At 34.7% G+C, this 72,089-nt stretch overlaps 4 protein-coding genes across 8 annotated transcripts; 2 read left to right on the forward strand and 2 right to left on the reverse strand.

Annotated features, from left to right (window-relative positions):
- The first annotated feature begins 4,084 nt into the window (after positions 1 to 4,084).
- On the forward strand, positions 4,085 to 9,059 carry LOC132645832 (uncharacterized). Its single transcript, XM_060363050.1, has 5 exons — positions 4,085 to 4,265; positions 5,642 to 6,331; positions 6,422 to 6,619; positions 8,519 to 8,610; positions 8,737 to 9,059. The coding sequence occupies exons 2-4, from the start codon at positions 5,660 to 5,662 to the stop codon at positions 8,537 to 8,539; spliced, it is 891 nt and encodes a 296-aa protein (XP_060219033.1). The 5' UTR covers positions 4,085 to 4,265; positions 5,642 to 5,659; the 3' UTR covers positions 8,540 to 8,610; positions 8,737 to 9,059.
- A 976-nt stretch (positions 9,060 to 10,035) lies between these two features.
- LOC132645833 (transcription factor IIIB 70 kDa subunit-like) lies at positions 10,036 to 32,869 on the reverse strand. 4 transcript variants are annotated; one of them, XR_009584188.1, is made up of 21 exons: positions 32,635 to 32,869; positions 31,797 to 31,867; positions 31,570 to 31,651; positions 27,465 to 27,540; positions 26,482 to 26,567; positions 26,329 to 26,405; positions 21,934 to 21,990; positions 21,102 to 21,214; positions 19,960 to 20,039; positions 19,469 to 19,555; positions 19,040 to 19,120; positions 18,089 to 18,256; positions 17,845 to 18,009; positions 16,282 to 16,345; positions 16,061 to 16,182; positions 15,611 to 15,691; positions 15,076 to 15,213; positions 13,974 to 14,063; positions 12,693 to 12,811; positions 11,048 to 11,101; positions 10,324 to 10,407 (listed from the first exon to the last, which is right to left on the reverse strand). XR_009584188.1 is itself a non-coding variant. In XM_060363052.1 (20 exons), the coding sequence occupies exons 2-20, from the start codon at positions 31,853 to 31,855 to the stop codon at positions 10,222 to 10,224; spliced, it is 1,866 nt and encodes a 621-aa protein (XP_060219035.1). In that variant the 5' UTR covers positions 31,856 to 31,867; positions 32,635 to 32,867; the 3' UTR covers positions 10,036 to 10,221. The 4 variants fall into 4 exon arrangements, 3 of the variants coding, with proteins under 3 accessions (XP_060219035.1, XP_060219036.1, XP_060219037.1); XM_060363052.1 differs by lacking the exon at positions 12,693 to 12,811 and having other exon boundaries at positions 10,036 to 10,407; positions 32,635 to 32,867; XM_060363053.1 differs by lacking the exons at positions 12,693 to 12,811; positions 26,482 to 26,567; positions 27,465 to 27,540; ... (1 more) ...; positions 31,797 to 31,867; positions 32,635 to 32,869 and adding an exon at positions 23,300 to 23,379 and having other exon boundaries at positions 10,036 to 10,407.
- Positions 32,870 to 34,462: 1,593 nt separating this feature from the next.
- LOC132645834 (large ribosomal subunit protein eL43) lies at positions 34,463 to 36,164 on the reverse strand. 2 transcript variants are annotated; one of them, XM_060363056.1, is made up of 5 exons: positions 36,049 to 36,164; positions 35,413 to 35,452; positions 34,938 to 35,026; positions 34,760 to 34,842; positions 34,463 to 34,677 (listed from the first exon to the last, which is right to left on the reverse strand). In XM_060363056.1, the coding sequence occupies exons 1-5, from the start codon at positions 36,049 to 36,051 to the stop codon at positions 34,614 to 34,616; spliced, it is 279 nt and encodes a 92-aa protein (XP_060219039.1). In that variant the 5' UTR covers positions 36,052 to 36,164; the 3' UTR covers positions 34,463 to 34,613. The 2 variants fall into 2 exon arrangements, with proteins under 2 accessions (XP_060219039.1, XP_060219038.1); XM_060363055.1 differs by lacking the exon at positions 36,049 to 36,164 and having other exon boundaries at positions 35,413 to 35,458.
- A 13,521-nt stretch (positions 36,165 to 49,685) lies between these two features.
- On the forward strand, positions 49,686 to 57,837 carry LOC132645835 (metacaspase-1). The gene is made up of 5 exons (XM_060363057.1): positions 49,686 to 50,316; positions 51,453 to 51,783; positions 52,244 to 52,364; positions 52,492 to 52,719; positions 57,532 to 57,837. Exons 1-5 carry the CDS (start codon positions 49,944 to 49,946, stop codon positions 57,589 to 57,591), a joined length of 1,113 nt encoding a protein of 370 aa, XP_060219040.1. The 5' UTR covers positions 49,686 to 49,943; the 3' UTR covers positions 57,592 to 57,837.
- Positions 57,838 to 72,089: the final 14,252 nt, after the last annotated feature.

Here is a 72,089-nt window from a genome sequence, read left to right on the forward strand (position 1 = left end):
ATTTTTCTTTTTTTAATTTCTAGAACATTATATTGTTATATTTTATCATGGTTGTGATTTTTTTGCAGATTGAAAAAAGCTATGGGGATGCAATATTCCCTAACTTTGTTATACTATTGTTTTTTTGTGGATTATTATGATTTCTATTTGTGTTAATCTCATTTTCTTTCTTTTATGGCTACTATACTATTGTTTTGGCAGATTATCATGATTTCTATTTGCGTTAATCTCATTTTCTTTCTTTTATGGCTACAATACTATTGTTTTTGGCAGATTATCATGATTTCTATTTGCGTTATTCTCTTCTTCTTTCTTTTTTGATCTCCAATAGGTATGAACTTTCTTAAATTGAAAGAATGCATGTTTTTCCAAGTACTAAATTTTTTTATAGGAATTGTTTTCTATTTCTTTTTTTATACAATTTGTACTTCTCATCCCTATATCTTGTATTTTTATAGCTTGTGTAAGCATGCTTTTGTTGCTTAGCTATTAATTGCTAAGGTTGAATAATATATCAACGATAGTAAGTAAAAATGTTGTTTTATAATTAGCTTTACCAAATAATTTTACATCTTTTCAATGAACAAAATTAGTAAATGATAAAATTTTCAATTATCAAAAGGATTCTCAATGAAATTGAAGCTTGAAAATTCTGTTCTATTTTTCAATTCCCTCGCTATTTTGAATTCTCTCTCCTTTTTCAACGATGTCGTGTATTGAATTCATAGAAAAATGTTTTAGAAGAAATGAACATTTTTTCTAGATTTTATGAAATTTTAGTACAGTTAGGATAATCTTGAGGATGGAAAAGAGTAGCTTTAGAGTGAAACTGTTAGTTATAAAGAATGTCATGTTTCAGTGAAAGAAGAAGAAGAAAATGTAAATATTAAATTAGCGACGAAGCAAAAAAGAAAGAAGAAGAAGAGAAAGGAATAGGGGAAAAAAGGTAAAAGGAAGAAAAAGATAAGGCAAAAATTAATACAAAGAGATTTGGTTATGGGCTTTTCTTCCCTTTCCTTATTACTTTTGTAGTAGACATTATTGTAGATGCATTTTTCTTTTTAAAGGTTTTTGGAGAAATAACTAAAATGTAACTCTTGAAAGGTAGAGAAGAGAAGTTAAATGGATACTTAATATATTAGATGAACAAAGAAAAACTATATTTAAATTTTATAAGCATATCAACATAAGGAGATTAAAATCCGTAAAATAAAATGAACAAAGTAGTAAAGTAAAACTACGTTTAAACTATGTTACGTCTGTAAAGATTATATTATAATATAAAATTCATGTATTACTGGAAGATTAAAAAAGAATAATTGTTACAAAATTAAAGAAAAAAAACTTAGTGACAATAATCTAATTCATTAGAATTTGAAGACTAAAAAAGATTTAAATATTTTGAATATTCGTTATTAAAAAAATATTTTATAAATTCAATAAGAGTTTTATAATCGCGCGAAGCGCGAACCAATTCACTAGTTTTAAAAATAAGTTGAGCATTTTGAATGATTAAATTTGTAACTTTTCCAATTGGTTTGATGTAAAAAGATGAATTTATGTTTCTAACTTTTATGTTACTGATCTCCCAGTCAGTGGTGCTTATAGAATGTCAAAGTTGCAAATTGTGGTATAAATACCATAAAGAGAGAATATCTCTTGCTTATAACCTGTTTGGTCAAGTTGTTTTTTTTTTTTTTTTTTTTTTTATTGTGTAAATTTAGCTGTTTGGTCAAGCTTATTTTTCTCTAAAAGTATTTATTTTTTTCAAAAAGTGCTTATTTTAAAAAAATAAGTTGGTTGGTAAAGTTTTGGGGAGAAAATAAGTACTTTTGAAAAGTAATAGAAGCACTTTTATAGAAGTTAAAAAAAAGTAGCTTTTCCCTAAAAGTTTTTTTTTTTTAAAAAAAATACTTTTGAGAAAAATATATTTAAAAGCACTTTTTAAAAGTTTAACCAAACGTTAATTGCTGCTCAAAAGTATTTTTTAAATTAATTAGTCAAACATAAATTACTTTTCACAAAAAGCATTTTTAAAAAAAAAAAAAAATTAAAATAAGTTATTTTAGAAGTTTGGTCAAACAGACTACAGTAAACCTCCCAAACTAAAACAAAAAGAAAAAAAAAAAGTAAGAGACAAGAGACATTTGAAGGGTAAGCTGTGTAATTTCATTTTTTTGGCTCGGGTTTCCCTTCATATGGATTGATCTGTAAATTTTTGTCAAATCGCTTGTCTTTAATTTTTGTCCTTCAAATGTTGTTTTTTAATTTTTGACCTTATTTCTCATTTAATGAAAATTTATGGGCTAAATTACTCTTATTCACTGGCCTATGAAATCAGAGATTCTGGATTCAAATCCTAATAGAGTAAATAAAAAATAAAAAATAATTTGCAAGGCAAAGTTTCATAGAAACTACCTATCCGTACAAACTTACATAAAAATTATTCCTTGTCCGCCATAATTCTTTAGAATAACTTAATTTCTACTGACCTATGTCTGACAGGACATAATTTATATTTAATTTTACACGAATAGATAAAGTTTTTATGAAATTTTACCTTATAAAATTAGGTCATAAATCTGAATTTTTTATTTTATTTTTTAGATGTCAGAGATGCTTTTGACCTCTTTTTATTATTTAAAGTGTCAAAGGCTAAAAATTAAAGATCATCGATTTGAGGGATAAAGTGGGCAAAAAACATATATGTACATGTTAAGGGGGTATATTTACAGAACGTGACGATATTTTTCAGTTTACAAAATATATCAATAAACTTGTTACAAAATCTATACAAATTAGGTAAATTAAAAAGAAGCAAATAAAATACATTAAATAAGGTAAGGAAATCGTTTTACTTATTTTATCCGCTTTTCTCTCTCCATTCAAAATTTAGAGATATAGTTCCCTGATTTTCTCCAACTTTTGCTTTCTTATTTCATCCACTTTTCTCTCCTCATTCAAAATTAAGAGATATTGTTACCTAATTTTCTCCAACTTTTATTCAAAAAGTCCATTATAATCGGTAATTTTTATGTACAAAGTTCATACACCAAAAAACATATATGTATAATTTTCGTATGCAATACATATAATTGTATAGATTCTTATCATTTTTATATATGAAATATGTATAAAAATTATATGAGTATTTTGATTATTATAAAGTACATATAAATTGTATAAAATCTAATCAAACTATATATAAATTTTGAGAAAAATATGTATAATAAACCAGTAATTGATACAAACCAGATTCCATACAAAGTTCATACACCAGAAAATAAATATCTATTAATTTTTGTATGCAACATGTATAAATGTATAAATTCCTTATAATTTGTACGTATGAAATATGTATAAAAGTTGTATGTATATTGTGATTATGATAAAGTACATATAAATTGTATAAAATCTGATTAAAGTATGTATGGGTTATGAGAAAGTATATATGTATAATAAGTTTTCTAATTGATACAAACCAAATTCCATCCACATATCAGTTTTCAATATTTTTAAGACTAATTGATATCGAATTTGTTCGCATTTCATACACATTGTGCTGCATATATCTAAAAAATGACAATAGCAAACTCCATACACATTTCATAGATATATTAGTTTTCAACATTTTCTAAAACTACAATTTATATAATTTATACAGCTTTTCAAAACACAAAATGATCATATATATCTCAAAACGGTATAAATCAATTTTTATATACAATTAATACACAAGTTAGTAATCAAAAATACTTTGTAATATTGGTTTGAAAATTTATACTAGGAGAGAAGATAGACTTTAGTTATGAAAATGGTGTCTATCATAAACGGAGACAGAGAGAGAAATATTAAAAAAAAAAAAAAAAAAAGTTAAATGGTAACTATCCTGGAATTAAGTCTACATTTAAAATCAGATTTTCTTCCTTAAAAAAAATCTAAAATCATGGATATCCCATTAAATCTAAATCTAATATACTTTATAAATTTATTGATATATTTTATAAATAAAAAAAATATTCTTATATTTTGTAATATAAAATCTTAAATAGGTATTATTAGGTCATTTTTCCTTAAAAACTAAAGACCAACCCCGAGATAGGGACGATCAAGCGAATTGCCCTCTAATTTCTTCACTCGCATTGGTGAAGGCCCAATAAGAGACCAACCAGTCTATTATTACATAGTCTACCGGCGGCATATCTCCACCCAAACGCTCCCACTTACCGGTGTGGCCCTATTGCTCCGAATTGCAGCGGCTACTCGTAAGTTATTTTAAAGTAAAACCCCCCTTATTTAAATGCGAACATCATCTAATTTTACTGTTCAATTGCTTTTTCAACTTCTTATTGTTCTTTTCCCCCAATTTGCTTATGTAACCTTAGGTTTTGCTGGTTATTCCGTTGTTTGCGCTGGGCTTCGTATCTTATTTCTAGAAAAAAAATGTGATTTTGATATTGATAAGTCTTGGGCCAAAGTTACTACCACAACCCAATTGATTTACTGGATTTCAAAACTATTACTCCCTCTGTCCCAATTTAGTTTGACTAGGCACATAGTTTAAGAAAGAAAGACTTTTGAAACTTAGGGTTAAAAAACAAGTCATAGAGATATTTGTGTTGCCGTAAATCATTTCATTTTAAGTTAAATTATAAAAATGCAGTATCATTCTTTTTGGGACACATAAATTAGGGCAGAGGGAGTATTTGTTGTAAAATATATACGATTGTATGAACCCTTAGCTTACTCAATACATCCGCCTCTGAGGAGGAGTTGAGAAGGGGGTTGACAAATCTTCTGGAATTTGGGATAATTTTTGTCTGGAGGGTCGGATGCACGTCATGAGCATGGGCTTCTGGGTCAGTGGGTGTTGGATTTGGTATTGTTTGGCTGAAGTGGTTCAAACGTGTGTTTGTTTAGACACGTGTGTTTCAACGCGTCATCTATGTGTGAGCCTTCATGGACGGTGATGAATGGCGGTTAGGATTTCATTTGATGAGTTGGAGAGAAAGGGAAAATATGATATGAAAGGGTAACAACGAGGGTACTTTTGTTGCCAATTTAGCGAAAGTCTGATTGTGTAGGAGGAAATTTGGACATTTTTCATTTCTATTATATCCGCCTCAGTGGGAGAACTAACATTAACAACTTAGTGTTGCCTTACAACCTATGACCTCTGCAATTCTTGAAGTTGTGGCTAATTCTTGTCTTGCATCAATAGTCCTATTCAAATCTTTTCCTGTTACGAATATCTTATAATACTAATATGCATAAAGCTTATTGAAGTTCTGGACTGAAGCTGCTTTTGAGTTTATAATACTGTTCACTAAGGGTTTTTCAATTATGTTATTTAATTACATGTATCCTTTTATAATCTTTCCGAGTGAAATCATTTCTTATGCTTTATTATAATATCTATAAACTTGGGATTAGAATCAGTGACATGATTTGCACCAATAGAACTTGCCTAGCGGTTCTAACTGCTCAATGGTAACTTTATTGATCTATGCATGAGTCATTGGAGCAGTCTGTCCTTAGTTAGCTAAAATCTATCTCGAAAATTAGGGTAGTCATTTTATTTTGGTTTGCAGTTTGAATATCATAATTTTTCTGATGTAGTTGGTTTGAATTTGTTGCACAGTTCAAACTTCGGTCGAAAATGGATACTGAAGTTGATCATTATGCTGTTTTGGATTTACCCTCGGGTGAGGAAGGGGCCAAACTTTCTGAAAAAGACATATCTAAAGCCTATAAAAAGAAAGCATTAGAGTTGCATCCAGACAAGAGGCTTGATGATCCAAATGCTCACTTGAACTTTCAAAAGCTAAAAACTTCATACGAGATTCTCAAGGATGAGAAAGCTAGGAAGTTATTTGATGATCTACTTCGCGTGAAGCGTGAGAAGATCCAACGGCAATCACAGCAAGATTCAAAGCGTAGAAAGATGATGTCAGATCTCGATGCAAGAGAGCGTGCTGCTTTTTCACCTGATGCCAGCGTTCTAGCTCGAGAAGAGGAGGAACGAATTGCTAGAAAACTTAAAGAGGAGATTGCTCGAATTCGTGCAATGCATTCAAGGAAAGTTTCTACTGCTACAGATCCTTCACAGAAAGAGGCACATGTAAGTACTAAGGAGACTACAGAAGGCAAGGGGAGTAGTGTAGACAAGGAAAAAGTGCTTAAGGTATCTTGGGAGAAGATCGGTGCAGATTATACTTCCGAAAGACTGAGAGAGTTGTTTAGTGAGTTTGGTGAGGTTGAAGATGTAGTAATCAAGAGTTCTAAGAAGAAAGGCTCAGCTCTTGTTGTCATGTCATCTAAGGACGCAGCGGTATGTACTTTATGAAATTGAGTACTGATTTTAATGGATCAGCTGCGTTGTTTGTAATACCTCAGTAACATTTTTTTTTTCCTTTTTCAGAAAGCTTCTTGTGGAAATGTCTTGGGGGATCTATCAAATCCTCTCTTAATTGTGCCTCTCCAACCAGTCCAACCTCCAATACCATCTCCATTTTTTAACGCTGAGACAAATGGGGAACCTGAGGGCCCAAGTTTGAGTAATCTTGTAGGTGCTGGATACCAGAAATTTGAAGACTCAGTATTAGAAAAAATGAGAAAGGTATGAACTGCTTGAAACTGTTATTTTACATTCTGATATGTCCACAAAGCCGAATATTGTAATGAAGTAGCAAATAGGAATATTCTATCTTACTTTGTTATGTTAAGTTAAAATCCTTCTGAATATGCATCTTGGGTTGAAAATTACCAATAGTTAATCTTATTGACAGTGGTAATTGCATATGTTACTATGAGGAAACCTTTTATGTATGTTTTTCAATTTGTAAAATGTTTTCGAAGTTATGCCTTTGAGCTTCCGGCAAAAGTAGTTCTTTTGTCATGGCTTAAATCCTTAGGGAAGTTTTCTGGCTCAGTTAGGTATCCTTAAATTCTTTTAAGAAGTAGTATGTACTATGTATGAATGTTTTCTGCTGAGGAAATCTAATAGGGCTTGACTGGGAGTGGTGGAAGGAAGTATTACAGTAGGTTGGTTTTAACTGTTCAGTAGCTGCATTGACTTTATAAAAATCTGATTCTGCTACTAGTTGTTAAAGAGACAATAGGTAATATTAACACCGAAATATTTATCCGAGTTTCCTTTTCCACTTATCCTAAAGTTGTGGCTAGAAGCTAAATAAATCTATAATAGGTCAAATTAAGGTCTAGCACCACCATATGATCGAACAAGGGTGGCTAAGTTGGTTGAGCATGGGGCTTCCATAATGGAGGTCTCAGGTTCGAAACCCCCTGCCTTCAACAGCAGGGCATTTGCCTTCTGGGTCGAGCTCGTCGCACGGGGCTTGCCTTGTGTGGGCTATCTCTTCTTTGTGGTTTGCGGGCTATTGCACAAGAGCGGGGTTTACCCAAAGGGTAGTGGCTGCTGGTTGTCTTGTCATAAAAAAAGAAAAATTGGCTTTATTAGAAGTATTACTCTCCTTGCAAAACAAAGAGGAAATTACTGTCTACAGAAAGAATTACGCTATGTTCTCGGGGACTGCTTCCAGCGCTACTAATGTGCATTGGGTTATAACGGTGTCTCTCATTATGATCGATACCACTATACTTGGATACTAGTGTGTTGTTGAAATCAAAGTTGGAGACAGTATTGGACTTTCCATTACTTCCTCTGCTATAAACTAGAGGTCAATCATCTTCTTGGTGACCATCCAATATTATCTGTCCAAAAAAGGTCTCTATCCAGAAAAGGTATCTCAAGCATTATAGTCCTTCCTTGGGGAGTTCATCACGTAGAGTTAGAAACATTAGAACAACAATGTCTGGCTGGTGTCAGTTGACAATTTCCTGATTATGTGTGCAATCTGTCCTTGACACCTGTAGCCTGTAGGGTATTGGTTGATCGTTAAAGATAGTATACAGCGTGGAATGTGTGGTAGGTGCGTGAGTTCGGTCCTAATCGGTGAACCAATTCTTGTACTTAAGTGGAGAGAAGGTCGGACCTACTATCGTTGGACCTACTATCCGCCTAGTTTTGAAACTGAAAATAACAGATTTTTTTGTCATAAGAGAATTTATTATGTGCTTGACTGCTCATTGTTAGTATGTTTGGAGGGTTAGACTCTAGAGGTGCGTGAATGAATTGAAACACAACCGAATCAGCTATACGCCATCAACTGGATTTCCACTCTTTACATTTATTAACTAATTTTGAGATGTGATACAACTTGGCTGGTGCTCTGAAAGAAAAAATCCATGCTTGTACTGAAAAATGGAAGGAAAAAAAAGGAGTACAGATTGGGTAGACCTGAGAGTTTCTCGTTTCTACATGTCCTTTATGGTATTGCTACTGTTATTGCTACAAATTGCTTCGTTTTCATCTCTTTTTACGATTACTCATTTCTTGTTACGTCTATATCTTAGAAAGAAAATTTTCCGCTCATTTTATTCCATCATAAATGTATTTCTTAGGAAGTCACTTACAAATATGGTTTACTTATCACAGGCTGCTCAAAGAAAGAAATAGCACGCGGAAGCTTCATCAATTTCAAGTGCTGACATGATTACGATTTCTATGTTGCCACAGATAAAGAAGTGGTAGGAATTTAATAAGTAGCATTTTATCTTGTTCATATCTTACCTGCATATTTTAGCCATCTGTAGCCGTTTGAGATTATGATTCTGGCAAGATAAATTTCTTTTTTGCTGGTCTCTCTGAATCAGGTTTGTCGTCTGACATGTTCTTTGTTGAGAATGTACGATGAGAATCCTGTAACACGATTGGGTGGAGGAGAGATTTATCTTCACGTTGTGCAATGGCTGATATTCTGTACATACTGTTTACAATACAAATCACATAAGTGTGCCATGGATTCATCATTTTTCAGAGGACTTGCAACATGGCAGACTAAATTGAGGGGCGTTAAGTCATGCATGTACTGTATGTTAATGTAAGTTTTGGATTCTGCTGTGTTTAGCAGTGTTCTGTATTTAGATCATCGCCACTTTCTCATTTTTAAGTTCGATGAAAAAGATTTCCTGATTTAGTTGCAGGTGCCCAAGTTAGCAAATTGAGTCTTTCCTTTCCGTGACCCCATAAAAATGATTATCTTTCAAGAACTAAGAATATACAGCATTACCACTTAGAATATGTGAAAAAGTCCTTTTTCGTCGCCTCAAGGCTTTAATCTAGTGATGTGTACACAAGCTCGAATCCTGTTGCAGACAAAAACCTTATATTTAAGTAGAAAAAGAAGGGGGGTGGGGGGGGGGGGGGGGGAGGTGGTGTTGTGGGCTCATTATTGACGAGCTTTGAATCGAGCCACTAACCCTCAGCGGTTTTCTAGTTATGAAAGAGGAATCCTTTCTTCTGTGGAGTCTCTTTTGAGGCAATTTTTTTTTTTAACAAACCTGCTCGAGTTAAATTTAGCATCATTTGTCGTTACACGTTTCTTATTTGAACAGTGTAAAGATTTCGACGTATGGAAAAGTTACAAGTTCTATGTGAGACCAAGCATACTGTGGAAGATAATGGTTCTATGGTCCCTGTACTTTTCTTCTCTTTTGTTAAAAGTAAAGTATTTCAATGTCTACTATGTTTGAGCAGCAAGGAAATGCGGATTTAGATCTCCAGATTTTAAACGGAGACACTTTTTAGCATTTTGAAAACTAGAAAGTGTACTCAGAAAATTAAGGCCTCCCTTCATGTTTGACCTCGTAACAATAGCTTTACACCATGTCCAAAAAATTAAGACCTCTCTTCAGATTTTTTTTATAACAATTGTTTAAACTACTAATTATTAATGTAAAATCACAACATTTGGCCATTTTGCTCTTTTCGCCATGTCCAGATGCCACCTCAAACTTTACCAACCTCGCTCCTTTGTTACGCCAAAGACATGTATTTGAAGTCGTTGGTCATTCTCTTTACATCTCTGCTCGTTAATGGAGAGGGAGGCATTTCAACTTCAGTAATGCAGAGTTGTGCAAACTTTCAATTATAAGAAAGAATGGAATAAGACCTCACGAGCAAAATTGACACACACTTTTATTAATCAATGATAATTTTAAAACAAAAATAACATTCAGACGCAATTAGCTATAAGGACTTAACAATTCCTAGTAGAAGTGAACGGGAAATGTGCTATCTGACATCTTGTATCCGCTATATATCTAAGGGGAAACCGGCCATATCGAATACAGATTAATTTAATAATCATCATAATTATAGTGTTGACCATAGTCATATCCTCCAACATCCTCATCATACAGCACATCCTCGCCAAATGCTTCTTCGTAAGTCTCGTCTATTTCCGGATCAATTTTGTCGCTCTTTACCCCGTTATCATCAGTTGAATCATCCACATGTCGAGTTTTCTTGGGGTTCTCAGGTCCCTGCATAAATAAATATGACCATGAGTTAAAACATATTTATGGAGATGACAGCAATAAATCCAAAGGATTCGTGTAATTTGTCCTATAGATGATTACATGCACATCCTGCAACTATCAGATTTCGGGGCGCTACAGGAATTCTGATCTAGTTCTGACTTCTACTAGGACTTGGAGTGATTTCAAGGTTTCTTATTCTTTCTAATTTTATGACGATGGACATGTATGTTTGCGAGAAACTGTAACTCAGTTCCCTTTAAAGAGGATAGAACAATTTATATCATAGGATACAGATCCTGTGAGTGTAATAGTAGAGTTTCTCACATGCAGTTCCCAGTAATCATAAATTGAGCAGCAGTAGAAATGGAAAAGATGAAGAATCCTACAATATTTTGATGCAGCATAATTTAGTTTTCATTATTTAATTTCTTCCCAATTTCTTAAATATCCAAACATTATGCATAATGATGTCTCAAACACCAGCTATCTTCATCCAGCCCCAACGCCCAGGATATTCTGAAGATTTTCCAAAATTGAGAAAACAATACTCTGCTTAAGGAATTGACATCTGAGCAAAACTGAAAGTAACAGCAGAAGATATAAAGGAATTCTCAAGAATTTTTGGAGTAGGAGAAGCACATACAGACTCATTAAAAAGCTTCTCTAGCACATCGTAGTTGATCTTAGAGCTCAGCCTCTGCATCACATGATATAAAGCAGCATAAGTGGCAAACAACACAACCGATAAATCTGATGAATATTATTTCATGCAAACAGGAAGATATACCATGCAATACAAGTTACAAGCACAAGACAAAGAGGCCAAGAAATGGTTGAGACCAATGGGAAGAAACCAGAACTTTTTGAATGGACCTATATTCAGTTTCATAAAGGTGAATGGACTTGCAAGCTCATTTGTGATCCTTAAAATCTAACAAATTTAGCCAAAAGTGACAGAAATGTTGAAATTGAGAAAAATCTAACATTCAACAAGAAGAAAAACTGAAACACACTGCAACTCTGCAGTCTCAGCAAAGCTGAAGTCTAGGAAACTGATGCCTAAGCAGTGGTGGACCTCTGTGTGAGGCATGGGTTCATGTGCACCAATGCTCTCCTCTCTAGACCATGTATAACAATGTTATATTTCTACAAAAGAATTTAACCCAAGCTCAAATACTCATGTAATGCAACTGCTATTGGGCGCACCTCTATTTGTGAGGTCGGGTGTTCAAATCCCACTTTTGCCTTGCTGCTTTTTCATTTTCTTTTGGAATTGGGCCCACCAATGGGGGATGGGTATATTTAGTGTCCCTTTTTGCGTTTTAATTAACTACATTTTCTTTCTTTATTTGTTTAATTTATTCTTTTAAAATTTCCAAGTCTGACACATTGGGAACCCTATTCTCCTTGCATCGTAAAATTTATATAATTAAATCAGGCGTCGATACTAAAACTAGTAGCAGTGAAGGATGTAAGCATACAATCAAATTGATATCATGCCTAGATACCAACATTTTCGACACGGAGTACATACATACGTAATCTTACTAAGATTTAAAAAAAAATAAAAAATAAAAAAATTGGACCTATGATTTCCAAAGTGTGTTGGGTTCAATGGTGACAACCCAAATATTGAATATGTCAAATTTAAATCCTAGATTCACTTCTTCGTAATAGTGCACTCATCCTCTTGAAATCCTGGACCTGCCCCCTATGCCTAACAATGAGAAGTCACAACCAAGGAGTGTGGTGGGATAAATGAGATCCCTCCACCCTTAACCAAATGTCTCAAGTTGTTCGAGCCCTGAGAATGGAAAAACTCCCATAGAGAGCACTTCCTCTTTGCGCTAATCTGGATTAATCGGGCCAGGGGGCTCCGGATACCAGATGGTATACCAAAGAGAAGTCAAGAAAATCTACATCTATAGGCAAGATGACTAAATCTATAACAGTAAATGGAGTGATTACAGCAACTACAAACCCAGGAAACACTAAAAAATTCTCATTTAAAAGCATCCTGAAAATGCTTGAGCATGTCTTCTCTACTGCTACAAATCTCAAACCATGCATAAGCATTGAACCAACGTGGAACAAAATCCGTAGTATGTCTAGAACCGTTGTTCCTTAGGATTGTACATTTCTTTTCATCCACTTGTTTTATGCATTTTCTATCTTATTTTGAAAGTCAATGTTCATTTGAAGAAAAGATCAAGACATGCATAATTACTGAACCAATGTGGAAGAAAATCCCTAGTATCTCTAGAATTTTCTATTTCTTATGTAAGTACCTTTCTTTTCACCCATATTTTTGATGCATTTTCTATCTTATCTTGAAAGCTAGTGGTCTTTTGAAGAAAAGGTTTCCAACTTCCTTACTACCATGTATAAGCTGCAGTACCCGTATCACCTGAAAGCAGAATCCTGTCAGCCACACCATTGGATATTTCTTACTGTCTGCCCTAGCGTGCTTGCACATCCTATAATTATGTTCTCTTATTCCAGAACCAATGGACACAGACAAAGAAAAGAAGTTAAAGAATCTCAATGGACACTTTCTTTTTTACAGTTGGAGGAAGACAGAGCATTGCCTAAACGATGAGAATGAACAAACGAACAAAACAAGTAGAGGAAGAGGAATCAATCAGGCAACTACAACTTGATCCAAAACTAGTCAAGATTGGCTATACAAACCCTCTGTAACCATTTCGCTCTATTCACGCTCATTTCATTCCAACACCAAATGTTTAAAGAGGGCTTCTCGCTAGCATGGCATGTCTTTGTTATGGTGTGGATTTTCATTAAATTTACTCCGATAAATTGGAAGCAAAAAAACTATAATCCGAATCTGCATACATACAAATTAATAAAGGATTCCAAGATAATTTGTTGACATACAAATTAATAAAGGATTCCAAGAAACATTTTGATAATTTGTGAATCAAATATGTTCCCCAAACACTGCAAACCTCCAAAACACTCACTTGTCCAGGGCATATAACAACATTGTAGAGGCTAAACATGGAGCAACAGAGACAACTTCCAGAAGATATTAGAAATTATGGTTTCAGATAACAACATACCCAATGAAATCCCACAGTATGGGGTCTCGGGAGGGTAAAATGTACGCAGACTTTACCCCATCTCGGAAGATAGAAAGGCAACGAAGATCCATAATCCACAAATAAGTGATTCATTAAGATACTACTCCCTCCGGTTCAAAAAGAGTGTCCACTTACTTACCCTTTATTATTTGGTTCAAAAAGAGTGTCTACTTACCAAATCAAGAAAGAATTAACCTTACTTTCTAGATTTGCCCTAATTAAGTGTTAAGTGACCAAATCCCAATACCTATTTAATTAGGGGTAGTTTAGTCAAATTACCTATTTTTGCCTAGGGGTTAGTATTTCTTAAGGTGTGTGCAAATGGCTAAGTGGACACTCTTTTTGAACCGGAGGGAGTATAGTTTTTGGATTCTGAACACAAGGAAAAAGTAAGAAGCTCCAGAACACAGAGTTCCCTGCAACCAGAATGCTAAAGATTGTACGTTTCTTCCCTTTTATCATACGCACCTTTTTAGTTAACATATGCTTCGCAGCTTCTGCAGCTGATTTAGCCGGGCCGGAATTTTTCAGTTCTGCAGCCCTTTTCTGTTGTTTTTCCTGCAGATGATACAATAAAGCAAAGTGTGAGCTAATTCCACGAGGCCTCTAGAGCAAGTACTGTGTACAAGAAATATCACGTGCACACACTTTTTTTGGCGATAGGTCACATGCATGTGCTATTCTTGTGGCTAAGTAACTTAAGGAAGAGAGAACATGTGGTAGTCAGTTGGTGTTGTAAGTTTAAGAAGGCTGGATGGGGGAAGACAGATCCCACCTACTTTTTACCGGATTGTGGAGTTATACTTACTCATCCGTCCACGTAGAATTGGTATTTGGTACGATTTAGTATAAGAGGCCTAACGAGTTGGAAAAGGATCACTATTGGGAAGAGAGGGATAGATGCGTGGTAGATCGCACCGTTGGGCATATTTTGGATGGTCTGTAGAGAGAGGAACAGATGATTAATTGAAGGAACTGAAAATCTAATATGGAGGACTAGGAGTTCTTTGATATTTTAGGTGTAAAGAAATGTTAGATACAGTTTGGCAGAAATTATGGAAGGCCAACCCTGCAGATGGAAATGTAAGTTTTTGGTACCATTAGTGCAATAGAAGATTTGATTTATCAAAAGCATAAGAAATATCACAACCACAGACCATTCTTGCCATTCCATTTTATTATATTATAAAAATGGTGCATCACTAACCAAAGATTATCCAAAACAGAAGAAATTGGCAACTAACATTTATGAACTTACTAAGTAACTAGAAATATCCCTTATGATGCAAGAGTATTGGAAACAATATCAAAATTTTGACCATCAAAAGAAACTGAATGTTTTTGTCTCAGTTTTGGATCATGTACCCAGGCCCTGAGTGCTTAGAAATACAAGAGAAAACGCAAGTTATTTTCAAATATTTGCTGAGTTTGCATATGTTAACAAACATCCAATTCTAACCATTTGACATCAACAAAGTTGCTCTTTTCTGTAGTATCTTAGTTCCTCAACTTGAAACTTTAAGAATTCATATTCACCGGTAACAAACTCAATATAAGTTCAAAGTATTACCATTCGTGATTTTTTAACATTGGCAGCAGCAGCAGCAGCAATCCTCTGTGCTTCTTGCACATCCTCAGAACAGTTAGCAAATCTGGACTCATACTTCTTCTTGGCATCTAATGCAGCCGCTTCCTTGGCTGCTTGTTCCTACAAATATTGATCGGCAAGCTCACTCAGAAGAAGGAAGGAAGGGGCAGATAAGAAAGTGAGTGCAGACTACTGTTATGTGATAAGCATAATCATCCTGAAGATGGACTAGGAAGCAAAAGTATAGAAAAGGACTCATTGTTTAACCGCAGTCAACTTAGTAGAAGAGACCAAAAATCATCAAAAATCCTTAATTAAGAAAAACAAAAATAAAGTTGATCTATCATAAATTCATAACAAGATTTCTATTATAACTGACAATTGTATCAAGAACAAAGACATGCATTCAAGTACTTCTTATGCACTTATAAATCCTAAGACCACTATAGGACCTTGCGATCTACACACTGACTTCACATGGTGATAGGTGATTCATACAAACAATTAATTAATTCACCTCAAGATATTCTCGGTTCATTGTTTCCCAAATGATCTTCTTGTAGATCTTCTCCTGCTCATTGTGAAGATAACCATCAACCTGACAGCAATGCAGGTAGGTAACAGCCATGACAAGTTAGTGAACCAGGAAATACATGCCCATGAAAGTACAACTTATTCCATTATAACAGTCTTTAATGAGCAATTACTTAATTTCCAGTATCTATTACATGTTAGTTCCCTTATTATGGATCATGCTTCTAAGCAAAGGATGAAAGCAGGGTCAGGTAGTATCATACTATGATTTGCTAAGTATCACGCGACGAAGAGCAGGATGAAATCCAACAAAATCACAGCTTTTGCATCTAGACAGACATAAATATTTTATGAAAACATTCAAGGAATGTGATCAGTGGAGTTGTGGAGTTATCCCTACTAGATGAAAAGCAACATAGAAGAAGTAGCACACCTCTACATCATCGATATCGGAAAAGTTATCTGATTCATCATGATCATCAGGATCCATACCATCCATGCCATGTAATGTATCAGGAGTCGCATTATGATCAAATTTAGCCACTGAGGATGCCCCTGCAATTGAGAGAAAAGTAACAGTGACTTAATTCTCTAGCCCTGATCCAGGACCAAGTCTCTCCAACATTCTAGCTGCTGAAGAAAATATTTATTTACCTATTTGCTCAGACCCTGATATATGCATATTTTTCATACTCTGGGTGTTCCCTCCCTTTTCAGGCTGATCATCAACCAAAAGACAAAAAAGAACATATGAATGATAGGGCACTACTCAGAAATCAAGCAAAACCAGCATATTTCCAGTAAACAACTAAACTCAAGAATATGCCATTAGTGGCAGTATGGCGTTGCCTAAGGAAAGACTTCTCGAAAAGAATTCACAGGAAATGCTGGATACTACCATAAAATACCATCTAAAACTAAGAATTTGATACCAGTGGGAGTAAATAGCAGACCAAAATACAGATAATCAAAGGGGAAGTCTGCATTACAAAGATTTATCTCATAGAAGAATAATTCACATTGGCTACGCAGAATAATTGATTTGCTCAACCAGAGATAGGATTGAGGTAAGTAAATATGAGGACTCTTTTCTCGCAGACATTCCCCATTTGTGTAACGAATATGCAGTTTCTACTAAGCTTATATTAAAGCATAATATGACAAATTACAGACTGGAATAAGCATACCAAAATATAGACCTCTTTTCAATTTCAGCAGTCCAACTTCCATTGACTAGAGGAATTTTGAAATCAATATCATATTTCTAGACAGGAAATAATTTAGCTCATCACTATCTGATTTTTGTTTATTTTTCACAAATTTTGTATGTGGAACATGAAAGGATACATGTGCCAAAGATAAGTCTAGTAGACAGATTTCTTACATTACACCAATGAAATGCCACTACAACTCAAAGATTTCTCGGAACTCTACATCCTTTTCTTAATTCACGAATCTGCATCTCAACATTGTTTTGGATTCTATTTTAGGTAACAGATGTTTACAAGTTTATTAAGTCCTTAATATCTTCAGAAATCCGTAAACAAAGGAAAGTACTACGAGCCTACTGAAAGGATCTATTGCCAAAGCACAAAGCCACAAAGGTCCACAGTACTTACTAATTATGAAGTAGCGCTTGCAGGTTTTCATGCAAAAATCATACAGTTCACTCATTCATGTGCAGCAGCTTATCTCTGGGTCACTTAGAATTTTTTCAATTCAAACTCGTTTATTCTTGAGTATTGTCAAGATCAGTCACATGAACAATGATTCTAAGATAAATTATTGTTTAATGAAGCAGATCATCACCATGCAAGTAAGTGACAGAGAATGAACCTTGATTGTCCCTTGAAGAGGTGGAAAGGATGCATTACGAAACTATTAGGGCTCATCTAACTTTTGTAAGCAGATGCTGTACGAAACACACAATATCTATCTTTATGCAGGTTGTGCTTTTAAGCTCCTTTAGCAAGCTCATAACTTGGAGTTCAATCCCAAGAAAATCTAGCATCTACGAAGAAATACTCTTCTCCCTGCCCCTACTCTATTTTCTTATAGATATTATTCTTTTCTTTCAAATCTATCCTTCCATCTTGAAATTTTCAGAACCTGAGCTGTGTCTTTCCCAGCAGTCAAAAGCTTTCTTGAAAGCATAAAATTCTACCTCCTGACTACGAGGTGATAATGCTTTGGATAAGTAACAGCTCCGAGGAGTACCTCCAAATACTCGCCGCCATCGTTCTCTACCGGATTTGAAATGGGAAAATTTGGATCCTCCGCAATTTCTTCAGCATCTTCTTTTGCCATTAATCTTTCCCTCTCAGCGCGTTGGAAGGCTGGAGGTTCAGCTCCTCCATCAAGCCCACCTGAAAGTTTTACAAACTGCAAACACATTCATAAGTACTATATATGACTTAGCAATACTACTAAAAACTTAAAAAGTCCGGTAGCAAGTAATTACATCAGTATAACAACTTTCACAAAGACCATGGGCAAAGGGCAGCTTCACATTTTCCTTGTGTTCACATAGCACTTCTGTGATCCCAGATCCTTTTGATCCCGAATAAGGTTGCAGGGCCAGCCTCCCTTCCTTTTCAAGCTCCTCAGCTCTTGTATTGAATTCATCAATCTAGTTGCGAGTAATTCAAGTAATAGTATGAAACTCGGAACGGAAATTTTGGCTTAAACGCCATCTAAACAGTCTAAAATGTGTCAAGGAAAAGGGAGGGAATTAAAACTTTGTTTTAAGATCCCACTAATAGAACTCTAAGAAGAGGCGGAAGAAAAAAGAACAAAAAGTCAAAGCCAGATAAAATTAAAATCTTCTCCAGAGTGCAGGCATTGGGTGGCTTCATCACATACCAAAATCTGATGACAGTAGCACACTAGATAGATCTTTTATTTGCTTCTGTTTTTGGTCTTTTGTAAACAGAGGATTTTTTACGAAGAGTGTTAAGAAACATAAATATTCATAAATAAGAGGCAAAATTGTCAATCTCTCACCCAATGACAGCAGCAGGCTTCTATCTGTACTTGATGTATATGCACTACACTAGTTTTACAAACTGTTTTCAGCTTTCATAACAAATTACATTATACACCTAACCATGTCACCTTGAAGATAAGAACCCCAAAGCCCATTATGCTTGTTCTTCCTTTAGATGCCTGCCTTTCTTAATTATGTTTTCAATATTCACAATGATATCCAACTTAGAGTAAAATTTTAGCATTACAGAAATAAGCACCTCATTAGTACTAAATTGCTTTTAAGATTCTACTTTAATAGCTGGCCCCCCTCCCACCAAAGTCATAGGACCTGCACACATGACTAAATACATGCACATGAAGCTTTTCAAACTGTGAAAATTAAAGTACCAGCAGTGTTGATCCTACCAGCCTTGATGCTACATACCGTTAAGCTCCCAGATTCCGTGTTTTCAAATTCAATCAAACGCTTTGTCAATGTTGATTCGCAAATGTGCACGACTTTGATCTGTTGATTAAAAGAAAAGGAAATATCACGCTTCTTGTGTTATGTCACCCTGAATAAATGTGGGAGTTGGCAACTAGTGCCAGTGTTTGTGCTACATAGGCTAGAACATGAAATAAGCCAAGCAAGTAGAACAAGAACAGTTGTTAAGTCCGATGAGAAGAAAAAGTCCTAATTTCATGACCAAGAACAAGTAGTCCTTTCATTTTTTTATTTTTTTTTGCAAGTAGCCCTTGAGAACTAGCTAAAGCACATTAGAGTTTCACAAAGCAGAATTAACAACATGAAGCCTGTCTATAAAGAATCTGAATGCTGACAATCAAATAAAGGAAATCTAGAAAGACCACTTACAATTTCTGATTTAGAACAACTCAGTCCATGTGAAAGAGAAGCAATGTACAGTGCAGCTCCACATAATCCACTTGGCTTTCTCCCTGTCTATAGACAATTTGTAGATTAGTGCAAAAAAGCAAGTCATTTGTATCTATGTTAAGCAAATGGACCTTGACTCTAAATCAATCCCAAAAGCTAGCTCATGAGCTGAGGATTGTACAAGATCCTATAAGGAGACAACAACTCATTCTCTCAACCAATGTGGGACGTTACCATGTCCCCCCTCCCGCCTCACCCAGGCCTAGTTAACTGGAGTGTGGATAACATAACATGGGGGCCCAATATTGGGTAAACGAAGATAATAGATATGTATGGCCTTGATACCGTGATTTACAAAATGGACATTGGGTCTAACTCAACCTAAAAGCTAAGCTCATGAAGTGGGGCAATCTAGTTCCACAGAAATAATTCAGTAACACAAAATTATATACAGAAAAGTGATGTATAACCTGCATCCAATCTCGCTTCATGCTGGCCAAAATGTGAAGTGCAGATCTAGAAATATTAGGCTTCCTTCCCCCAAATAAACCTACATTATAGATTGATAGTCTTCACGGGTGAACTCCAGCAAGCTAACAGCAATTTTATATTGCTGAAAATAATAAAAAGAAATAGAGAAAGGAAAGAAAAAAGTGGAGCTTAAGGACCAAAGGAAAATACAAGGCCAAGCAGAAAAGGCAAAACATAGGGGAGTGCTTCTCACAGTTAGCCCAAGAGAGAGATGGTCTATCTTCTCCATAACTTCTCTGGTCACTTTTCAAACATTTTTCGTTTGATAAACAGCTTTGGGTCTCAAATAATCATTCCAGCATTAAAAGCTTAGTTTTCTTACATGGACAGGCACATTTGCTTCATCGCAGGCAATAAATCTTATGATATTACAGAATGTCATTTGAGAACGAACTAGGGTACAACTGGGTGGAAAGATCAAGGATCTTAATCAGGAGAATGTCCATCAGCAAGAAAGTTCTACTTTGGCTAAGTCAGCATTTTCGTTTAGCTTCGAAAATCATGGAAATATCTACTAGAGGTGGAATACGACAGACTTCTCGTATCGTCATCTTTGCTCTCAAAGTTCAACAGATACAAAAGATTCCTTAGCATGGTGTCTGTACAAGGTACCAGAAGGGGCACGATCATCATCCTGGAGGTGGTCCAAAATTCTAGGTGGTGAGATCTCTCAGGAAAAATAAGAAGGTTCGCAGTTAAGAGGGCTTGTCTTACTCTAGAACCTATTAGTGCTAATGTAAAACCTTTTTGCTCTTCTGTTTAACAAAAGAGATTCCGATATTTAAATGATGCTACATTCTTGGCTCACCGATGAGGGAAAGAAAAATATGCAACCAGGATCCATCTCTTAGGCATCCACATAGAATTAACTTGCCAGAACAAGGGCCACATATATCATGCTTGCAGAATAAAATCATTATGAATCACGAACCTTGAACTCCTCGCGATGAGAATCCAAAAACATAATCAAGAAACATATATATATATATATATATACACTCCACCACAGAGTTGATACCTGGGGCAAGGTGGTCAAGAAAGAAGCAAGACTAAAGTTAACCAGCAGATCATAAATACTTACGATCAGTGAATCGATGAATGAACAGGCTCGGATCCACAGGTTTTTGGACAATTGGGTGGTTTTCAAGGTGCAGAAGTTTGCAAAGCTGTAAGAACACAGCACCTAAAATATACCTGCACTTAACAAGAGCAAGGTTGAACAGGTTTCAATGACCATAATAAGGATAGGGATTAGGTAAATGTTTTCCCAACTGTCCAACTTTAGGTATAACCCCTCATGTATGACCTAAGCACAATGAACTTGCTCAGGGTAGGGTACTGTTCTAGATTTGTAACAAGGCAATGTACTCGGAAACCTCCATAATTAACAATGTGTGAAGTTATTAATGTGCAAATGGTCACATAGATTCTTCTGATAGGGAAAGGAAACTGGTCGAAGTAGAGAGTTAGAGGTACTGCAGCAGAGGAAAAACTGCCCTCAAATTCAAAAGCCAAATATAACCAAGGATATGCTCTTCAGTCACACTGAAGATTAATCAGAGTATATTTGGAAGAGTTGTAAAGCATATGACCTATTAACTTTCTCGAACTAATTCGTCTCCTGTCCTAAATTTCCTTCCCACTAAAAAGAAGATATTAAACTCCTTTATCTTTCTCAAATCCAACACTGAATACTATTTCACATAAGGCTGCTTTCACTTCTAGCTAAACATGAATCAAGATTCACACATGAGATCTGGTTCACAATATAACTACAAGGAGCTAAGGGGTGAATAGAATATCATAATACTGGGCAGGATAATAAGAATCCTGGCCTAAAGGGAAATCATTAAGTTCTGGCTCAAGATTACTGATCCAAAAAGTTGCTTTAAAAAAAAATGAAGCTTACGTACACATTTATCCTCAAGTACTCGGAAAAGTCAATGAGTAGGAATGGCTTTTTGTTCTCCCTGCAAGAAGAATAAACATAAAGAAACCCCAATTTGTCACTAATGAAGTAGCTTGGACCAAGAAAAAATACGTTGGAAGATTTAATCAAAATATAACTTTCCTTGTTACTCTTTCTATTTACATACTAAAGACAATTGTGTTGCTTTGGTATCCTCATGCTGCATAATACAGTTGATAGATTCATCCACAATTAACCAGGTCAAGTTTATAATGCATCAGTTCATTTACTTAGCCACCGTATTAGTTCCACTATCAGCACAGAATTTAGGTCAACATCTAAAGCACGTTATAAGTACACTCAATGAATAACCGTATGCAGACAACATAAAACTGACATTAGCCAATTGCCCACCTTCAAATTATCAAAAATTCAACAGGTGCCTTAAAAAAAAATTAACAGCTTTTTACTCCCCAGATAAATGCCTTAAAAAAATTTAACAGCTTTTTACTCCCCCAAACAACTAGATATTAAAGCAGTAAATACTAATATAAGGAAAATAGATATCACAAATATCATAAAGCGAAATTCCACAGTCGCTAGCATGCAGATATTAGCTTTTCTAATTTTACAAGTGTAACTAAGCAAGGCGAAACAACGGGTAAATTGGGAGACAATGATAACTTGGTGTCTTTTTGTCTTCCAGCTTTCTCCTTCTCCACTGTTTAAGCATGTCCAACACTCTTTAGAGTCCAAAACCTCGATGCCAAACCAGAACCAAAAAAAATAAAGAGAAGATCTGATTCTATAGCTCGACAAAGCTCAAAGCCTCCAAAGACAAAAGAGTGTGTCAATGGTGAGATCCGAACCACTATCAAAGATTAAAAATGATTGGATAGGTTACTTAACTTTCAGCATAGTTCTAATTTATTACTCCCTCAACCCCAATTTATGTGATGGCGTTTGAGTGCGCACGGAGTTTAAAAAGAGAAACTTTTGAAACTCGTGGCCTAAAACAAGTCATAGATATTTGTGTGGCTATAGAACATCTCATTAAGGGTAAAAGAGATGTTTAAAGTTAAATTGTTATTAAATATAAAAAGGTATCATTCTTTTTGTGATAAACTAAAAAGGAAAGAGTAATATCATTTCTTTGTATTGTAAAGTTATTTTCAAGGGATAATAGCACTTTTAGTCCCTCGGTTATTAGTAAATTCTAATTTCTTATCCTGGTGATACAACTAAGCACATTTAACCTTTAATTTTGTTATAATGGGTATTTTATCCCCTTTATATAAGAAATAAGTTGCAATTTAGACTAAATTTAAAACTATTTTATCCTCAAATATGGAGTAACAGTACACACTTACCATAGTACATAGGCAGTCAAATGAAGTAATGGCATATCATTTGTTCAACTTGTGAAAATTCACAAGCAGAGGGATCAAACCTACACATTTTAATTAATTGAGGGTAAATATGCTTAGTCATATATCACAAGGACCAAAATTAGAAATTGTCAATATCTGAAGGAATAATCAAATTTTGACAAGTTCATTGGTTGATTCCATGGGATAAATGACTTCAAATATCAAAATATATTAGAACTTGTCACATCTCCCTTTCCAGCCGCCAAATTATTATGGCTCATTGTCTGCTATAAAATTCAGTTTTTATTTTTCTTTAAACAAAATTGGGTGCATGAACATCATTGCATTATGGTACAGTTGAACCAATTCATATCAATTAAAAAGATAGCTTAATACATCGACAGATCCTTAACCTTGCCAGCAAATTTCATTTAGACGCTCGAACCAAGGCTTGTACCAATTGAGCACCTGAACACATGATAAAGTGTTCCTATTAGATAATTCTTGCTCAAAGTTTGGAAAAAAAAATTGCATGTGTTCCAAAGCGTCTATTAGGCAGTTAAGTTAACCACATAAAATATGTCATCTCCTTTAATTATACACATCAGCCTCAATTGGAACGGGCTTATCAAGGCGAATGCATGTAATTAAAGGAGGTCACATATTTTAAGTAGTTAACTTATCTACGTCATGGGCATTTGAGAGCACGCAAAAAAGGTTTTCCAAAATTTGAACTGAAAGCGTCTAACAGGAACACTTTATCATGTGTCCAGGTGCTCAATTGGAACAATCCTTAGTTCGAGTGTCTAAATGAAATTTGCTTGCAAGTTTAAGGGGTTGTTGATGTATTAAGCCTAAAAGATAAAGAAAACACGCACAACAGATGGGATTTAGCTGGATGTCTAAACATACTTAAGCAGTTAGCTTTTACTGAATTTAGAAACTAAAAAATCAGCAGCGTAACTTTTTACGGGACACAACAGAAGGTGTTAAGAAACATCATCTTGTGAATTGGAGGGTTGTCACATCTCCAAAGGAATGGGGTGGTGGCGGAGTTAAAGATCTTAAGGTGTTCAATAAAGTGTTGTTGGAGAAGTGGGTATGGAGATTTGGGGTGGAGGGAAGTGCTTTTTGGTGGGGGTAGTAGCGGAAAAATATGGGCAAATGGAGGGGACATGGAGGACTAGAAACATTATAACTCCGTTTGGCAGTGGCGGACCTAAAATTTTTACCAAGTGGGTTCAATATATAAGAAATATATAAATAACACTGTATATACATATATATATTTTAAAAATAAATTAAATATACATGTATATACAGTGTTATTTTTCAACGAAGTGAGTTCATATGAACCCACTTGAAACCACATAGGATCGCCCCTGCCGTTTGGGCGTGGGTTATGGAAAAGTATTATGAAGGGGTGGGAAGACTTTTGTGGACATATCTCCTTTAAGGTCAGAGACGGAAGTGACGGGAGTAGGATTAGTTTTGGGGCTCATAAGTGGTGTGGGGAGTACGAGCTGAGGGAAGCTTTCCCAAATATTTACCGTGTCTCCTGCCAGAAGGAGAAAATTGTGCAACATTTCGCAAGTCTCACGAGGGGTGATTCATTAGGATTTAAGATTCAGAAGGAACCTTTAGGATTGGGAGATGGGAGAATTTCACAATTTGGTTGAGCTCTTGTATGGGCTAGAAACTCCTAATAACTTATCAGATTTATGGCAGTGGAGGGAGAGTGGTGATGGTTTATTTACTATTAGCTCTTTCTATAAGAAGCTACTAGTGAGAGATGAATGCACTTTCCACCATCACTCCATTTGGATCCCTAGAGCTCCGAGGAAGGTGTGTTCTTTGTTTGGTTGGCGGCAAGAGGGGCAATATTAACAGCAGAAAATTTGAGGAAGAGGAGGACCACTTATGTTAGTTGGTGTTTTAGGTGTAAGAGTGAAGGAGAGAATGTTGATCATCTTTTATTGCACTGTAAGGTGGCTAACCGGTTATGGAGGGCGGCCCTTAATTTGTTTCGAATGCAATGGGTGATGTCTGGCACAGTGAAGGAGGGGTTGCAAAGTTGGAGGCATAGGAGGGGGGAAAGAAGCCCAAGGGCATGGCGTGTCGCCCCCTTAGCAATTATGTGGGTCATTTGGAAAGAGAAATAGGACGGCTTTTGAAGGGGTGGAACAAGAGTTTGTAAAGTTGCAACGTAATGTTTTGTCTCTAGTTTCTTTTGGTGTACTTGTGAGGTCCCAATTTGTATAGAGGATTGGATCTCTTTGGTTGAGAACCCTATTTTGATGTAGGTTCTCTTCTTTTGGTATACAGCTTGTGTACGGGATTCCCCAATTGTTAATAAAATTATTTACCTTATCAAAAAGGTAAGGTTACTCAGAACAGAGTGTTTGTGTTGATTAGGCATATCGTTGTAGATTAGGTATCTGGGCTGTAAAATTGATGCACCTGTTCTAATGGTCTAACCTTGTTCCCGGTATATAATTAATGAACTACTACATCATCCTACTTGAGGGTAACCTAAATAAAGGACTAAGATTCCTTCTCTTCATTAAGCTCTGGTAATTGCGGAGCATGTATCAATTAGTAATAAATGTTCTCTGGACTATTAAGCTGACTTTTTAGAACCCTTAAAGGCATCATATCTCGAATTATTCCCTCTGTCATGTATTTTTTTATCACTGGTTTTTTTATCAGTAAGAACATATACCAAATATATGCATTGTGCCTAGCCACTATTATAGTAAAACTGCTAAAACCACTGGCACACTAAAATCAAACCACTGAAACAGAAATATGGGATTCTCATTTGCAGGTGGTTTGCTCTTGTGTTTTACAAAATCAATCTTTTTTTATTTTGTTTTTGTTATACTCTGAAACCGCTGATGCACGGTGGATATGATTCACATCAACCTGTCTAACATCTCAAGCTCAATTACAAGTTATCCCGCTTCTTTTTTCCCCTTAGGGAACAAAACATCTATTGAAAAAGAATATTATAAAACACAATCTCTCACCTACATGCAATGTAAAGACAAGCAGCTTGAACTTGCTCTTTCCTACGCCCCCTTGTGAAATTCTTCTCAACTGCTATCTGAGAATAACAGATTCAGCCATCGAATGATATATCATGCTGGTAGAGGTATGATCTTAAGCATAACGAATCATACCTCATAGAAGCGCAAAGCTGGACGAGCTATTGAATCACCACCATCAATTCCTAGCCCATAAAGCATACCCTCTATACCATTATATGCTGCAGGAAGGGGAAGACAAACAAGTGCATCAGCCAAAACTTCATATCTAAAAATCATATTGACACCAAAGAGAAGATTAATGTATTCTCAAGCCCTATTAGTGCTACATAGCTTGTGCACCTCTAAGTATAGTGTTACCCTCGAAATATTAACCAGATTAATAGATACAACAAGCATTGCCAGTATTTTGCTATAAAGCTACATAAACTGGCAACTCTAAGTGCAGCGCTGCAGTTGGCCCATCAACAAAACCTTTTATCTTGACATATCAGCATATCAGGATAGAGTTGTCACCAACCAAAAAGAACAAAACATTTACTGTATTTACATATTCTATCAGTAGCATCATTTGAGGCTCATCTTTGAGCCATAAACATGATCAGAACGAGGACCTTTGATAACGAAATATAATATATCCTCGACATAAATGTTGGGTAGGTACAATTCCTGGAACTTATCTTGTAGATGAAAGGTTGTTGAGCTATACAGTTAGTTGAGTTTGACACAATTAGACAGTTTCTCAACTGGAAGACTTTCAAAAATAGTTCCACGTGAATGCCTATAATGACAATGAACAGCACAATCACCCATCTTACAGGAAACTAGAATTCAAGTCTCACATTACACAAAAATACTAACTAAACTATGAATGTAACATTTATGATGTTAATAATACAGACCAAATCTGATGCAAAGCAAATGCAACTGTACTCTAGAAAGCCATAACAACTTCCATTGAAAATCAAGAACTAGATCAGCAAAAATATTCTAATTTCCCTAATAGAAGCCAACCAGTCAATCATTCAACGCAAAAAGAAAATTATAGAAATTATACAAATAGGTACAGTGAGCATAACATCATTGTGAGGAAACAACACTCAGAGATAATAGGATACCTTCATTTAGTGTTCGATCACGTGAAGCTGTATAATCACTTCGGACAGTCTTCACATAGTTTCCTGCCATTTGGCTCTGCAAATGATTTAAGTTAGTCTTGATAGAATACAAATAGCAAACGTAGTGTACAAGTCAGCCCTTATCCTTGTTTTCATTTTAGTACTATTTATCTCCTCATTTACGAATGTATATTTGAGAAACTAGAATTATTGATAACAGTTACCAGTTTCAAGAAAAAAACTAGAATTATTGATAAAGGTAAGGAACTACATTAATATTAAATGCAAGCGTTGTAGCTCTAGCTTCTACTCCCTCTTCCAACACCCCCAACCCCCCCCCCCCCCACCCACACCCCCCCCCCAAAAAAAAAAAAAAAAAACTGCTAGGGATGGGGGGGTCCATTTGCCTCTCCACTGAAGTGTTTTAGATGTCGTAACTTTTTTATCTTTTTGGATATGTAAACCCCGCCACAAAACCTCCTAACCAGGAGCCAAGGGTGGTTCTTTCACACTTTGCTCTCTTGGTAATTCAAACCCAACGCCATGGTTGGAAGTGATTAGCCTTTTGCTAGGCCATCCCACCGTTGTCACATTTCTCCATGAGGTAGGGTAAAGGTCGTTGTTGTTGTTATCCCATTGAGCTTTTTTTTTTTTTTTTAAAGTGAAAAAAATTACACTCCATGGCCAACCATATGACAGGAAGCAACTTTTCAACAAGTGGATTTTAACATGTTTAAACAGCTAGCATTTAAACTGCCCAATGCATACGTAAGGCAGTGAGGAACTGAGGATAATAGGTTTTCCTGTATTGTCTAATTTTCAGAATCTTCAACGTAAGTCCAGCTCATAAGATCTTTTGGGTAGTTGATGGTAACATTTTAAAAAAAAAATCGGTAGTGTGTGGCCAGCTTACTCGCACCTCAACTATTCTGCAAGTACCTGTTATCTCCCACCAGCATCAGTGCGAAGCCAAAAATCTCGTTAAGTGTGTTCAAAATTTAATATACATATATAGGCATAATACATAGTCCCCCCCACCCCGAACTTGGCACTTTTTATTTGATGTCCACCTGAACTGTTTTTTGTCCTAATTACCCCCAGAACTTGGCAATTAGATAGCCTTCACCCCCTCGAGGACCTCAGGAGGTGTGATGCATTCGCTGTCATGTGGATATTTTTTTTCCATGTGCCATATTTAATAATAAAATATGTATTTTTACCTTTTTAAATTCATTATTTTTTTTTAAATCATATTTTCGGCCAAATCTGTAAAAAAACATGTTTGGAGCTTCGTTATTTAGGTTTTTTAATTTATTTGGTTACATATAATGGAGTTTCAGCCAAGTTTACTTTACATAATTGGCCCGGGAAAAAAAATAGAAATACACAATTAAAACAAATTGTCATTGGATCTAAAGATGAAGCAAAAAGGAATACACAAATGAAAATCCATTATTTTGGCCAACAAATATACTTGGCTACTTAAAAATAATTGAGTTCTCAAATCTTTTTAATAGATATCAATAAAATAAAAGTACACAGTTGGAATAAACAGTAGTTGCATCTAAATAAGAAATAAAAAGAAAATTCACATTTGAGCTCCATTATTTTGGCTAAAACTTTTTTATTTGGCTAAAAATAATGTAGCTCTAGCCCAAAGTTTTTTTTTTTTTTTTTTAACAGTTGGCCCAAAAGATAATTAAACAGTTAGAATAAATATCTTGCATCTAAAGAAGAAATAAATGGAATAGATACTTAGGACTCCATTATTTCGGCAAAAACTTTTTATCTAGCTAAAAGTAATTGGTCTCAGTCATGTCTACTTCACATATTTGGCCCGAAAAAGAATAAACATATAGTAGGAACAAATAGCCATTGCACTTAAAGAAGAGATTAAAAACTACAAAGTTGAGGTAAATTATGTGTGGTATATCAAGAAAAAGTAAGAAAGAAAGACATAGTTGGAATAATAAACCATTGTATATGACTATGTCGCAATTAATGGTTGAAAAATACCCCACTTGTAAGCTGATTTTTCGATTTTTCATCACTTCCACATGCCTTAAAAAGAGTGTATCCATTTTCTTTGCCATTTCACCGTTCAGGGAGTAAAGGTTACTGAACTGACAAGTTCAAGGGGGTAATTAGGACAAAAATAGTTCAGGTGTGCACTGAATAGGAGTGTCACATTCAGGTGGTCTATATATATATATAGACGTTGTGGCGGACGGACGCTAAGATGGAATAGGCCCGCTAATATGCCCAATGTTCCTACTACAATATGATGAGAGGCTATTCCTCCCGGAACAAAAGGATCAAAACCTTCCACGCCCCACGTTGGATTTACACGTTGTACTTTTCCCGTTAGTCCATAAGGATCGGACACCCATATTCCGGGACCATACAAGCCTGTTACATGAAATGCACCAAAACCAAAGCAAGCCACCCCTGAGAGAAATAAATGAATTCCAAAGATCTTTGGCAAATCCAAAGAGGGTTTTCCTGTACGTTCATCACAAAATATTTCTAGATCCCAATACACCCAATGCCAGATAGCTGCCAAAAAGCATAAGCCAGAAAACACAATATGTGCTCCAGCTACCCCTTCGTAACTCCAAATACCCGGATTCGTTACAGTCCCCCCTGTGATACTCCAACCGCCCACAGGGGGGACTGTAACGAATTTTGGAGTTACGAAGGGGTAGCTGGAGCACATATTGTGTTTTCTGGCTTATGCTTTTTGGCAGCTATCTGGCATTGGGTGTATTGGGATCTAGAAATATTTTGTGATGAACGTACAGGAAAACCCTCTTTGGATTTGCCAAAGATCTTTGGAATTCATTTATTTCTCTCAAGGGTGGCTTGCTTTGGTTTTGGTGCATTTCATGTAACAGGCTTGTATGGTCCCGGAATATGGGTGTCTGATCCTTATGGACTAACGGGAAAAGTACAACCTGTAAATCCAGCGTGGGGCGTGGAAGGTTTGGAAGGTTTTGATCCTTTTGTTCCAGGAGGAATAGCCTCTCATCATATTGCAGCAGGAACATTGGGCATATTAGCGGGCCTATTCCATCTTAGCGTCCGTCCGCCACAACGTCTATATATATATATATATATATATAAGGTAATATTTAACCTATATACATCAGTATTGTCAAAGGCGCGCTTAAGCCCTGAAGCGAGGCTCTAAACATGTCGAGCGCTTCACCTCGCTTTATGTGCGCTTCAATGTCATCATCAAGGCTCTAAGACATACTTTTACTTGCCAATATGTGCGCTTCAGTGTCATCATCAAGGCTCTTTTTTTTTTTCAGTTTCAAAAACGAGCCTCTCTTGATGAGATGACACTAGATAATTAATATTTCACTTTATCGTAATGTTTTTACATTCTTTGTCCATATATTTGTTATTCATGCTTATTGTTATTAGTCTTGGACTAAACATATATATATATATATATATATATATATATATATATATATATATATATATATATATATATGTATAATATGTGTGTGTGTGTGTGTGTGTTCGCACCATTGCGCCTTTTTTCATTAAAGCCCACGCTTTATTTGCGCTTTGCGCTTAAAGCCCCACAGGTGACCTTAGAGCTTTTTTGCGCTTTTTGCTTTTGATAACACTGATATACATTGTATAAATTTTATATACACATTATAATTTTTCGGCGAAGGGTGTTCAACTGATCGTTCTTGACTTTATGTGGCTCCGCCATTGACTCTACCGACTAAGGCTTAGGCAGATGGAATATTCACCTTGGGATTTTTTGTAATTGTTGGTATTTGAACTCTAGTCTCCCATGGTTTTCACTCACTTCACAACATTCACAGACAACTACAGTCACTTAAAAAGAAAAAGGTTATCAGCAGTCACATGTTCCTCAATCTTTTTCATGATTTTCCTCAACTTTCTAAGCAGTACTCACATTGCATCTTGAAAACTCCTTTTTAACAATTAATAACAATTTTTAAGACAGATTAAGCACACCGCCCAAACCACATAAAATTGAATCTGAGGGGAACAAAACAAACTGTCTAAAAAATAGCAACCCGTATGCACCAAGAAGAATAAGAAACAAAGAACTAACCTGTCCAGCAGCATTCTTAACAAAAGTGGGCTCACTAGAAAAGTTATCTTCTTCAAGTACTCTTCCACATCCGGAACAACATCTATAATGTAATGGAATGAAGCGTCTTAGAATGAAACATATATAAACAACTGAAGCATCTTAAAATGAATAAACCTTACACATAAAATAAAAATGAATGAGAGGAGTATTATAATTGAAGAAGAGTTGTAGCTGATGAAGCTTACATTTTACCATCCAAATGGGTAGTCGGCTCATCCCGTGCACAATAAACACACCACACCATGCTCAAAGTAACCTGAATCAACTCAGAGAATACACCTTCTTGTGAAAATTTGTTGAAAGTAGCCTTAGAGTTCAAACTATAATTGTCAGCCTTATGCATATTTAGCAAGGAATTCCATGAAGAATGATATTTCAAAAAAAAAAAATTGTGAATTTATTCAGTGCACACGAAGGTTGACATGAATTCTTTATTTATTATCAGCTACATGCTAGGATTTGACAATCCTAACTCACATGATTTAAACCCCATAACTCGACTACTTTCGTTTACTGGAATCAGAGCCATAAGTGCATAAAGTACCTGACATATCTCAGTGTCATTAGGGAATGTATGTCAACATCCAGTCGACTTAAAAGAACAAGATCAATGACAAAAAGTCAAACCAGATAAAAAAAAAAATTGAGAATGGTAACAGAAACCAGATAATTATCAATTTATCCACAGCAAATTCTAATCATACAATGAAGTACCATAAAAGATCCAAGTTTTATAATTATTAAAAACATTCCATAGCTTTTAATAAACTCAGAGTCCAGAAGTTTCAATATCTTGTCGCTCCCTGTTTCGGGTGCTAGCTAATTGTGGGGAAAAAAACAAACATTTCTGTATAAGAATTAAAGAACTGAATTTAAAAATAAAAAAAAAACATGATAACTGACAACATTCCAGGAGAGTTAATTATCAGTTCATCCACTACAAATTCCATAAGAATCAAAGAGGTATCAATAAAAAAAAAAAGATTAAATTTTTTAGAGGTAGTTAGAATAGTTCAAAAGTACCTTGATAATCAGAGACTTGAGAGCAAGATGCCTAGCCAATCAAACTTGAATAACTTATAAGTGTATCTCAGATATGTTAAAAAAGAAAATGTTTCAATTATTGAGATAATTATTGTTGGTTATTTATTTGTCCTCACTGTGTGTCAGAGAAAAAAAAACATAGGGTTATAGAATCTAAGGTAGATTAGATTATGACAACTTTCCCAATTACTCCGTTTTCGGGGGCCTAGACAAAATAACGGTCTTTAGCTAACTCCCCAGTTTAGAAAGGGATTGCAACTTAAAGGGTCGGGTTTATTCGGCGGTTGGGTCGGGTCTTTTTCCCACGGGGCAGTTGACAAACACTACTCATCCAACCAATTTAACTGTTCAAATATATCTTAAAAAAATGTATATTAATTATTTCCTTTTATCTTAGAGTATTAGTTAATATTATAATATTTATTTTCTTAATTAATTCATATTTTATCATAATTACGTTTCTTCTACTATAGAATATACATTTATGGTAGAAGATTATTTTTTTTATTTTAGAAATATTCTACTTCTAAGGTTGGAATTTATGTAAAATATTTATTTTTCTTTAGATTAAGATTTATAAGGAAAATAATATATTTATCTTTTATTTTATTCACTTTAATTTTTTCAAATAGTGATATAGTCTACTGTTTTGATTCAATACAAGAAATAACGCAGTGAAAAGCAATGACTTTATCATCATTCTCTCTTTAGTTTCTCTTGTTTTCAAAACCATAATTTAATAAATTAATAACAACAACAACATATCCAGTGAAATCTCACAATGTGGGATTTAAGGAGGTTAGAGTGTACGCAGACCTTACCTCTACCTTAGAAGGTAGAGAGGTTGTTTCCAAAAAACCCTCGGCTCAAATTAAGTAATTAGTTGATGGAAAACAATATATAACTCAACTAATACAGAATGTAAGTTTTACCGTTTTATGCACTCGCATGTGCCAAATATCAAGATCTTTTTCTCATGGCACGAATAAATTATCATAAACATATCTTAATTACTTTACAGCTAAGCTCAATCTATATCACATTTTGAATAAATAAAGTTTTTCATGTTTGCTAGTTTCTCTTCTTAATTCCAGTTTGTTAAAATAAAGATTTACTTCTTTTCAACAACCATTTTTTAATTAAAAATGTAGACCCGATGACAATTAAGGTTTTATCCGTGAAAATATTACGAATAAGCAACACAATTTGACGCATATACGGTCTCACTTTGGCAAAATGCCAATCACGTTAAAGTCTTGGAAGCTTTTTAGCAAGTCAAACAAGGGGATGAACTTGTGACTCAGGTTAATGGTTCAATGGACAGATATTGACATGGAATGGAAAGGATGTCTATAGTGTATGTTTGACAGGTCAGTAAGAGGAATATCATTCACCCTTGGTTCTTTTAATCCTTTTCATTTTCTTGTAAGTGTAGGCTTGTGTAGCGGCTGAAGAAATAACTTATAACAAGTGACAGATAGTACTAACTATGTTACAAAAATCGGTTTGTCATTGCCCAACTATTTTACTCGGGTAAAAACTATAAACGCACCGGCCACTTACGTCAACCAATGAAACCCTTTCAACATCAACTTGATTAAGATAAAGAGGTAATTGGGTAAATTCCCGAGGAGATATTGTAATGTTCAAAGTTATACCATGATGAAAGAGCACATCAGCACAAAATCGTACAGATTTCTACTGTAACTAGTGGCCACCACGTAAACACATGCACAGCAGGGAAACTTGAAACTTTTTCAACTTCAACTTGAATAAGATAAGAGGAAATAACAGATGGGACATGTCACACTGGGAATATTGTTCCAATGCTTAGGATAAATCAAAATTTTCAAAACAGTACACAATACAAGTCTCTAATTGCAAAATCAAGATTCAAGCTCACTTAATATTGAACACTGAAAACTATCAATTTCAAATTTCAATTAGCAGCTAAATGACTAGCTCTCTGTCTGCTCCCTAAGCCTTCGGATAGTGCTCCTTACTGTAACAGCACTGGCAGTGCTGGAAAAACAAAGGGAGAAAAAGTTTAGTACTTGAAGCATAGAACAAAAAAGAGAACAGCAAGAGTTCAGATGCTAATTACTTCAATGTGTAGGCACCACCAGCTTTCACTTTGCCACAGTCCTTGCAACCCCAAATACCAACAGCTTTCCTCTTGACAGCATACTACAAGATAAGAACATAGTGACATTATTATTGATGTAATTATGAATCCATGTTCTATAGCCAACTATCATATAAAAACACTGTGATAATTGTACCTTTCCGCAGAACTCACAGAAGTACTTGCTGTGCTGACTGACCTCCATCTTCTTGATTTGCTTCCTCAAACTGGCACCATAACGGGTACCTATATGTTGGGAGGACCAGGACGTTATTCTTATTCAAGGACTTCATTATACAAACTGTCGACTAAAATAAAAGAAAAAGGAGAACTTATAGGTTAATGCTAGCAATCCCAGATGCACGTAATAACAAAATCATGACCAGCAATGAAGTAATGGAGACTGCATTTCACATACAATACTGACATAACTGTTGTTATTGCAGACAGGTTTATGAGAATTATCATCAACTTTTTAATTAGAAAAGCATATTGATCAACTATAAGCTGCAGACTCAAATCTCACTCAGTTTTTCCCCTTGAGGCATGCAATCTTCTAGAATACACTACTTATTGTTCACCATTAAAAGATAAAAGTAACATAGAAACGTCTTAGCATTTTAGATACGCACCATACTTCCCAACGATACCAGCCTTCTTGGTTCTCTTGGTCTGCATAGATAAAATAGTTTAGTGTAACAAGCATGTCAAGCTAAAATGAGAATAGAAATGGCAGAATGAAGAAAACATAAGAGATCGAATCGTTGGACAATCAGTTACATTAAAGCCACCCATAGCAGTTGGACAGCCATAAAACTTTACCCCATTCAGGCAAGCACATAGTAAGAGGTATTGTCTTACACTCGAACTACATATTCCTTTTATAAAAACATTAAAATACATAATTTATACTCTGTAATAGATCCTAGAGTTTAAAACCACAGAATGCTAGCCATGTCTGTTAAATTACAAGAGTCCTCTTCCCCATTACCTGTTTCTAACCCTTGCTGTGCATACAATGAGCTAGCAGAGTGGTATAGTAGAAAACCTTTAGCACCCTTTATTATATGCTTGAACACCAAACAAAACATAAGAAGATGCTCATATAATAAGCTTAAAGCCTTCACCTTAGCACTTTACTATACATTTCACCTAATTGAGGATTAATACGAAAAAGAAAAAAAAAAGGAATAATTGTATATTTTTCAAATTGCTAATTTCTGAAGGTCTTAAAAAGTAATGGCTGTTGATATAGAATTAGAGAGTACCATTTTGGCGTGCTACGGAAAGACCTTTGAGACCTGATGGAAGAGAAAGACGCCGCGGCTGCTGCAATAAAACCCTAGATTGCTAAGAATTAACAATTCTTGCTGCTTTTATAGTGGTGGCCCGATTAATGGATCCTAACATGGGATTTTGGGGCCCTAAAGCCCAGTAGGGTGCCTACTCTCGGATCCAGGCCCATTTAGCCCGTTTTCTAATGTAGCATTTGGAAAAGGAAAAAACATATTGTAAACATTGAATGTATATCCTTTAGTATAACTTAGGGACCAAGTTGACTATTTAGTCTTGGCCACCATGTTAGTACCTTGGCCGACACTTTCTAAGCTTAGCCAATACGTTAGCTTCTCTCTATGAACTAGACCGCCAATACCCGTGCGCCCAACACTTTAAATTATAGTCCATCTATGTGTATGTAGTTGTCTTTGAATAGTGATTAAATAAATATATAAATATATATATATATAGAGAGAGAGAGAGTATATATTATGTTCAAAACACGATTAATATAACATTGTAGTTTGTGCTCCGTATCTAAAAATTTATTATATTAATGTTTGCTACGAATACAAAATCGGCAAATTTATTAATATTTTTTAAAGAGAAGACTTGTAATATGGAGTGCACTTTTTTTTTGGACATTATTAATTTGCACTATTTTTATGCATATATATATATATATACTATGTTCAAAACACGATTAATATAACATTGTAGTTTGTACTCCGTATCTAAAACTTTAGTATATTAGTGTTTACTACGAATACAAAGTCTGCACTTTTTTTTTACATTATTTTTTTTTAATATGGGGTTCACCCTTTTTTTTTTTTAATATTGCTTGATTTTGTTAATATGGAGTCCACTTTTTTTTACAGTGAGTTTGGAGATGGTGGGTTCCATTTTTTTTTTATTATTTTTTTTTTTTGGACATTATTAGTTTATACTATTTTTATGCATATAATATATATACATATACTATGTTCAAAACACGATTAATATAACATTGTAGTTTGTGCTCCGTATCTAAAACTTTATTATATTAGTGTTTGCTACGAATACAAAGCCAGCACTTTTTTTTTTACATTATATTTTTTTTAATATGGGGTTCCCTTTTTTAAAAAAAAATTGCTTGATTTTGATAATATAGGGTCCACTTTTTTTTTCCCATGAGTTTGGATGGTGAGTTGCACTTTTTTTCTTCCTTTTTTTTTTTTATTGCTCGGTGTTATTTAGTATGGGGCTCACCCTTTTTTTTTTTTAAAGGGACAACGGACGAAGCATGGGTCTAAACTCATGCTTTATATAGTTTCTTGTTTTTTTTATTTTTATTTTTTATATTGCTCGGTGTTGTTTAGTATGGGGCCCACCCTTTTGGACATTATTAGTTTGCACTATTATTATGCATATAATATATATATATATATATATATATATATATATATATACTATGTTCAAAACACGATTGATATAACATTGTAATTTGTGCTCCGTATCTAAAACTTTATTATATTAGTGTTTGCTACGAATACAAAGTCTGCACCTTTTTTTTTTTACATTGTTTATTTTTTTAATATGGGATTCACTTTTTTTTTTATATATATTGCTTGATTTTGTCAATATGGAATACTATGTTCAAAACACGATTAATATAATATTGTAGTTTGTGCTCTGTATTTAAAACTTTATTATATTAGTGTTTGCTACGAATACGCACGTGGCAATGAATTCATCATTATTGACTTAATGAGATACTTTGGAAATTACATGAATATTATTTGATTTTTTAATACGGGGTGCACTTTTTTTTTTGGACATTATTAATTTGCACTATTTTTATACATATATATATATATATATATATATATATATATATATTAGAATTATGGGGCTCACAATTTTTTTTTTTGCACTTTTTTTTTTACATTGTTTGTTTTTTTAATATGGGATTCACTTTTTTTTATATATATTGCTTGATTTTGTCAATATGGAATACTATGTTCAAAACAGGATTAATATAACATTCTAGTTTGTGCTCCGTATTTAAAACTTTATTATATTAGTGTTTGCTACTAATATGCACGTGGCAATGAATCCATCATTATTGACTTAATGAGATACTTTGAAAATTACATGAATATTGTTTGATTTTTTAATATGGGGTGCACTTTTTTTTTAGACATTATTAATTTGCACTATTTTTTTAATATTAGTTGTTGTTTAATATATATGGGGCCCACAATTTTTATATATATATACTTTTTTTTTGACATTATTAATTTGCACTATATATATATATATATATATATATATATATATATATATATATATATATATATATATTAGAATTATGGGGCCCACAATTTTTTTTTGCACTTTTTTTTTTACATTGTTTATTTTTTTAATATGGGATTCACTTTTTATATATATATATTGCTTGATTTTGTCAATATGGAATACTATGTTCAAAACACGATTAATATAACATTGTAGTTTGTGCTCCGTATTTAAAACTTTATTATATTAGTGTTTGCTACGAATACGCACGCGGCAATGAATCCATCATTATTGACTTAATGAGATACTTTGAAAATTACATGAATATTGTTTGATTTTTTAATATGGGGTGCACCTTTTTTTTAGACATTATTAATTTGCACTATTTTTTTAATATTAGTTGTTGTTTAATATATATGGGGCCCACAATTATTATTTTTTAATATTAGTTGATGTTTAATATATATGGGGCCCACAATTTTTTTTATTATTATTAAATTGGAACGGACGACGAGAAAGTGAGCCCAACCGACTATTCTTAATGGTAGAAATATGAGGCCATATGTTTTGTAACACAGAACATAAGCAATGCACAATCTTATCTCTTTATATAATTTATCCCGTGTATTTACTTTATAGTCTTTATTTTATAACACGTTATCAGCACGAGACTCTGTCATCTCGAGCAAATACTTTAAAAGCCTCGAAGGTATTGACTTTCTTTTCCTTAACTAATGGCAAATCTTTCTAAACGTGAATTTGTTGCCTTGGATATATCCGGAAATAGCTATCTATTTTGGGTTCTTGATAGGGCTGCATATCGGTCGGTTCGGTTCGGGTTTCAAAATTATCGGTTTAACTTATTGGTTATCGGTTTGTAAATATATTAAACCGTTAAAGAACCGTTAAAATATCGGTTAATGGGTTATCGGTTAATCGGTTTTTGATGTTATCGGTTCGGTTATCGGTTTAACCGTTAAGATTTCACACAACAAAAAAATGGCTTGACCACAATATGAACGGTGATTGGTTAAAATTGAGGTAATTGGCAGGTTTATCCCGCTTAATCATGATTTATAATTGACAATGGGTTTCAACCCACAAAAAGATCAAGAAATGGATGTAGTTCCATATATGACTTTTCTTCATTTGAAAACTAATACTGTTAAAAGAAGGTTATTTTGCCACCATCTTTCAAAAGGTTATATTAAAATCACTCCTAACCCATAAACAGAACATAAACAAGCAACAGTTGAGTTTAAATCTTAACATACATCATATGCAAACACAACCTGAGACTTCTATATATACAGAACATAAACAAGGCAGCAGAGCATCTTAAGTGTATAACCAACAAAACACAATACTATGTTTCAGCCTTAATACTATCAAGAGGGCAGGTTGTTAATCATCTTTACATTTCTCCATCATTCTACGGTCTGCATCTTTACAGGGGTTAGTAAACTACCTATGAACGCCAACCCTATTGACAGGACCATAATTAAGCTATAGATTAGAACTTAGAAAATAACCCATAGAACAGCTTCTAGTGGGCACTGGGCAGCAGCGACAAAGGCAAAACAGTGCACAACAACTTAGTTAAAGGGTAGAAGTGTAATTAATTAAATTGTTATCGGGTTATCGGGTAACCCGTTAACAAAAATGGTCAACCCGCAACCCGACCCAATAAGCCAATAACTCAAAAACACCACCCGGAACCCGAACCGGTAATCCATTAACCCGAACCATTAACCCAATAACCCAATAATCGGTTCGGGTTATTGGTTTAACCGTTAACATGCACAGCCCTAGTTCTTGATGTCGAGATTCACCTTGATGCGATGGGTCTGGCAGATACCATCAAAGATAAAAATCAGGCATCAAATCAAGATCGTGCCAAGGCAATGATATTCCTCCGCCATCACCTTGATGAGAACTTGAAACTGGAATATCTCACTGTTAAAGATCCTCTTACGCTGTGAAATAATTTGAAAGATAGATATGACCACCTGAAGATGGTCGTACTTCCACAAGCACGTTTTGATTGGATCCATTTAAGGCTACAAGATTTTAAAACTATCTGTGCGTATAATTCTGCCATGTTTAAAATTATTTCTCAGTTGAAATTATCTGGTGAAAATATCACTGATCATGATATGGTGGAGAAAACATTCTCCACTTTTCCTGCCTCGAGTATGCTCCTGCAGCAGCAATACCGAGAGATGAGGTTTAAGAAATATTCTGAACTAATTTCACATCTTCTAGTGGCTGAACAACATAATGAACTATTAATGAAAAATCATGACAACCGACCTACTGGTACTGCCCCATTCCTTGAAGTGAATGAGGCAAATTTTCGCCATTCTAAGTGTGGAAGATGTCGTGGCTCCAGTCGCTGTCATGGCTGTGGTCGATGAAGAAATTTTAATCATGATTCTCGACTTGCACCAAATAATACCCTTCACCACCAGCAATGTAAAAAGAAGGATCAAAAGCATGAAGCTGTGCAAAAGAAAAATTTAGAAAATAAATGCTACCGATGTGGAGGAAAGGGGCACTAATCACGTACCTGTCGTACGCCAAAGCATCTAGTTGAGCTTTATCAAGCCTCCCTCAAAAAGGCAAAAAAGAATGCCAAAGCAAATTTTATTTCTAAAGATAATGTTAAGCCCACGCATCTAGATGTGGCAGATTTCTTTGAATTCCCTGAAGGAAAAATAGATCATCTGATCGGTGATGGATCTGTAATAATTTAGATATTTTCATCCATGTTGTTACTGTTAACTATAATATTTATTATTCTATAGTTATGTAAATAAAGTTTGTGTAATGCTTTGTTTAATAGTAATATCTACTTTAATGTTCACTTTGTCGATTCTTTCATTTTGAAGAATATATCGAAATTCCTCAAATTTTGTTTGGATCAATGACCATCATGAAGATATTTGTGTGATTGATAGTGGAACAACGCATGCCATATTCAAAGATGAGAAATACTTTTGTCACTTGCTTAGTAAAAAGGGAAATGTTAATACAATATCTGAGAATTCGAAATTGATTGAAGGCTCCGAAAGAGCTACTATATTTCTACATAAGGGGACAAAACTTGTTATATAAGATGCATTATTCTCTTCTAAATCCCCAATAAACTTATTAAGTTTTAAAGATATCTGCTGTAATTGATACGATCCGGCCTGTGGAAGACACGGATTCAAACAACAAAAATGCGGAAACAAAGACAATAAGGAAATTAAGGGATGAGAAGTGAAGAATTTTAGATGAGAAGAGAAAGGATAGGAGCAAGACCCAGTTAGTAACGAAATTATAGGCAAACTTAGGTATATAAAACTTAAATCCTCCTAATCGATTCCTACTAATGAACCTATACTATTTGATAATCAACCAAGAGTAATCCAAATGAATCCACAAGTGAACAACTCTATTGAAAATCAATGGAAAAGTGTTTCATAGCTAATAATGGAATCCACCGTGATTAACTATCACTAGTCACTAGATTAGCACTACACTAAACTACCAAACAAACTATCACTCAATTTAGAGTATTCATCTCAATTCAACATAATCTAAGTAAATGAAATGTCTAAGTCTAGTATTTATACTCCTAGACTACAGAAGACTAAGTTATTACAAAAATGTCATTAATGAGGCAAGAGCCTTGTTTGGCTAGTTGGATGTTGGCTTGAAACTTGAAAAGACTCTGTTTTGCACATATAGCCATCATCCAACCCTCAAAGCTTGCAATTGTGACCATTTGCATCTATGCCCCTTATTTTGCACGTCTAGCCATATTTGTATTTCTATCCCTTTGCACTTCTAGCCACTTTTGAGTTCTAAGCCTCATTTTCAGTAGCTTCTTCTCCGAGCCTCGCCCAAACTACCTTCCACACATCGTAAGCCATCTTGTGTGGATTGTAGGAGCCTCCAAAGGCCTTCCATACCATCCCTGTCATCCACGCCGCTTGTAGAGTTTGAAGTTCCATGACTTGGCCTTGGGTGGATGTCTTGAAGTGAAGTGTGCCAAGTAGGATCATATCAGTAATGGGTATCACGTTGAGACATTAAATGAAATAAATGATGAATATCTTGTAATTACAAAGAACGTCTCCGGCCAGAAATATGTTTTGGAGAAATTACCAACTTTGTCTTCTGACTTGTATTATGCAGAAATTAGTCCAATTGAAGCACACTCGATCGTAACCTAGAAGTTTAATGATTCAAGTACTTTTGTGCTTTGGCATGACCGTACAGGTCACCCTGGATCAATAATGATGAGACGAATTATTGAAAATTCAAATTGGCAATCCACTTAAGAACCTGAAGATTCTTGAAAGTGGTGAATTTTCATGTGTCGCTTGTTATCAGGGTAAATTGATAGCTAAGCCATCTCCAATGAAAGTTGACATTGAACTCCATGCCTTTCTAGAGCGTATATATGGGGATATAGGTGGATCAATTCATCCATCTTGTGGGTCATTCAGATATTTTATGGTCCTAATAGAGGCATCTTCAAAATGGTCTCATGGGTGTCTCTTATCGTCTCGCAACCTGGCGTTTGCGAAACTATTGGCACAAATAATACGCTCAAGGGCACAGTTTTCGGATTATCCCATTAAGGATATACGCCTCGATAACGCCGGAGAATTTACATCTCAATCTTTTGATGATTATTGTTTGTCAGTTGGGATAAAAGTTGAACATCCTGTAGCTCATGTTCACACCCAAAATGGCCTTGCTGAGTCATTTATTAAACGACTACAATTGATAGCAAGACCACTACTTATGAAAACACGGTTGCCAACTACTATTTGGGGTCATGCTATCTTACATGCAGCATCTCTTATTTGTCTCAGACCGACTCATTATAATAAATACTCCCCGTCACAATTAGTATTTGGTCATAAACCAAATATTGCTCATCTCCGAATCTTTGGTTGTACTGTATATGTACCAATAGCACCACCACAGCGCACTAAGATGGGCCCCCAAAGAAGGTTAGGAATATATGTTGGGATCACCCTCTATTATTCACTATCTTGAGCCATTAATGGGAGATTTATTCACTGCTCGATTTGTAGATTGTCGATTTGATGAAACAAACTTCCCACAATTAGGGGGAGACGGAAAAGAAACTAAAAGCGAAATTGCATGGAAAGTTTCATCACTATCTCATTTTGATCCACGTGCCCCTATATGTGAACAGGAGATCCAGAAGATCATTCACTTGCAAAAAATAGCAAATCAAATACCAGACACATTTAATGATTTGAAAAGAATAACTAAGTCACGTATCCTTGCAGAGAATGTGTCTATCCGAATTGATGTCCCAAAGGGACAATTTACTAGTGTCATAGCCTCTGAATCTTATACACGCTTGAAGCGTGGTAGGCCATTAGGTTCCAAGGATAAAAATCCTAGAAAAAGAAACACGAAAAATGATCAGAATGACACTATGAAAGAATATCATGAAGATATTCAATATCTGATTAATCCTGATACTCCTGAAGATATCAGGGAACCCGAGACACAAGTGAGTAAAGAATTATCATTAAGTTCTTCTGGTGATGGGATAGATTGGAATCAATCGAAGATTATAGTGGATAATGTTTTTGCATATAATGTTGCACTGAATATTATGAAAGCCATTGAGGATCAGGAACCTCAATCTGTCGAAGAATGTCGACGAAGATATGATTGGCCAAAATGGCAAGAGGCAGTTCAATCAAAATTGAATTCACTTGCCAAACGGGAGGTTTTTGGACCGGTAGTTGATGGGTATAAATTATTCATGTAATTTCAATATAAAAATATAATATTTTAAAAATAAAACATGAGTAATTTATATCACATTCTCGCACTTTTCTAACAAATCTTGTAGGAAAAGAATACATGGAAAAAAAGAAGAAGCGAGAACTAAAAGCCAAGAAAGGAGGATGCATCCGTGACAACTTCACCAAAGACTACACAAAGTCAAGAGAAACAAAGTTATGACAAATTCTCACCAAAATTTCATGATAAATTATCATGCCAAATTCTCAAGATTGCAGGATAATTTGCCATGCCAATTTCTCATCAGGGAAATATTATGGCAAAAGTCATAGACAACCCCCAAACTTTGCCACATTTTCCTCTGGGGTGCCTAAACCCAGAGTTGTCCTATTGGGTACCTAAACCCCTCTGAATTTGTATCACATAAATACTTTTTGCTGATGTGGCAAAAAAGGTGAACCACACTTTCCTTGGGCGCGTGACCCACTCAGAAATGTTAATTTTTTTTTATTTTTTTTTTAATTAAAAACTTACCTCTTTGACGTTAATTAAATTTAAGAAAAAAATATTGGCCCCACTCTTCATCACCTCCCCCCTTGCGTCAGTCATCTCCCCTCTTTCCCTCTTCGTCTTCTCCACTTCTGTCTTCTTCAGTTCTTTTTTTTTTATTTGTTTTTTTAGTTTCTTTATAGTTTGTTTATAAAAATTAACTTAAAAAAAGGAGGAAGACAACTGGACCGGTCTTCCTCCTCAATTCTTCCATCCAACTATTTTCCCACCCCTCCATTTCCAGCGAAGCTCCATTTTCTCCTTCCTTTTTTTTTCTCTTCTTCTTTTTCATTATAGCACTTCATTTCTTTTAATTATTTATAGAAAATTAATTTGTGAATTGGATGTTATTTCTTACCACCATTTTTTTTTGTCCTTTTTAGATCTGATAAGTAGCATTACCATCTTGTTCACCGGAAAAAATGAGGATTCACCATTACTATGACTTTTTTTTTTTTTTTATCTCACCTTTCATTGAAGGTTGGTGGGTCTTGTAAAGACATTGATAGATCTAAATAAGAGAAGAAAAGGGGAATAAATTATTGGTGGGGTGGGGGTAGTGGGGCGGCGGCCAGTGGTGGGGGAGCGGCGGCGATTTCTTTTGCAGTTGGGGGGAGGTGTATAATTTATTTTTTAATTATTATGATGGATCCCACCGCCACGTGTCATGTTTTCATTTGACAAAGTTTTCACGTTATGGAGAGTGTAATAGACTCTCTTAATTTTGCTGATTATTGTGAAAAAGGTACCTAATAGGATCAAATTTGGACTAGTTTAGGTACCCAATAGGTACAACCCTCGGTTTAGGTACTCCAGAGGAAAATGTGGCAAAGTTTAGGGGGCTATCTATGACTTTTGTCAAATATTATTATATTGAATTGCTTTTGCAATGTCTCTCCAAGACTTCTAGGAATTTTTCTATAAATAGGCATATGTTTGTAGAAGAAAAAAAACTCATCTTTCATCTTATTTGCATCCAAGAGTGAAGAACACACAAGAACTAGTCTTGGTGTCTCTCTTGGCTCTTTCTTGTAGTAAAAAAAATATTCTCTTAGTCTTTATTTGTATTTAGTTTTCTACTCCATAATGGAGTAAGTTTCCTTGGTTGGGATACTAGATGAAGCTTGATGAAGCTATTATAATAAATATATTTATTTTATTATCTTCTTATGTTGAGATTTTCTCTTTATCATCTTTATACACCAAGGTATTTGATATTAATTATATCTATTATTGGATATAATTATATCTCTTTACCAAAATCTTTATCTTGTTATTTTATTTCTTATTCGGGAGAAGAGAACGACTTAAACAAGTTTATTGATTTAAATGATCTTTATCTTATTTCTTTTAGTCCTAATTCTCGCGGAGGGATTAACTCAAATAAGTTTATTGATTAAAATGATATTTATTTTATTTCTTTCAGTCCTAATTCTCACGGAGGAATTGACTCAAATAAGTTTATTGATTTAGGAGATCTTTGTCTTATTTCTTTCAGTCCTAATTCTCACGGAGGGATTGACTCAAATAAATTTATTGATTTAGCAAAAGCTAATCGAAAGAGGCTTTTGTTCACTTGGTGCACTCAACTAAGATAATTCTTGTTTGAAGCCATTACTTTAATTGGTTAACTACACTAATCGAAAGAGGTGTTATTAATTAATTATTGTTTACTAATTAATTGTCAATAAATTAATCGTATAAGCGAGAGTGGTGCTATTAACATATTGTCGTTATGTGGAGTGATTGTATTAGAAATAAGTAATCATTTTTTAAACGGAGAAATAAGTAATAAACTTTTGATTTTATTATAATAATTTTATCTTGCCGATTCAAAATATCCCAACCTCTATCTTTTATTAGAAAAATCCAAAAACATTTCCTATATTATTATTATAATTTTCAATACTTTTGAACAAGTCTCTTTTCATCAGTTTGATCCTCTCAAATAGTAACAAAAATAATACAAATTTGTAGCCTAGGTAGTTCCAATCTCTGTGGGACGATATCTTAAACTTTACTATAATTTGACAGAGTACGAGCAGAAAATACCTATGCACATTGGTCTCATCAGTAGTCCAAACGCCTAATGGTGTAAAACCAGTCGGCCACAAATGAGTTTTTGTGCGGAAAAGAAATGAGAGAAATGAAATTGTGAGATACAAGGCCCGCCTTATTGCAGAAGGATTCTCTCAAAGACCCGGTATCGACTATGAAGAAACATATTCACCCATTACGGATGGCATAACATTTTGATATCTCATCAGTTTAGCTGTACATGAAAACCTTGAAATACATCTGATGGATGTGGCTACAGCTTACCTTTATGGCTCACTTGATAATGAAATCTATATGAAAATTCCTGAAAATTACACACACCTTTAATTTAGGACTATAAGATCCAAAAATCTCTTTTTATTACTTAAACTTTATGCTCAGTCAAACTAATACACTTAAATCTAGACGGAGGGAGCATTAATTTTTGAAGTACAAATCTTTTGAAGAGTTATGAATTGAAATTTTTGTAATGAGCTGAAACAAACTTCAAAGTTGTAATGAGCTGAAACAATTTCAAAGTTATATTTGTCAATAAAATGAATCAAAATTGTATGAGATCATTCAGAGTTCAAATTCTTTTCATCTACCTTTAGTTTAGTACCAAAAGTTATTATAGTTATAAAAAATAAACTTTACACTCTTGTATCATCTTGAAAGACGCATCAACATTTGACACATGATCACGTGACAAATTAAGTTGTTAGGGGTCGTTTGGTAGATAGTTGAAATTATCCCGGGATTATAATCCCGAGACTAATTTATCCCATCTATTGGGATTATTTTATACCATCTAAAAGATGGTATAAAATAATCCCAGTATAAGTGGGATAAGAAGGTATAAGCTGGGATATCCCAGCACTAATTTTTGTATCATGTTTGGTACAAGGTATAAATTTATACCTTCTACCAAACATGGTATAAAAATTAGTGCTGAAATATCCCAGCTTATACCTTCTACCAAACGACCCCTTAGTATTTGTCACATCACATGGGCATCACGTTAGCTCTTACGTGGACGGAGAAATTGATTGGAAAACCCGATCAATAAATAAAGGTGAAATAAACATCGTTGGCCCTTGTGAAACTAAAAATAACTACCACCATTGGCTAGTCTTTTTTTGAAATTACAGTAACGGCCCGTTTGGTCATAAATACCAAAATAAAATTCATTTTTTTTGGAATTTTTAAAGTTGGAGTTGTGTTTAGCCATAATTTTTGAAATTATAATTTTTGGTGAAATACAGTGTAAAAAAGTGGAAAAATTTAAAAAAACAAGTTTTTCTTGTTTTTAGTATTCCGAAATACAACTTCGAAAAAAAGTGAATAATTTTTATGGCCAAACGCTAAAAGTAAAAAAAAATTCCGAAAAAAAGTGAATAATTTTTATAGCCAAAAACCCACTAAATAAAAAGTCCGGCTCTATAAGTTATCCTCCATTCGTAATTGGGCAATTCGCAGAATGCCCTTCTTTTGGGGTGGTCTTTAAATTTTGCCCTTCATATTTGAAATCTTTAAATTTTGCCCTTCGCTAAATCCCATGGGTTTCAGGTTCGAACCCCCACACAATCAAAATTTTTAAAAAAATTCGCAAGGCAAAGTTTAAATTTCGCTATGCCCCCATCGGCATACACTTGTTAAGGATTTACCAAACTTATGCCGATGGGGGCATACTTATGCCGATGGGGGCATACTTATGCCTTATGGGCAAACTTTGCCTTGAAGCATATATATGTATTTTTTCAAGCATATATACCAAAGTTACATGGAAAAGTATTATGCTGCAACCAAATGTCCATCCCAGATACAAATTCACACTTTGGCTGGCAATACAAGGTAGATTAGCAACTGTTGATAGACTTCACAAATTTGGCATTCAAGTGCCACCTGATTGCATCTTCTGTGGGCAGACCCAAGAAATATTTTCCCATCTTTATTTTGAATGCTCCATCACAAAAGGGCTGTGGTACAGATTGTTGGTATGGCTGGGGTACACTAGAAGAATAGGGGGCTGACAAGATGCAATCAAATGGATCTCACACATTGCTAGACACAAATCAGGCCACTGCTCCATTACTTGCTGCATTTTTGATATGCTAGTGGCATTGGTTTGGAGAGAAAGGAACCTACTCAGATTTCAAAACACTCAGTTTCTTCCTGATAGACTTTGCAGAGAGATTGCACAACATATTCACATCCAAGGTAGGAACAACTTCAAATGGCAGAGAGCTCTTGCTGCTATGAATTGCTATCCCTAGCTAAGTGTAGTTGATTGAAACTGGCTGTTGTTTTTTTAATGTAATAGTTGCTCCTAGTTTGACTTATACAAGTTAGTAAGTAGGAATTTTACCATGTACAGTTGAAGGTCAGCTTCAACTTTGTGCTGTACAAGTTTTTTGGATGGAATAAAATAGACTTTCAACAAAAAAAAAAAAAAAAAGTTTGCCTTATAAGGCAAAGTTTAAATTTTGTATGCCCCCTCCGGCAGACTTTTAGTTATGTTTAACTAAAAGTCTGCCGGAGGGGGCAGACTTTGCCTTGAGGGGCAGACTTTTAGTTATGCCGGATCCGGCATAATTTTAACTTTTTCTCAAAGATTGTATGCTGGATCCGGCATACACTCCCCCAGTCCTGCCTTGCGAAATTATTTTTTTATTTTATGCCTGAGCGGGGGTTCGAACCCAGAACTTCATGTATTCGCTCATCTTTTCAAGCAAAGGGCAAAATTTAAAGAACACAAATATGAAGGGTAAAATTTAAAGACCACAAATTTGAGGGGCAAAATTTAAAGACCACCCCAAACGAAAGGCAATCCGTGCAAAAAATGTTCGTAATTTATATAAAACAGCTTATAAGCTGTTTTTTTAAAGTCCAGCTCTATAAGTTATCCTCCATTCTTCGAAATTACAGTAAATAAAAAGTCAAAAGCTTTTGCAGACATAAATTTTGTAATCTAATTTTAACACATTAAACCCACTTTTTTCAACCAATTGGTCATCAACTCCGCTAGCCGCCTCGTAATTTACGCGTGTTTCCTCCATCTCCTGTGTTAATTCTTATTATTATATTCTTTCTCTTCTTAATAATTCTCTCAATATTTTTCCCCTTTCCAAAAACCCTATTCTCCATAATCAATTCCAATTTTTTTCATTCTCAGATAGATCACCCACATTAATTCCCCCTTAAATTCATCAATTTAGTAGCACACAAATCAGCCATGTTGATGTTAGTAAATTGTTCCAATTGCCGTACCCCATTACAACTACCACCAGGTGCACTATCCATTCGATGTGCAATTTGTCAGGCAGTTACACAATTAGGCGACCCACGCGCCGTTCCTCCACCACAACCTAATCAATACCCACCACCTGCTTCCTCCGCCGCCGCACCTCCTCCTCCTTCGCCGTACAGCCACGCGCCACCTGGCCCACCACCCAATGCACATGGAAGAAAGAAAGCTGTGATTGTTGGTATATCGTATAGGTATTCTAGACATGAGCTGAAAGGGTGTATTAATGATGCTAAATGTATGAAATATATGTTGATCAACAAGTTCCATTTTCCTGAAGCATCCATTCTTATGCTCACTGGTATAAATATCCAATCTTTCTTTTGCTTTTTTCAGCTGTTTAACAATTATATGAATTGACCTTATGATTTATCTAATTCTGTTTTAGAATTGTTCTTTTAGAGAATTCGTTTAGCTTATCAACTATAACCAGACCCCACATTACACTGGGTATGTTGTCGTCGTCGTTTAGCTTACCAACTGGTATGGAATTGAGACATATATAGTTGATTGATATAAGCCTTTTGAAATCTAATGGAAGGGAATACTTTATATGGTAGCAAGTGAAAACATTGATTGAGATTGGAGTTGTTGCAAGTAACATTATTATGGTTTTATTTTCCTTTTTGGGAAAACCAATAAACAAAAGGCCTTTTTTCCCGATATGCATGTGGTTTCCAAACTATGTCAAAGAAGGAAAATTACCTTTCAAAGAGTCCTGTTTAAGCGTACAACATCATACCTAGTGTAATCCCACAAGTGGGGTCTGGGGAGGGTAGAGTATGCAGACCTTACACATACCTCGTGGAGGTAGAGAGACTGTTTCCAAAAGACCCTCGGCTCAAGTGTACCCTTTTAAGCGAATGATCATTGATAACGTTTAAGAGGCTCAAGAGATAGCCTAGTGTGGTTAGGGCCATCGACCTCTAACCATGAGGGGGTTAGAGTCACCAAAGGAGGAACCGAGAAAAAGCCACTATCATGCTCCTAGGTAGGGGGTTCAGGGTTGGGCTAAACATGTTATGAAGGAAAAAGGACAACATACTCCTATGATCAGATGATGGTGTCTTCAAAATATGAACATCTAGCGTTAAGGATATTAGTGGTCCCTGTAATCGCCTTAATAGGTTTTATTATCGTTGTTGTTTTTTAATTGTGTTGTTTTGCGACCTTGAGAGTCTTTTGATTGCCACAAACAACTTTCAAAGGCAAATTACATTTTCCTTTTGTACCTAACCATTTTTTCAAGAATGAATAATTATTATTGTATGTCTCCACTCTTCTGTTGTTTGAAACAATTGTTTGCTATCATAGTTTACCCATTGTGCATTGACAATAAACCCAGAAGAGTGTATACTTGATTTTGGTCAACTTATATTAATTTGCTTTAGAGATATGTTTCATAATTTCGACTCTCTTGTCAAAATACATGTGCAGAAGAGGAAACCGACCCATATAGAACTCCAACTAAACAGAACATGCGTATGGCATTATATTGGCTTGTACAGGGATGCCAACCGGGAGACTCACTATTCTTACATTATTCTGGTCATGGCTCAAGACAAAGGAATTACAATGGAGATGAAGTGGATGGATATGACGAGACTTTATGCCCCCTTGATTTTGAAACTCAGGGTATGATTGTTGATGATGAGGTTAATGCGACAATTGTCAGGCCTCTTCCTCACGGAGTAAAACTTCATGCCATAGTTGATGCTTGCCACAGTGGAACTGTTTTAGATCTTCCATTCCTTTGTAGAATGAGCAGGTATGTCACTTATCCTTAGTAATTTATGATGTTTTTTCTTTGTTAGAAATTGTAATCTATTGTTTGAAGCATTGAGGTATAATTTGATATACAAGAGGTTGTTTCATAAAATATGTTTAATGAGTATTCATTTTCACCTAAGAGATTCCTAATTAGAAAAATTAACGAAGTATCTGTTGTTTCATTTTCATCTAAGATAGAGGGCTGATAGGTTTTTCTGACATTTGAGATATGATATGTTCCATGAACAACTCTTCAGTTCGAGAATGTATATGGTTTGACTAAACATCGAATTCTACAAATTTTATTAATTAAAACATGATATGTTGTGCACAAGGTAACACCTGAAAATGTCATCATTGAAAATGTTCTGTAATTTTTCTTCGTTTTCAGCTATGTTCAACTTTTTATTCCACTCTATCTTCGGTAATACTTATTTTTTGCAACTTCATGGATATAGGAGCGGACAATATGTATGGGAGGACCATCGTCCCCGCTCTGGTGTCTGGAAAGGAACTAATGGCGGTGAAGTTTTCTCTTTTAGCGGTTGTGATGATGATCAAACTTCCGCTGATACATCTGTAAGTTTGATTAATCCTATCTCTCTTTGTGTGTACTGAATTTAACCTGAAACTATTAGCTTATCCCTCTTTCTGTGTAATGGATTTAACTTGAAACTATTATGAACCTAATGACTTTGATGTGCAGGCTCTTTCAAAAATAACTTCAACTGGTGCTATGACTTTCTGTTTCATTCAAGCTATTGAGCGCGGTCATGGAGCCACATATGGAAGTATATTGACCGCAATGCGAACTGCCATTCGACAAGCTGGTGGAAGTTCAGGGGGTGACGTTGGTGGCGGTGCTGTCACATCTCTCATTTCCATGCTTCTGACAGGTGGTAGTGTCGGTGGTTTGGGTGGAGGCTTTAGTCAGGTAACTTCAACATATTACGTTAATTTACTACTGAAGTGTATCTTTCTTATCAGCGATCTCATTTTTAGTAAAGAAAAACTGTTCTTGAAGAAGCAGTGTTTAGGTTCTGAATCCTATCTCTAATAAGTGGTTTAAATTTATATAATAAGTTTATATATAAAGACTTATGCAGTGTTTTAGGAATTATTTAAGGTTAATGTAATGTTTTTCAAAATTCTAATCATCTATGTAGAATGTTAAAAATAATTTCATGCTAAAAAAATTGTAGTCATTGTTTCCTTTTTCCTATTTGACTTGCTTTGTTATTGCTTTATTCTGAGCCGAGGGTCTATCGGAAATAACCTCTCTACCTCCCAAGGCAGGGTTAAGGTCTGCGTACACTCATACCCTCGCCAGACCCACTTGTGGGATTGCACTGGGTATGTTGTTGTTGTAGCTTTGTACATGTTTTTATTTTTTAAAATTACAGTTTTTTTACCTTTAGGTAGAATGTTACTATAACAACAACAACAATATACCCAGTTGGATCCCACAACGTGAGGTTTGGGGAGGGTAAAGTGTACGCAGACCTTACCCTCACCTTGGAAGGTAGGGAGGCTGTTTCCGAAAGACCCTCGGCTCCAGTGTTCAGGAAAGCGTGAAGCGGAAAAAAGCGACAAGGTCCCGCTTCACGCTTTAAGCGAAGCGTGAAGCGAAGCGCCCGCTTCATTGAGGTGAAGCGCAATTTTTTTTTTTAAAAAGAGCAAAATAAATAGAGAATATATATATAAGCAAAAGTTCAAATCCAAAACTAAAGTAGATATCCATAGACTAAAATTTCAAATAAAAAACTAAAGTGGATATCACAAAATCCTCCAGACCATAGGACAAACAAAATCAAAGCTACTAATAGTTCGACATCTAGTTCTTATTCTTCTACAAGATTGTCAAAATCTTGTACTCCCACATCATCACCATATTGCTCATCATCTTCTTCAATTTCATTATCATCTTCTTCAACTTCATCAACTAGGGAATGACTTGTAGCTACTTCTTTTCCCCTCCTACGTTGGCTTGAAGTATTCCCCCTTAAACCATACTGGTTCTCCTCTACCCCCATTGCCTCGGCAACAACACCGAAAGTGAAATCAGAATCTCCCTCAAAAATTGCTTCATCTTCAGCATTCTCAACCCCGGTGAGCCATTCATTGGCATCATCAATATTGTCCAAACCAATTGGATCAATTACATTGCGAGCATTGTAACGACGCCTCAATGTTCTATTATATTTTATGAACACTAGGTCATTGAGGCGTTTTAGGGTTAGTCTATTTGATAGTATAAGTACTTAGTTGGTCCCCTATTTGATCTTGCTCATCTATAAGTTGTCCGTTTTTGTGATTTTGAACGAACGGACAAATCAACAGCTTCACCTTCTTCTGTTTCATCATCGTCGTCGTCAAGATTAGTTACAGTTGGTTGATGTAACATTTGACGTTTTAGTTCCTTTTTTCCTTCGACATATGTTTTTATTTCTTCCCTCACATTCTCCGGACATCTTAGACAGCGTGCAACATCGCTAAAGGTACCAATAAGATGTTGTTTGTGGCGAAAGATTCCTCCTTTAGTTATCTTATCACAAAACAAACACATAACTGCAGTCCGATTGGTCTCACTAAGTTTTTTCCCATACTTCCAAAGCCGGGTCTTCGGACATTTTTTAATTGCTGTTAAGATTTAAGAAAAATAATCAGGAGCAAATATTTTTTTGATACAAAATCAGCAGAGAACACAGCCAAACAAAGCAGAAAAAGTACTCTGGAAAAGAAAGAAAAAAGCAGAACTGGAAAAGAAAGAAAAAGGCAGAACTGAAAACAGAGCATATATAGCAGCAAACCAGAGCAAAAAAAATCAGCAGCAAAAAAGAAGAAAGAAAAAACAGAACGAATGTGAAGAAAAAAACAGAGCAAAAAAGAGAGCTTGAAAGAAGAAGAAGAAACAGAAGAAGAAAGAAAGAAAGAAGAAAGGCAGAGCAGAACCCTATAATTCGAGAAAAAAAAAACAGAGCAAATGTGGAGAAAAAAACAGAGCAAAGAAGAGAGCTTGAAAGAAGAAGAAGAAGAAGAAGAAGAAGAAGGAAAGAAATTACCTGAAAGTGGAGAAGAAGAGCTGCTGCAAAACCCTAGCTGATTGTGCAAATAAAATGTCTCAAAGTGGCGCTGAGGATTTCAATTAACTGGACTAATTATTTTATTAAAATTGGCCCAGACTTTTTATTTTATTACGATTTTGACCTGGATGTATTATTGTATTAAAATTTTGACCTGGACTTATTATTTTATTAAAGTTAACCTTTCAAAAAACAGCCCACAACATAAAGCGGACGCTTCAGCCGCTTCACCGCTTCGGTCTCTGAAGCGTCCGCTTAATTGGGTAGCCTCCGCTCCACTTACCTGAAGCGACAAATCTTCGCTTCACCGCTTTAAGCGAAGCGTAGCGGTGAAGCGCCCGCTTTCCTGAACACTGCTCGGCTCAAAAGAAAACAAGGAAAACAAGGGAAGCAAGGGAAAAGAGTCAGATACGGACAAGCAAATCAAAACCATGTGAAAATGAGAAATAGCAAGAGCAACGAAGTCATGATAAAATAACAAAGATAGACAAGACCAACACATAGAAGCAGGATAAAAATACTCCTAATACGAGAAAGGAAACCTTGCGGCCCCCCACTAGTCCTCTACCCTGATACTCGACCTCCACCCCCTCCTATCACCGGTCATATCCTCGGTAAGCTGGAGTAACGCCATGTCCTGCCGAATCACCTCTCCCCAGGCCTTCTTTGGCCTACCCCTCCCTCTCTTCAGGCCCACCACAGCCATCCTCTCACACCTCCTCACTGGCGCATCTTCGCTGCACGTGGCCGAACCACCTCAACCTCCCTTCCCGCATCTTATCCACCACAGGGGCCACACCCACCTTATCCCGAATCACTTCATTCCGAATCCTATCTCTCCTGGTATGCCCGCACATCCATCTCAGCATCCGCATCTCAGCTACCTTCATCTTCTGGACATGCGCTTTCTTAACTGGCCAGCATTCCGTCCCATACAACATAGCTGGTCTAACCACCGCTTTGTAGAACTTTCTCTTTAGAATAGCGACACCTTCTTATCATACAACACCCCCGACATTTCATCCATCCCGCTCCAATACGATGTGTGACATCGTCGTCAATCTCGCCAGTCCTTTGGATGATCGACCCCATGTACTTGAAACTTTCTTTCTTCTGGATGAACTGATTATCCAGCTGCACGTCCTCGTCCTCTACTTGACTCCCATTACTGAACTTGCACTCTAAGTACTCTGTCTTAGTCCTGCTCAACTTGAAACCCTTCGACTCCAGAGTCTGTCGCCAAACCTCCAGTCTCGCGTTAACACCGCTCCGCGACTCGTCAATAAGCACAATGTCATCTGCAAACAACATGCACCACGGTACCTCTCCTTGAATGTGGCTTGTCAGAGCGTCCATAGCCACAGCAAACAGAAACGGGCTAAGCGCGGACCCCTGGTGCAGGCCCATCGTGACTGGAAAGTGTTTCGAGTTACCTCCAACCGCCCTCACCCGGGTTTTGGCTCCATCATACATGTCCTTAATCACTCTAATGTATGCTACATGAACACCTCTAGCTTCTAGACATCTTCACAACACCTCTCTTGGGACTTTATCGTAAGCCTTCTCAAGGTCGACAAACACCATGTGCAAGTCAGTCTTCTTATCCCTATACTGCTCCACCAACCTCCTCACCAGGTGAATGGCTTCTGTAGTCGAACGCCCCGACATGAATCCGAACTGGTTCTCCGAAATAGAAACTAACTTCCTCATCCTCGCTTCCACCACTCTCTCCCAAACTTTCATCGTATGGCTCAACAGCTTGATACCCCTATAGTTGTTGCAATTCTGAATATCCCCCTTGTTTTTATACAACGGGGTCATGGTGCTCCATCTCCACTCTTCAGGCATCTCCGCCGTCCTAAAAATAACATTCAACAACCGCGTAAGCCACTCCAAGCCTCCCCTACCCGTATTCTTCCAAAATTCTACCGGTATTTCATCTGGCTCGGTCGCCCTCCCCCTGCTCATCTTCCGCATAACCCCCTCGACCTCTTCAACCTTGACCCGCTTGCAGTATCCAAAATCGCGGCGGCTCTCAGAGAGCTCCAATTCGCCTAAAACTATGTTCCGGTCCCCCTCTTCATTCAGGAATTTATGAAAGTAGGACTACCATCTTCGTCTAATAAGGGCATCCTCTACCAAAACTTTCCCTCCCTCGTCTTTGATACACTTCACTTGATCCAGGTCCCGAGCCTTCCTCTCCCTCACTCTGGCTAGCCTGTACAACTCAAATCTATAACATACATTTGAATAATTCAAATCTATTATGAAGTGAAAAAAAATTCTTGGTTCACTTGAGGCCTTCAATTTTGGGGCTTCGCAATTACTTTAATGGTCTTAGGCTTGATCCAACCTTGTTCGTCCTTTTGGGTGATTATGGGAGTTTGGTGCAGACCCTTGTGTATGTCACCCCACATTTTAAATTCTTTTTGGCATTGACCAGAAGCGCCAACTCCCTTTTGCAGCTCATGGTTAGCAAGAGCATAAATGCACTACTATACTTTGAAAGACCAAAGATGTGTTTATCAGCTTTATTCTTTTGAAATTATGACCAATATCAAATTTACTTGTGTAGATATTAAAGCATTCTTTTACCTCAATTTTCCCTGAGTTGCAGAATTTAAGTTGTTGACCTTTGCTCTTTTATGTTGTACTCTTTTCAGGAGCCCCAGTTAACAGCTTGCCAACCATTCGATGTGTATGCAAAGCCATTTTCACTGTGAAACTCCTTCTGCCCTCCCCCCTTCTTGGTGTGTTTGGATTTGGCTTGTTTGTAAAGATAGAAATTTTATCGGCTTCTATAATATGCTGCTTATGCATGAGAATGAGGATACATTTCTGATGGAAAGCTTAATAGTGTTATTATCATTGTCGATGTAGCTGGCCCTTAATTGTTGCAGTGTCTACAGATTAACTGAATTTGCTTAATTCCCTTTGTTTAATAAATTTGCTGAGATGTTTACCCTTTACACTTTTGGTTGTCCAGAGGTAGAAGTTTGATGCTTACATTCCTCTTTTGCCGCTCTATTTGTAAATAAATAAAAAATTGAGTGTTTGAAACCTTACTTGGATGAGACTACGCACCTCTTGGATTTTGGAGGAGACGTGAAGGCTTGTATTCTGAGTCTCAATTTTTGATCATCAGAATACTAATTTTGGTCCCTTTCTTTCCTAAATATCTTCTTTTCAAATGATCTAGTTTCCCCTTTCTTGTCCTATGAATTCTGATTAATATTTATTTAATCAAATCAATCCATTAATCATAGACGTTTTAGTGGATTCGTTTACCTGCTTAGGTGAGTTTGCAAATTCAACTTTTTAGGTTTTCAAAAAGTATTTGCTTGAGCTGTTTTTGCAACGAAAATAAAGAGTTAATCTTCTCAGAAACAACTCCATTTGTTATTTTATTTTGGGAAAAGGTGCAAATATACCCCTCAACTTTGTCATTTAGAGCAGATATGCTCCTCGTTATAAAAGTGGTGCATATATACCCCTGCCGTTACAAAAATGGTGCAAATATACCTCTGCAGTTATAAAATGGTGCAAATATACCCTTTTCACTAACATATTTTTTTTTTAAAATCATTTAATTTATTTTTTAATTAAAAAAAAGTCTACCTATATTTTCTTTAGTAGACATAATTTTCTAAAGCCACATGGTAATTTTTTTTTCTGGTGGGTCGAGTCTGGTAAGTTTAAAAAAATGAGTAGACATTTTTTTAAAGTCACGGAGATATTTTTTGAAACTTACCAGACCTAACACACCAGAAAAAAAATTACCATGTGGCTTTAGAAAATTATGTCTACTAAAGAAAATATGGGTAGATTTATTTTTTTAAAGTCACAGAGATATTTTTTGAAACTTACCAGACCCGACACACCAGAAAAAAAAAATTATCATGTGGCTTTAGAAAATTATGTCTACTAAAGAAAATATGGGTAGACTTATTTTTTTAAAGTCACGGAGATATTTTTTGAAACTTATCAGACTCGACAGACCAGAAAAAAAATTACCATGTGGCTTTAGAAAATTATGTCTACTAAAGAAAATATGGGTAGACTTATTTTTTTAAAGTCACAGAGATATTTTTTGAAACTTACCAGACTCGACCCACCAGAAAAAAAAATTACCATGTGGCTTTAGAAAATTATGTCTACTAAAGAAAATATAGGTAGACTTTTTTTTAATTAAAAAATAAATTAAATGATTTTTAAAAAAAAATTTGTTAGTGAAAAGGGTATATTAGCACCATTTTGTAACTGCAGGGGTATATTTGCACCATTTTTGTAACGGCAGGGGTATATATGCACCATTTTTATAATGAGAGGCATATCTGCTCTAAATGGCAAAGTTGAGGGGTATATTTGCACCTTTTCCCTTTTATTTTTATGTTCTTGCTAACTTTGTATTTTGGAACTTTTCAATTGGGATACCGGGTTGGTAAAATCCACGGCACTTGGTCATTGTTATGTTTGTATTCATCTAAATACAGGAGAACAAAGGAATTTAACTGGCAGTGTGGATTGAGGAACCTGGTGTCTGTTTTCCTTACTTGACAAAAGTTGAGGTATTAGATTTTAGTACACCTGGTACAAGTTTTTTTTTTTTTTTTAACAAGTTCTCGTAATACTTCAAATGAAATGCAAAAACGGGAATGTTAATTTTTGAATTAAAGGTTATGTGTCTTTTGCAATAATGTGGGAGGAAGATACGAAAAATTTTACCATGGTAGAGGCTCAACTAACAAAAGTTGTGTGAGGCTCCATCCTTTATTTGACAAGTGGAATTTTGGATCCCACCAGTACTTTTGCTTACCCACACCTTTCTCTCTTTTATTCTAATCATTCACTCTATCATTTTGCCCACTATCCTCACACAACTTAGCACAAATTTTAGTTTTATAATTTTGTCTTCTAAATTAACCCATGCAATTTCATAGTTCAACCAACAAATATTTAGTTTTCAATAGTAAATTAGTTGTTATTTTGTCTTTCAGTTCTCACTCGCTCCTACAAAAAAAAAAAAAAAGGAAGGATTTTTTTTCAAAGCTTTTAAGAATATGCCAAACGTATACGTGTATGACGTTAACTTAAATCGTATTCTAAGTAACAAATTTATTAATTGCATTTCTCAAATGCAATTTATAAATCGTATATCTAAAAATCACTTTGTAAAGCACCAAAATAAGTTTTCACTTAGCCTTTTTATTTTGGTTCAAAATAAGTGTTTACTTACATAATCAAGAAAGAATTAACTTTATTTTTCAGTTTTGCCCCTATTTACTCAAGGCAATAAATAGGTAAGAATCTTATTAATAAAGGGTAGTTTAGTCAAAATACCTATTTTTTCTAGGAATTAATATTTTCTTAAGGGTGTGAAAAAGGCTAAGTGGACATTTATTTTGAATCAAAGGTATTACATTATTTTATTGCTAAGAATAAACCAACATAAATCGGCAAAATAAATGGATAAAGATAGAAATAGATCTTTTTGATTTCTCTTCATCTACTAAAATGTACGAAACTGACAATTGACCAATTATCAATACATAATTGTGTGAATTTTGTAAATGGCATACAACATATAAGGAATAAGGAATAGTTAATGCATTTCTAAAATATTGATTGACCATTTATTACATTATTTTGGAATAATCACTTTGTTAACTACATAAATTATTCAATAATTGCTTTTAATAAATTATATTTTTCATATGGGAGCTTAGTGCTCCAGGCGCTTTTTATTTTTTTATTTATTTTAGAAATGTGATTTATAAATCTGAGTGAAGCTAAATATCGTCTTTTAACGTTTTATTACCTCAATTAACTTTTAAACACAGGTATAGTATATCACACGCATTTTAATATACATTTTGCATATTTAGAATTATGATAATAGTTGTGCATTAGTGAAGTCAAAGTTTCATACTCTGCTGAAAAAAATATAAACAAAATATTTTTACATTAAATAGTATTTTCCACAGAGAGAGAAAAAAAAGCTTTACATTCTATGAGAAAGAGAGAGATGAGAGAGCAAAAAGATAATTGGAAAGAATAAAAGAGAGAGAAAGGTGTAGGTAAGCAAAAGTACTGTAGGACCCAGAAATTTCACTTGTCAAGCAAAGGGTGGAGCCTCACACAACTTTTGTTGGTTGAGCCTCTACCATGGTAAAATTTTTCGGAATATACGGGGAAGGACAGAAATCGGGATGGGGTAATAACTAAGGATTTAGGTATAATTATATGGGTGGGTCCGTTTGTAATTTAATTCACATTGGATTAACACTTGATCAATTATACATGGTCACTGATTTTTTATATAACCCATCTAGTCAACCATTAGTTTTAGGGGTATTTTTGTGCCAAAAATAATGTTGAAGACACTTTTGATCCAATAGGTGGAAGGAAAGTAGTGTTGGCTCAAATTCAATAGGTTGGTGGCATTTTTAAGTCAAACGATAACATTAAGAGCGTTTTTTGTCCAATGGGTGGAAGGGGGTAATTTTGAGACAAATTCAATAGGTTAGGGACATCGTTGACCCTTTTCCGAACTAGTAATAAGTGTAGACAATAAAATTCGCGTCGAGAAAATAATAATCAAGACAGGAAAATATTGCAACAATCATTGTATTTGATTTCAGAATATGAGTGTTACAATCTCTATGAATCCTCTGATTCGCCTTTTCAATAATAAATTCAAAGGCTTTTGAGCTTGATCTTGAACTTGATGGATTTGACCTTGACTTGTACTTGAATTCAAGGGCTTTTGAGCTTGATGTTGAATTTATGCTGGATTTGATTTTGATTTGAATTGATTTATCACGAACAAGTGAATTTGATCTTGAACTCCTTGATATTTGATTCGCCTTCGTTCTTGATCTTTGGATACTTGAAACTTGTAGAGAAATGCTTGCAGCTTGTAGAAAACTTGTAGGGTTTGATTCACGAGCTCCCTCTGGCTTCTTGTTTGGATTTCTGGTCCCTTTTCTAAATTATGAGACCCTTATTAATAGTTGTAGGATGGAGGAGTTGTGATAAGAAGGAACTCATTTTGGCCAATCAGATTTCAGTTGACATGATGATATTTGATTGGTCGGAACATGTCACTTGTACACGTGACACATCTTCATTGGCCTTTTATTTGACTAGGCATGCTGCATCATTTTGACACGTGTCATGACCCTATAGGCTTCTTTGTTTGACTTGGCGTGCCACGTCATTTGACACGTGGCACTGAAGTGGGCCTCTAGGAAGATGACATTTTGGGCTTAGCAAAGTGGGCTCATTATTTATAGCCCAATAGAAATCGGACCTTGAATTAAATTCATATTTATTGGACTTAAATAATTAACCCAATTATATTAATCCGTAATATTTATTTGGACTAATATATCTTGAATTTACTATAATCCGAATTTCTTACGGATTTAAATTCAATAAAATTTCGTTATCTACAATAAGTACTGAGGGCACAATTCTGTTGAAATAACAAAAATTAATAGGATTAATAGCCAGTTTGGCCAGTTTTTAGGAAGCCATAAGTGCTTGTTTTAGATAGCTAAGATGTTTGGCTAAGCTTTTAGGGGAAAAATAAGTATTTTTGAGTAGTAGTTAAAATGACTTTTCAGAAACTAAAAGAAGTAGATTGTCCCTACTGGCCAAGCACAAAAGACTACTTTAATATTGTCAAAAATATTTTTTAAATTAATTAGTTAAATACAAAATGTTATTCTTTAAAAGTACTTTTTCGAAAAATTCGTTTGACAAAAAGCATTTTTCAAAATAAATAAATTTTAAAAATTTAACCAAAAATGCTACTATTGATTTTTAGATGTCTATTACGAGAAGAGCTTAGGAGAGTATAAATGATTTTTTTTTTTTTTTTTTTTTTACAAAAAGTGAAGAATAAGTCTTTCCAAACAAAGGAGAGGTTGCCCTTTAAATGCCTTCATATTCTTCCACGTTTTCCCATGAATATACGAACCCCACCAGAAAAGTTCCTATTGTGGGGAGGAAGGAGGGAGTATTTAGCTTTATGTTATTCTTTGAACTCAACATTTTTAACAGACAATTCTAAAAAGTAATAAAGTTGCTAAATCTTTGAATTTTATATTTTAAAAAAAAAAACTTAGACCCTTGAAACGGCTATGTTTAACTTAAGCATACCCTTCTATATATATGTCTAGTTCTGCATGAATTAAAATTATTGATTGTTCATTACTACAATGATATCACACACCTTCATTTTCACTTCCCTCCTCTTTAACATCCTTCCTACCCCTAGTCTTGAATTTTACAGCTCTACCAAACTTATTATAAGTGTACTTGGCCGCGCTACGCGCGGTCATTATAAAATATGAATAGATATTAATGTTATAAGGTCATTATAAAATATGAATAGATATTAATGTTATAAGTTTTATAAAAGAAATAATATTTATTAATTAAAATATCTTCTTATGATTCTACTATTTTTCACGATTCTTGAGATAATCTATATATAATCTTTTGACAGAAAGAATATTGAGAGATATTATGATTGAATATGAAATTACTCATTTAAATCAATACATGTCAACTTGAATGGAAGTAAAAGAAAAAAGTAATGAAAAACTAGTAATTTGAACGGAAGAGGTAGCCTTATTTTGTTTAATCCTTTGTAAAAGATGTAATATGGTTTCAAGATATACAATAAAAGGTGGTTTTTAATTTATGTGTATATGTGTTTACACAAACTATTTAAACTTATAAGGGTGCTCAGATTAATATGTAGAATTTCAAAAATGTAAATTTGCCCAGTTGCTTGTTAATTAACATGTCGGCTGAAGCATTTTAGTTATACTTTAAACTTGGGCTCTTTAATACAAAACTTTTCCTTAGTATTTCAAATAAAATGCAAATTGCCATTTGTTGGACTTTATTAATGAAGCAAACAGTTGATATATTAGTACAATTTTTAAATGATTATTAGCTCCTAATAATGAATTTTGATATTATCCTTTATTTTATGGAAAACAATTGCCAACATACATTTGGTGTCAGACTATTAACTAATTCATACATTTGTGTTATTTGAAACATATACTTCTATGTAATATACAATTTAATGTACGTTACCAGTGAAACTTATATAACTTTTGTACAAGTTTTAAGGAGTATTAAAAAAGGTAAAATTAAAACCAAAAGCTAGTAAATTTCACTTTATAGCTGTAGTGACCATACAAATAAAAATATTAGATTCAAATTTAGTTTTATATGCAGAAATAGAATTTAATTTTACTGACATAATATGTTAATAACAAAACCAAACCTTTAGTATGCAAAAACAATGCCAATGGAAGAAATAATCATCTAATTTATATAGATACTTCTTTTTGTAATGTTTGTATTCATGGACAGTTTATCACATCTCAAATAATCACCTACCAAAATAAAGAAAAACAAAAAAAGAAAAAAAATCAGCTCTGCAGCGAAAACAATGAACAAAGAAGAGATCAAGCCAGTGTTTTTCCCTTAAATAAGAGCAAATAAACAATCAGTATGAATAAAATTAAGTCATCTAATATTCAGATTATAAGAAAATTAGATATCTTGCATTTGATTCAAAAGAGATCATCAAATAACTTCTTTTGCAAAGTCAAGTTTGAAGAACACTACTTGTTTATATCCTCAAATCTCCTTACAGTGATTTTGTAGTCATCTTTTTCATTTATTAGTCATCTTTGGTCATTTATCCATCATTTGGTTATCTCTTCTCCTTATCCCTACAAGAAACAATAAATCACCAAAAATTGATAAACTACGCATCTCCAAATAATCACCTACCAAAATAAAGAAAAACAAACAAGTTTTGCAGCTAAAACAATAAACAAAGACAAGATCAAGCCAGTGCTTTTTTCCTTAAATAAGAGCAAATAAAAAATCAGTATGAATAAAATTAAGTCATCTAACTATTCAGATTAATACCTTGCATGTGGTTCAAAAGAGATCATCAAATAACTTTTTTTGCAAAGTCAAGTTTGAAGAACACTATTTGTTTGTATCCTCAAACCTCCCCAGAGTGATTTTATAGTCATCTTTTTCATTTATCCACCATTTGATCTTCTCTTCTCCCTATCCCTACAAGAAACAATATATAATCAAAAATTAATTTATTGAATGAGGATTTCAACAAATAAGATTAAATAAACACGAATTTTTTTACCCGCAGTCAAAGTGAACAACACAATGGGAATAGCATACCCAAAAAGAAAAGAACAATAAGAAGATATGTATAGAGCAAAAAATAGGAGTCCGGAGCCAAAATGACTTATTTTTGCAGTCATTAGACAAAAATAGTATGCTTTTTTTTTTTTAGACCAAAATGGGTATTTCGTTGGATAACCAATGATCCCACACAACGTACTGTTCCGTGCCGATCAATTTCTTGCATTTCGCTACATGTGTAGCGAAATGCAAGATTTTTTTTTTATTTTCCTTGCATTTCGTGAATCAATTCACGAAATAAGCATTTTTAATTTTTTTTTCTTCTTCGTGTAATTAAAACTGTTTTTTTTTTTTTTTACATTTCGTGATAAAATCAACGAAATAGGTTGATTTTTTTTTTTTTTTTCCTTTGCATTTCGTGAATCAAGTCACGAAATGGGTGTTTTTTTTTTTTTTTTTTGCATTTCGTTGTGCAATCAACGAAATAGGTTTTTTTGTTTTTTTTTTATTTATTTCGTGAATTAAAACTGTTTTTTTTTTTGCAATTTCTTTGCATTTCGTTGAATTGCACATGAAATGCAAGAATTTTTTTTTTCCTTTGCATTTCGTGAATCAAGTCACGAAATGGGTGTTTTTTTTATTTTTATTTCGTGAATAAAAACGAAACGGATTTGTATTTTATTTTTTTTTTGCATTTCGTTGTGCAATCAACGAAATAGGTTTTTTTGTTTTTTTTTTTATTTATTTCGTGAATTAAAACTGTTTTTTTTTTTTTTTGCAATTTCTTTGCATTTCGTTGAATTGCACATGAAATGCAAGAATTTTGTTTTTCCTTTGCATTTCGTGAATCAAGTCACGAAATGGGTGTTTTTTTTTTTTTTTTTTTTTTTTGCATTTCGTTGTGCAATCAACGAAATAGGTTTTTGTTGTTTTTTTTTTTTTGCATTTTTTTTGCATTTCGTTGAATTGCACACGAAATGCAAGAAATAAAAAATAGGTGTTTTTTTTTAATTTCGTGAAATTAACAAAAGAAACCTTTTTTTTTTTTGCATTTCGTGACACAATCAACGAAATAGCCTTTTTTTTTTTTTTTGCAATTCTTGAAATTAATGAAAGAAACTGTTTGTTTGGTTTTTTTTTGTCATTTCGTTGTGCAATTCACGAAATAGCCTTTTTTTTTCCAATTCATATAAAAACAAAATTGGAATATATATATATATTTGTATTTCATTGATACATGAACGAAATAGGATAACTTTTTTTTATATATAAAAACGTAATAGGAAAATATATATTTTTTTTTTGGTATTTCGTTTATATAAAAACGAAATAGATTTTTTTTTTTTTTTTTGCATTTCGTTTATGTTCCAACGAAATAGGAATTTTTTTTTTTTAATTTCGTTCATATTCCCTTTTTCTGCTCCCCACTTTTACCCTATATTATTTTACCTATCCATTCTCCATTCTCCATTTTCCTTTCTTCCTCTACCTTCATTCTTTCTCTTCTTCCGTTCTTGATTCTTTTCTTCTTCTTCTACTAATCCTATCACAAGGATTCCTCAACTTTTGCTCCATAATCTTCTTCAAATTGAGGTAATTTATTAATTTTATAAGTTTTTACATATATTTTTTGATTTAGTCATTATAAATTAGTTCACATTTATTTTTTTGATTTATTTATATGTTATACTTAGTGTAGTAGACTATAATAAAGAAAACAAAAGTTACAAGTTTAATTAATCAATAGTTGGTAATTTCAGTCGTTGCTTCAATTAAAAAAAGCTTTTAAAAAATGTTAGTAGAGTTTATTGGTCAACGAACTACAATTAAAATACTTAAAAAATTGTTGAAGCTACTGATTAAAAAGGTATAAAATTATATTATAAAATGTTCTTTTAGTTAGTCATTTTCATAGAACAACAGTTAAAAAAAAGATGAAGAAATTATGAGGAAAGTAAGATTGTTAAATATAACATAAAGATATTTGTATCATTTGTTGGGTCATTTTCTATGTTCAAATTGTGAGTAGTCGTTGGAGATTATTTTCTGTTGATAAGCATAAAGAATTTTTAATTTTCAAATTAAAAGTATAAGATCAAGAAACTGTGAGGAAGTTGGAGTTGTTTTTGAAGCTAATAGACAAAAATAGCATGTCCTTTTTTTTTTTTAATACCAAAATGGGTATTTCGTTGGATAACTGACGAAATACTATTCCGATCCGTTAAAAAAAAAAAAATCCTTGCATCCCCTCTCCAGTCATATGCTTTGTTTTAAATAGAAAAGAAGTAGTTATATGTAAGATGAATACTATTATGGCAATTAATTATGAGCTTAACCAAAAGTTTAATTACATTTTGTTCACCACATAGGGAACTGCAATTATTTTTTGACAGTTGTACTCTTATTAATTTTTTTTTCTTTTCTCACGTGATAATATATCTTATAATTTGGCCTTTATTGACTTTCCTATTGAATATATAGTAAACAATTCTGTAATGTGTTGTCCATTATTCTAATAGCAGTGGCTTGGTGTTGCAATGTTATAGATATGGATCGCCCCAAAGTCACTGTACATCCAGGTCCAGAAAACTATGATTTGTTAATACTCCAGCATGAGCATCGATCCCAGGCTGTGTAGGATGGAGAATTGACTGGAAAGAACGCGTGTTTAACTATACGTCGTGCGGATCATGAATACTGGAATCACGTGAAGCAATACCCTTTAGATAATCGCATCCTTAATTACTTTGAGAGGTGTGGATTTGGGGGAGTTCTAGCAGTAGGTAATGTGCAGTATGATGAAGGAATCATCACTGCACTTATTGAGAGATGGCGTCCAGAGACGCATACATTTCATATGCGGACTGGCGAATGTACCATCACACTGCAGGATGTCGAGGTGTTATATGGCATTCCCGTGGATGGCCACCCATTGGTGCAGAGAAATGTTAAAAATATAACTAAATCAAGGTGGCGGGAATTGATGTACGACCTTACTGGTTGGTTGCCCGGAGAAGAAGCAATTATAGGTAATAGCATGTTGGTAATAACACAATTATCTAATCATTTGGAAACCTTGATTGCCAATAATGATATTATTGATGAACACACTGATGAGGCTGAGGTACAAAACAGGGTCAGGTTGTACTTGCTTTGGTTGATTGGTGGCAATATATTCCCTGATAATAGTGGTTCAAAGCTTAGTTTACACTTTTTGCTTGACATAGTAGACCTTGATGCAATAGGCGAGAAAGCTTGGGGAGCAGCAGCATTATCATACTTGTACAGTTGTTTATGCCGTGCTTCGATGGCCAATAGCCGTGATGTTTGTGGATTTATTGCTTTGTTACAGGTACGTGAATTTCAATAATATATTGCTCAACTTCAGTAGAAATAAGAGATCAAGCAGCATTCTTATAACCACCATTACCCAAATTTTGAAAAATGAAATTAGGAATCGAAAGTCGAGCTTTATTATAAACACTAAATGTACCACTATATATAATGCAATCTGGATTATTAATATTTGTGTATAATTCTAAATGTCAGCTAACCATATTTCCTTGAGTTGTCACGCTAACAATTTTAAAGTATTGCTTGATACACGTTTAAGTAGTCAACTTCTCTGCTATCTTTTAAATAATATTTTAGATTTCCTAGTGTTATAATTTGTATAGTAAATCATTAAAAATTATAATATTGTCGAATAGCTTGCACAACAATATTAGCGCATTATCGGAACCCAACCATAACAACACAATTTTCATGTGTATTTTCGGGTTATTTTATTTAATTCAAAAAATATTTATATAGTTAAATTTACTTATACAGGTTTGGGCTTGGGAGCGAATAATCCCGATGTAGCCATTACTTCGTCCCCCAAGAGTAAACGAACGAGACATTGTATTTGCGCACAAGTGGACTCGTCGTGGAGTTCGTGAAAGCGAGGCACGAGTTGTGCTAGTAGTTTGTAGGGATGTTTTAGACAACCTAACTGATAATCAGGTATTTTTTCTTTTAATTTTTTTTGATAAGAAATGTGAAAAATATAACAACAATAGAGTTTTTATAGATTTGTTCATTTTTTGCTTAATCGTACTATGATAATGGGTTAAATTTATTTTAATTTGTTATAGCTAATTTGCTACAACTTGCTACTTGTTGTGATATTTTTTAGATCCCATTTCTTCTTTTAGCATAATTAGTATTTTGTCTAGGTTTGTTTTAATGGCTAGAAGGTTACTAAAGTATTTTATTTTGTTTTTATTTCCATCAAAAATCATTATGGAATTTTCAAGTTAGTCTGTTCTGGTTATGCTTTGGAACTGAATAAAAAAGAAAGTGCTCCTAGCAAGGATTTGGTCATGATACACTTTCTACTATTGAGTATTTTTTATTCTTCATTTGCACGGTTTGGAAATGATGAAATTTTGTGTATTTAGAAGGAAGGAAATTGCTTGAATGTTCTAATCTTTACTTAACTGAAAATGCATAATAGATGTTTGTTGTAATGAGAAAATTTATAATTTGTAGTATAAATTATAAATGATTGTATAATATTTTTGCTATCGTAGTTTGTGTGGGAGCCTTATACACAGGCCATCAATGAAGGACTTCCGGATTGGTACCGACGTGGTCAAGACATTTGGATGGTGCAGTTACCACTCATTTGTGGGATCTACCGAGAGTGGCACATGGCGGGTCGGGTCAACAGACAATTTGGTAAAGAGCTGTTTGTTCCGGGACCAATCCCCCCACATAGACCATTTTATTTTTCACTGGACAAGCGATTTAAGATAAGTCAGGAGATGGGGGAAAAATTTGAGGAAGCTGAATATTTGTGGGAACGCCGTCGGGAACTAATAGTTGAAGCTCCATATACTACTATAGCTCCCGGATCGGATTCTGAATATTTTAAATGGTACCGGAGGTACTCCCGCACCTTGATAGGAAATCCAGAACGTACCGTGGATAGGGGATACCAACACCTCGCAGGGAGGCATGAAGCACTGGTACGTAACTTTTGGTGCATGTCAAGTTAAATAGACAGTTAATGATGTACTATATAGTTTTCTAACATTTGAGTAGAAACAAAATTACTGGTAGTACTAATTTATATATCTTGAAAAATAGTCTAAGAATTTGACTTACTACACTCATCCAATGCCAGTATTCAGGCAAATTTACCATGAAAATCTTAACCTAGGTGCTTCGATTTTTATACTTTATCTCTTTCGTTATTTAGCAAAAAGACTGTATAATAATAAATTGACCATGATTATGAAAGTAATTTAATTATATTTTCTAACTAAATCATCATATAAAGGATTTGGAACCGATTTACATGCAAATACATGTGTATCACATGTATTAAATATTATAGTAATATTAATAACTATATCGTATATGATACACATTAATTTCTTTTTGCCAATCAGTGGCTTTCTTACGGCACTGTTTGTTATATATTTTTTTGTAGGCTCGTGGAATTCACGGAGTTAGACATTTGGCTTACAGTGTTCAGGAAAGTCCGTTAGAGTGGCCTTCAGATTCTGAGGGTATGAATGCATTGATGAAAAAGTTTATTAACATGTCGACTGAGTCTCTGAATGCTGCTGCAATGGGGACGAGGTTGACATTTGATCTCGATTATATACCACCATCAGTTTATGTGGCACCGCCTAAGTTGCCAACTGGACGTCGGGATCGTGCAAATGTACGTCGTGCTGGTAACCAACGGGGTTGAGGTCAGGTGGCGCACCAGCTTATTGATGACGATCAAGTTGACGATCCACAACCACACCCAGACCCGGCTCATGCATTCTGTTGTAATGTCGGCCCATCTATGACTGCTTCCTCTCATCCACCTACACATTTACCCACCCCACATCACCCATCCAGTCCACATGACCCACATACGAATTTACCTAGCCCATATTATCCGTCGATGGAATTTTCCGGGCCATCTATGTCGACTGAGTCTCTCAATGCTGCTGCAATGGATATGTTTGGCCCATCTATGATTCGGTCGGAGGCTTCATATAACTCATCTAATATGGTCACTCCACAAGGTTTTACCCCATTTAGACCTTCCGCACAACCTTGGAGCCAACAGGCTTTGGACAACCTCCTTTTCCAAGTTCCTCACACTAGTACCTCATCTCGACCTCCAGCTAATTTTCCCTGTGATGGAAGGAGGCTCAGTTTTAATGATGCATATGCACCTACGCCAGATGTTCAGGACTTAGAGGCACAAGTTCGTTTTGAATTTAAATTTTTATATATATAATTTAAGTGTCGCATTAAAAAGTAACTTTTATTTTTTTATGATATTTATAGGGTGCGGAAGGGATGCATGAGGGGGTTCCTCCGCGCAGATCTCGTAGGGATCGCCGGCCAACACAATGTGGCACTGGTGGGAGGAAAAGATGCACACGTAGGGATGCATGAGGAGCTTTAACAACTTATTTTGAAAATTTATTGTGTATCTATGACTATATATGACTTATTATAGCGACATATATTCCGTCAATATGAATTAAGGTGTATTTCTGACTAATTAGACTTCTATATGAATTGTTTTTTTAATAAATACGAAAATTGCATGTGGGGTTTAAACCTTTCTGCACCATGTATTTTTGTATAAATAGTCTTCCATAGTACCTTATTCATCTCACCACGCTAAAACAAACTCTTTCAAAATGTCATCGTGGAACCCGTTCTTCTGGCAACGCGGCCTAATGACATATCACCCAGGTGACATTTTTGAGTCAATGGGTAGGAAATGGGTTTTGGAACGTGAATTTGAGTACTCGCTTAATCCGAGCGAGCGCTACAATAGACAATACATTAGAAAAATGAGGAGAGAATGGAACTACCGCCTGAATGAAGCTCATAATATTGAGACCGATTTAAGAAGTCGTGGCCTGCATTGTCCAACGGCGTGCAATAGGCATGCCGCTCACATCACCCCAATAACTGAATGTTGCATTGAACCGTATTCGCGAAGAAAATA

This window comes from Lycium barbarum, chromosome 6 (genome assembly GCF_019175385.1).
Source record: "Lycium barbarum isolate Lr01 chromosome 6, ASM1917538v2, whole genome shotgun sequence".
In the NCBI taxonomy this organism is placed as follows: Eukaryota; Viridiplantae; Streptophyta; class Magnoliopsida; order Solanales; family Solanaceae; genus Lycium; species Lycium barbarum.

Coding starts and splice junctions, on each gene's coding strand:
- LOC132645834 (XM_060363055.1), bottom strand. CDS start 35,458: ATGCAGACCAAGAGAACCAAGAAGGCTGGTATCGTTGGGAAGTATG. Junction 35,027..35,412: donor TGGTATCGTTGGGAAGTATG/GTGCGTATCTAA, acceptor CCCAACATATAG/GTACCCGTTATGGTGCCAGT. Junction 34,678..34,759: donor GGTGGTGCCTACACATTGAA/GTAATTAGCATC, acceptor TTGTTTTTCCAG/CACTGCCAGTGCTGTTACAG.
- LOC132645833 (XM_060363052.1), bottom strand. CDS start 31,855: ATGGTGTGGTGTGTTTATTGTGCACGGGATGAGCCGACTACCCATTTG. Junction 15,214..15,610: donor TGAACCGAGAATATCTTGAG/GTGAATTAATTA, acceptor CAATATTTGTAG/GAACAAGCAGCCAAGGAAGC. Junction 11,102..13,973: donor AGCATATGTTAACTAAAAAG/GTGCGTATGATA, acceptor CATGTGATGCAG/AGGCTGAGCTCTAAGATCAA.
- LOC132645835 (XM_060363057.1), top strand. CDS start 49,944: ATGTTGATGTTAGTAAATTGTTCCAATTGCCGTACCCCATTACAACTA. Junction 51,784..52,243: donor TTCCTTTGTAGAATGAGCAG/GTATGTCACTTA, acceptor TCATGGATATAG/GAGCGGACAATATGTATGGG. Junction 52,720..57,531: donor TGGGTGGAGGCTTTAGTCAG/GTAACTTCAACA, acceptor TACTCTTTTCAG/GAGCCCCAGTTAACAGCTTG.
- LOC132645832 (XM_060363050.1), top strand. CDS start 5,660: ATGGATACTGAAGTTGATCATTATGCTGTTTTGGATTTACCCTCGGGT. Junction 6,332..6,421: donor TGTCATCTAAGGACGCAGCG/GTATGTACTTTA, acceptor TTCCTTTTTCAG/AAAGCTTCTTGTGGAAATGT. Junction 6,620..8,518: donor TATTAGAAAAAATGAGAAAG/GTATGAACTGCT, acceptor TACTTATCACAG/GCTGCTCAAAGAAAGAAATA.